This window comes from Oncorhynchus tshawytscha, unplaced genomic scaffold (assembly GCF_018296145.1).
Source record: "Oncorhynchus tshawytscha isolate Ot180627B unplaced genomic scaffold, Otsh_v2.0 Un_contig_2559_pilon_pilon, whole genome shotgun sequence".
In the NCBI taxonomy this organism is placed as follows: domain Eukaryota; kingdom Metazoa; phylum Chordata; class Actinopteri; order Salmoniformes; family Salmonidae; genus Oncorhynchus; species Oncorhynchus tshawytscha.
The window spans coordinates 345-72,433 of record NW_024609677.1 but is presented as its reverse complement, the minus strand read 5'-3'; the positions used below and the strand labels follow the sequence as shown (position 1 = coordinate 72,433).

At 44.8% G+C, this 72,089-nt stretch overlaps 3 protein-coding genes across 8 annotated transcripts in view; all 3 read left to right on the top strand.

The window, feature by feature from the left end:
• Nucleotides 1-15,538, top strand: part of LOC112251476 (sex comb on midleg-like protein 2) — a 55,897-nt gene extending 40,359 nt beyond the window's left edge. For 2 of the 6 annotated variants that reach the window (XM_042316886.1, XM_042316885.1), the window contains exons 5-12: nucleotides 1-57; nucleotides 746-1,120; nucleotides 8,363-8,566; nucleotides 8,719-8,874; nucleotides 10,091-10,216; nucleotides 11,706-11,930; nucleotides 12,343-12,512; nucleotides 12,943-15,538. The exon at nucleotides 1-57 is cut by the window's left edge and continues 187 nt beyond it. In XM_042316886.1, coding sequence (XP_042172820.1) covers nucleotides 1-57; nucleotides 746-1,120; nucleotides 8,363-8,566; nucleotides 8,719-8,874; nucleotides 10,091-10,216; nucleotides 11,706-11,930; nucleotides 12,343-12,512; nucleotides 12,943-13,068 — 1,439 coding nt within the window. In that variant the 3' untranslated portion in view covers nucleotides 13,069-15,538. The remainder of the gene's footprint in view (nucleotides 58-745; nucleotides 1,121-8,362; nucleotides 8,567-8,718; nucleotides 8,875-10,090; nucleotides 10,217-11,705; nucleotides 11,931-12,342; nucleotides 12,513-12,942) is intronic. The other 4 variants (XM_042316882.1, XM_042316883.1, XM_042316884.1 and 1 more) reach the window with 4 other exon arrangements.
• Nucleotides 15,539-30,731: 15,193 nt separating this feature from the next.
• On the top strand, nucleotides 30,732-60,758 carry LOC112251676. The gene is made up of 4 exons (XM_042316879.1): nucleotides 30,732-30,925; nucleotides 40,476-40,615; nucleotides 47,793-48,004; nucleotides 59,646-60,758. Exon 4 carries the CDS (start codon nucleotides 59,829-59,831, stop codon nucleotides 60,654-60,656), a length of 828 nt encoding a protein of 275 aa, XP_042172813.1. The 5' UTR covers nucleotides 30,732-30,925; nucleotides 40,476-40,615; nucleotides 47,793-48,004; nucleotides 59,646-59,828; the 3' UTR covers nucleotides 60,657-60,758.
• A 5,721-nt stretch (nucleotides 60,759-66,479) lies between these two features.
• LOC121845456 (UDP-N-acetylglucosamine/UDP-glucose/GDP-mannose transporter-like) lies at nucleotides 66,480-70,736 on the top strand (the record flags this gene model as incomplete). Its single annotated transcript, XM_042316878.1, is given in 5 exon segments — nucleotides 66,480-67,148; nucleotides 67,597-67,630; nucleotides 67,712-67,798; nucleotides 67,880-67,947; nucleotides 70,665-70,736. Coding segments are annotated over 5 exon segments (371 nt in total), but the record flags the coding sequence as incomplete, so codon positions are not given.
• Nucleotides 70,737-72,089: the final 1,353 nt, after the last annotated feature.

The following is a 72,089-nucleotide window of genomic DNA, read 5'->3' as shown; positions in this document are numbered from 1 at the left end:
TCCCTGTTGGATGGTGCTCCGTTACCAAACACAGCCTGCAGAAGCCTGGCAACAGTGGTGAGTGGAGTCCTGTCTTCATCCTGTTCATTTGATTGGTTGGTTGATGGATGGATTTATAGATTGATTTTGGTGGAACAAAAATCATGAACAGTTTAAAACAATGTACAAGTACAAAGACATTACATAGGATGAAGCATGGAAGAGTTATTAAATCTACTTATTTCCAAAGTGTAGTAGGTAATCCACTTGATACAGGTCTGGTTCATAGTCTACACTTCATTATTAGTGTAGAGGCTGTGTAAAGGCTGTATCCCAGCGTAACTCTCCTTTCTCAGCCAGTGTAGAGGCTGTAGTCCAGCGTAACTCTCCTCTCTCAGCCAGTGTAGAGGCTGTAGTCCAGCGTAACTCTCCTCTCTCAGCCAGTGTAGAGGCTGTAGTCCAGCGTAACTCTCCTCTCTCAGCCAGTGTAGAGGCTGTAGTCCAGCGTAACTCTCCTCTCTCAGCCAGTGTAGAGGCTGTAGTCCAGCGTAACTCTCCTCTCTCAGCCAGTGTAGAGGCTGTAGTCCAGCGTAACTCTCCTCTCTCAGCCAGTGTAGAGGTTGTAGTCCAGCGTAACTCTCCTTTCTCAGCCAGTGTAGAGGCTGTATCCCAGCGTAACTCCTCAGCCAGTGTAGAGGCTGTATCCCAGCGTAACCCTCTATGTCTGTTGCACTGAAATCTTATAATCCCTCTGTTGTTTTTCCAGTCAACCTGCCAAAGAACCTGCATGTCCTAACAGCAGCCCACACCCCCTCCAAGCCTAGCCGTAGATCCATGCCTGCGCCCTTCCGGCTTCCCAGCCCCCTGCCCCCGCTGCCTGTCAGGAAGGGGGTGCGGGGGCGGCGCCCCAAGAGTGAGACCATCGCCCTGCTGAAGGCTGTAGCGGAGGCAGCTGCAGCTCAGAACGGCATGGCTCCAACCTCTAACTCACTGCTGGCTCCCAGGCCTCACAAGAAGAGAGGCCCTAAACCTGGCAGCAAGAGGAAGCCCAAGGTGCTCCAGAACGTAGTGTCTTCAGGTGCTGCGGATGCCAAGCTGTCAGGGGGTCAACAGGACTGCTTCAGCTCTGTGGTCTCTACAGGTAAACTTGATGACAGCCCACCTCTCGAACCAGCTGCAGCCCACCTCTCTAACCAGCTGCAGCCCACCCCTCTAACCAGCTGCAGCCCACCCCTCTAACCAGCTGCAGCCCACCCCTCTAACCAGCTGCAGCCCACCCCTCTAACCAGCTGCAGCCCACCCCTCTAACCAGCTGCAGCCCACCCCTCTAACCAGCTGCAGCCCACCCCTCTAACCTGCTGCGGCCCTCCAGGTTAGGGGTAGGCTGAGGGGTAGGCTGAGGATTAGGGGTAGGCTGAGGGTTAGGGGTAGGCTGAGGGTTAGGGGTAGGCTGAGGGTTAGGGGTAGGCTGAGGGTTAGGGGTAGGCTGAGGGTTAGGGGTAGGCTGAGGGTTGGGGGTAGGCTGAGGGTTGGGGGTAGGCTGAGGGTTAGGGGTAGGCTGAGGGTTAGGGGTAGGCTGAGGGTTAGGGGGTAGGTTGAGGGTTAGGGGGTAGGCTGAGTGTTAGGGGTAGGCTGAGGGGTAGGGGTGAGGGTTAGGCTGAGAGTTAGGGGTGAGGGTTAGGCTGAGAGTTAGGGGTGAGGGTTAGGGGTTGGGGTTAGGCTGAGAGTTAGGGGTGAGGTTTAGGGGTTGGGGTTAGGCTGAGAGTTAGGGGTGAGGGTTAGGGGTTGGGGTTAGGCTGAGGGGTAGGAGGGTTGGGGGTAGGTTAGGGGTAGGCTGAGGGTTAAGGGTTGGGTTAGGGATTAGGGGTAGGCTGAGAGTTAGGGGTGGGGGTTAGGGATTAGGGTTAGGGGTAGGCTGACGGTTAGGGATTAGGGTTAGGCTGAGGGGTAGGGTTAGGGGTAGGCTGAGAGTTAGGGGTGGGGGTTAGGGATTAGGGTTAGGGGTAGGCTGCCGGTTATGGGTTAGGGTTAGGCTGAGGGTTAGGCTGGGGGTTAGGCTGAGGGTTAGGGTTAGGCTGAGGGGTAGGGTTAGAGGTAGGCTGAGAGTTAGGGGTGGGGGTTAGGGTTAGGGAGGTTAGGGGTTGGGGTTAGGGATTAGGGTTAGGCTGAGGGGTAGGGTTAGGGGTAGGCTGAGAGTTAGGGGTGGGGGTTAGGGTTAGGGAGGTTAGGGGTTGGGGTTAGGGGTAGGCTGAGGGTTAGGGGTAGGCTGAGGGTTAGGGGTAGGGGTAGGCTGAGGGGTAGGGGGTTAGGGGTAGGCTGAGAGTTAGGGGTGGGGGTTAGGGTTAGGGTAGGCTGAGAGTTAGGGGTAGGCTGAGGGTTAGGGGTTGGGGTTAGGGGTAGGCTGATAGTTAGGGGTAGTGTTAGGGGTAAACTGAGGGTTAGGGGTAAGCTGAGGGTTAGGGGTAGGCTGAGGGTTAGGTGGTTAGCGGTTGGGGTTAGGCTGAGAGTTAGGGGTAGGCTGAGGGGTAGGGGGTTAGGGGTAGGCTGAGGGGTAGGGGTTGGGGTTAGGCTGAGTTATGGATTGGGGTTAGGAGTTAGGGTTAAGGGTAGGCTGGGGGTTAGGGGTAGGGTTTGGTGGGTTAGGGGTTGGGGGTAGGCTGAGGGTTAGGGGTTGGGGTAGGGTTTGGGTTTAGGGGTGGGGGTTAGGGTTAGAGGTAGGCTGAGTTAGGGGTGGGGGTTAGGGTTAGGGGGTTGGGGTTAGGGATTAGGGTTAGGGGTAGGCTGACGGTAAAGGGTTAGGGTTAGGCTGAGAGTTAGTGGTGGGGGTTAGGGTTAGGGGTAGGCTGAGGGTTAGGGTTAGGCTGAGGGTTAGGGGTTAGGGTTAGGCTGAGGGGTAGGGTTAGGGGTAGGCTGAGAGTTAGGGGTTAGGGAGGTTAGGGGTTAGGGATTAGGGTAAGGGGTAGGCTGACGGTTATGGGTTAGGGTTAGGGGTAGGCTGAGAGTTAGGGGTGGGGGTTAGGGGTTGGGGTTAGGGGTAAGCTGAGGGTTAGGGGTAGGCTGAGGGGTAGGGGTTAGGGTTAGGCTGAGGGGTAGGGTTAGAGGTGGGGTGGGGTTAGGGATTAGGGTTAGGGGTAGGCTGACTGTTAGGGGTTAGGGTTAGGCTGAGTGGTAGGGTTAGGGGTAGGCTGAGAGTTAGGGGTGGGGGTTAGGGTTAGGGAGGTTAGGGGTTGGGGTTAGGGTTAGGCTGAGGGTTAGGGTTAGGGGTAGGCTGAGGGGTAGGTGGGTTGGTGGTTTGGGTTAGACTGAGAGTTAGGGATGGGGGTTAGGGTATGGGATTAGGGGTAGGGGGTTAGGGTTAGGCTGAGAGTTAGGGGTGGGGGTTAGGGAGGTTAGGGGTTGGGGTTAGGCTGAGGGTTAGGGGTAGACTGAGGGTTAGGGGTGGGGGTTAGGGGTAGGCTGAGAGTTAGGGGTTAGGGTTAGGCTGATGGTTAGGGGTTAGGGGTTGGGGTTAAGCCGAGGGTTAGGGGTAGGGGGTAGGCTGAGGGTTGGGGTTTGGTGTTAGGGGTTGGGGTTAGGGTTAGGCTGATGGTTAGGGGTAGGGGTTAGGAGTTAGGGGTAGGCTGAGGGTTGGGGTTAGGTAGGGTTAGGGATTAGGGGTAGGCTGAGGGTTAGGGGTTGGGGTTAGGCTGAGAGTTAGGGGTAGGGGGGTTAGGGGTTGGGGTTAGGCTTAGTCTGTTCTCTATCGTATGTTATAGGGTAACTAGTAGGTAGCCAAAACATGTATTGTACCTCTAGTTAACTGTTTTGTTATTGTTAGCATATTTTCATGTTTTCGTCACATCCTTAAAAAAATCCACTGACTCGTGAATAAGGCCATAAAAATATGTTGGTTTTTTTTGAACGATTAATTTGATTAATTTCAACAATTATTTTTGACCCAATGAATGATTCACTTTACCATTGTATTAGTTTGTAATTGGTTCAATCACGGTGAATCGAATCATGTGAATCAAAATTTTAAAAAGTAATATCCTTCCTTTCTTTTTGATTCTATGGCTTCAACCTGTTGATTTGGCCTTCCAATGTATGGGACAAAGCAACTCAATAGATGCTAGTCAACCTGCAAGGTAAACACTTCTAAGGTAGCTAAGATATACATTGAGTGTACAAAACATTAAGGACACCTTCCTAATATTGAGTTGCACCCCCCCTCCTCCTTTTGCCCTCAGAACAGCTTCAATTTGGCAGGGCATGGACTCTACAAGGTGTCGAAAGCATTCCTCATGATTGCTGGCCCATGTTGACTCCAATGCTTCCAAATGTTGGCTGGTTGTCCTTTGGGTGGTGGACCATTCTTCAAATCAAATTTGATTTGTCACATGCGCCGAATATAACAGGTGAAAACCTTACCGTGAAATGCTAACTTACAAGCCCTTAACTTTATTTCTTGAACTGCATTGTTGGTTATGAAAATATTTACTAAATAAACTAAAGTAAAACAAATTAATCAAAAATGAACACAACAAATGTACATAACAATAAGAAGGCTGTATACAGGGGGTACCGAGTCAATGTGGAGGCTGTAGAGGGGGGTACCGAGTCAATGCGGAGGCTGTAGAGGGGGGTACCGAGTCAATGCGGAGGCTGTAGAGGGGGGGGTACCGAGTCAATGCGGAGGCTGTAGAGGGGGGTACCGAGTCAATGCGGTGGCTGTAGAGGGGGGTACCGAGTCAATGTCCCATAGGGCGGCGCACAATTGGCCCAGCGTTGTCCGGGTTTGGCCTAGGGTAGGCCGTCATTGTAAATAATAATTTGTTCTTAACCTACTTGCAAAGTTAAATAAAGGTTTAAAAAATTATAATAATAATAATGTCAGGGGTAGTTAGTTAGTCGACGTAATTTGTAAGGTGACTATGTATAGATAATAAACGGATAGTAACAGCAGTGTAAAAACAGGTGGGGGGGTAAAAGCTGTTAAGGAGCCTTTTGGACCTCGACTTAGCGCTCCATTACCATCTATGACTAGGGTGGCTAGAGTCTTTGACATTTTTTTCGTGCCATCCCCTGACACCGCTTAGTATATAGGTTCTGGATGTCTGGAAGCTTGCCCCCAGTGTTGTACTGGGTCGTACGCATTAACCTCTGTAGCGCCTTATGGTCGGATGCCGAGCAGCTGCCATACTAGGCAGCTCAACCTGACTGACTTTGATGTGTTTGAGGAGGACTAGATCAAAAGCCTGCACACCCAGTATTTCTCCAGACTGAGGGTTGCCCACCCAGTATTTCTCCAGACTGAGGGTTGCCCACCCAGTATTTCTCCAGACTGAGGGTTGCCCACCCAGTATTTCTCCAGGCTGAGGGTTGCCCGCCCAGTATTTCTCCAGGCTGAGGGTTGCCCGCCCAGTATTTCTCCAGGCTGAGGGTTGACCGCCCAGTATTTCTCCAGGCTGAAGGTTGACCGCCCAGTATTTCTCCAGGCTGAGGGTTGACCGCCCAGTATTTCTCCAGGCTGAGGGTTTACCGCCCAGTATTTCTCCAGGCTGAGGGTTGACCGCCCAGTATCTCTCCAGGCTGAGGGCTGACCGCCCAGTATTTCTCCAGGCTGAGGGTTGACCGCCCAGTATCTCTCCAGGCTGAGGGCTGACCGCCCAGTATCTCTCCAGGCTGAGGGCTGACCGCCCAGTATTTCTCCAGGCTGAGGGTTGACCGCCCAGTATCTCTCCAGGCTGAGGGTTGACCGCCCAGTATCTCTCCAGGCTGAGGGTTGACCGCCCAGTATCTCTCCAGGCTGAGGGCTGACCGCCCAGTATCTCTCAGGCTGAGGGCTGACCGCCCAGTATTTCTCCAGGCTGAGGGTTGACCGCCCAGTATTTCTCCAGGCTGAGGGTTGACCGCCCAGTATCTCTCCAGGCTGAGGGTTGACCGCCCAGTATTTCTCCAGGCTGAGGGTTGACCGCCCAGTATTTCTCCAGGCTGAGGGTTGACCGCCCAGTATCTCTCCAGGCTGAGGGTTGACCGCCCAGTATCTCTCCAGGCTGAGGGCTGACCGCCCAGTATTTCTCCAGGCTGAGGCTGACCGCCCAGTATTTCTCCAGGCTGAGGGTTGACCGCCCAGTATCTCTCCAGGCTGAGGGTTGACCGCCCAGTATTTCTCCAGGCTGAGGGTTGTCTAACAGGTATTCTACTTTAGGGGGGGTTAAGTGCGTTGCTCAATAACAGGAGATGGTACAGGGAATCAGGGAGCAGCCGCTGTGTTGATACCACATTATACTTTCTTTTGTATATGTACATAGAGAAATCGTGGAAATTTGGTTAAAAGTAATGGAATAGTCATCTTTCAAAATATGTTTGAACCCTGATTTAAATTATTTATCTTTGTGTGTGCGTTTATTAGTGCTCCACCATTTTAAATTATTTATTTTTGTATGTTCAGGGCTTGACATTTACCCATATCATCTTGTCCTGGACAAACCACTTGTGCGTGTGGTGCACTTTTCAAAAGTGTTTTTTCCCGCTAATTGCATTTTGGAACATTTACAGGTAGCCTATAGTCATGTGCTCATTGTTGAGCTTATAATATGAAGAAATAAAATGTCTCTGTCCTTGTCATCTTTGTGTTACATTCCTCTCTCATGCGGTCTGTGTGTGTGTGTGTGTGTCGTAGGCGGGAAGTCAGGTGACAAGCTTAGGTCCGGAATAAACCCATTGAAACGCATTGTGCTTCTTTTGGACAGACGAGTGTGAAACCTCTTGCTCTGCTTCTTCCTCTCTGAGCCAGAAAAAAATGGACAATGGATTATGGTCGTTGTAGTTAATTACAACGTTTCTGTGCTGAACTTTTTATTTCATTTCTATTTCACCTTTATTTAACCAGGTAGACCAGTTGAGAACAAGTTCTAATTTGCAACTGTGACCTGGCCAAGATAGAGCATAGCAGTTTGACACATACAACAACACAGAGTTACACATGGAATAAACAAAACATAGTCTATATACAGTGAGTGCAAGTGGGGTAAGATAAGGGAGTTAAGGCAATTAATAGGCCATGGTGGTGAAGTAATTACAATATAGCAAATAAACACTGAAATGGTAGATGTGCAGAAGATGAATGTGCAAGTAGAGATACTGGGGTGCAAAGGAGCAAGATAAATAAATAAATGCAGTATGGGGATGAGGTAGTTGGATGGGCTATTTACAGATGGCCTATGTACAGGTGCAGTGATCTGTGAGCTGCTCTGACAGCTGGTGCTTAAAGCTAGTGAGGGAGATATGAGTCTCCAGCTTCAGTGATTTTTGCAGTTTGTTCCAGTCATTGGCAGCAGAGAACTGGAAGGAAAGGCGGCCAAAGGAGGAATTTGCTTTGGGGATGACCAGTGAAATATACCCGCTGGAGCGCGTTTTACGAGTGGGTGCTGCTATGGTGACCAGTGAGCTAAGGTGGGGCTTTACCTAGCAGAGACTTGTAGATGACCTGGAGCCAGTGGGTTTGGCGACGAGTATGAAGCGAGGGCCAGCCAACGAAGGCGTACAGGTCGCAGTGGTGGGTAGTATATGGGGCTTTGGTGACAAAACGGATGGCACTGTGATAGACTGCATCCAATTTGTTGAGTAGAGTGTTAGAGGCCATTTTGTAAATTACATTGCCAAAGTCGAGGATCAGTAGGATAGTCAGTTTTACAAGGGTATGTTTGGCAGCATGAGTGACAGGGACGCTTTGTTGCGAAATAGGAAGCCGATTTCTAGATTTAATTTTGGATTGGAGATGCTTAATGTGAGTCTGGAAGGAGAGTTTACAGTCTAACCAGACACCTAGGTATTTGTAGTTGTCCACATATTCTAAGTCAGAACCGTCCAGAGTAGTGATGCTGGATGGGCGGGCAGGTGCGGGCAGTGATCGGTTGAAGAGCATGCATTTAGTTTTACTTGCATTTAAGAGCAGTTGGAGGCCACGGAAGGAGAGTTGTATAGCATTGAAGCTCGTCTGGAGGTTAGTTAACACAGTGTCCAAAGAAACGAGGTTGAATTTTTGTTTAATGAAATCTCCTTTCAGCCCAGCGTTCCACTTGTTTTCTCTTGTGAATTATTTGATTTGTCTCTTGAGAAAGGCGCGTTGGACTCAATTAAATGTAATTCAAGTAATTGAACCGACTTTGGTCAGTTGTTTAATAACCGGTGGGGAAAACCCCCAGAATTTTGATTAATTGCTCAGCACTAGTGGCCAGCCATCTTCCAGGAGAGCCTAAATGGGGCAGTGTTGTAATTTGATCAAATAAAATGTCAAGCCCTGATGTTTCTCTTTGTGTGTTATATCAGTGTGTGCCTCCATTTTAATTTTCTCTTTGTGTGTGTGTGTGTGTGTGTGTGTGTGTGTGTGTGTTATCAGTGTGTGTGTATGTGAACAAGCATGGGACCTGTGGGCCTCACCTGGACAGGAAGCAGATGCAGCGTCTTCCGGACCACTTTGGGCCAGGTCCTGTTAACGCGGTGCTACAACAGGCAGTTCAGACTTGTCTAGACTGTTGTTACCAACCAAAGGTGCTGCTCAGAACTCTACAGGCACACGCTGGGGGAGGAGAGGTTGTCAGTGGTGAGGAGATGGCTACTGCCACGGACCTGCACTGACACGCCACGGACCTGCACTGACACGCCACAGACCTGTCATATCGCAAGTCAACTGATAATGACTCTGTGTTGACCTCTGTGTTTGACCACATGTTGACCTCTGCCCCCTGCCCCTAGTGAGGATGGATGGTGGAGTTCGTCTGGTGAAGCTGCCCTCAGCCTCAAGCGCCTCCTTTGTGCTCCGCTTCCTGGAGACGCTGTGCCGCACGCTGCAGAGTCATTTCCTCTTCAGCTCCCAGCCCTTCAGCAACATATACACCTACAGTAAATATGGTAACTATACCTACAGCACCGCCATGGCAGGTAACTGCCCCCACAGCACCGCCAAGGCAGGTAACTGCCCCGGCAGCACCGCCAAGGCAGGTAACTGCCCCCGGCAGCACCGCCAAGGCAGGTAACTGCCCCCGGCGCCACCGCCAAGGCAGGTAACTGCCCCCGGCGCCAAGGCAGGTAACTGCCCCCGGCGCCAAGGCCGGTAACTGCCCCCGGCGCCAAGGCCGGTAACTGCCCCCGCCGCACTGCCCCCGCCGCACCGCCAAGGCAGGTAACACTGTAACTAAACCTAGACAGGACCATGACAAGTAACAAAGTGCCTATTAGAATTTGGCCATCGCTTTCATAGTGTCTTGCAGGACCCTGACATTGTTCTCAAGGAAGTTCATGTACATTCAATGATAAATGTTGTCTTGGACAGGGCACTGTGTATATGTGTAGCTCTGTCAGTAGCTGTGTTTCACAACATCTCTACCCTGTGTCTGTACTAGCTGTGTCTGTACTACCCTACATTACTCATCTCACATGTATATACTGTACTCTATACCATCTCCTGCATCTTGCCTATGCCGTTCTGTACCATCACTCGTTCATATATCGTTATGTACTTATTCTTTATCCCTTTACACTTGTGTGTATAAGGTAGTAGTTGTGGAATTGTTAGGTTAGATTACTTGTTGGTTATTACTGCATTGTCGGAACTAGAAGCACAAGCATTTCGCTACACTCGCATTAACATCTGCTAACCAGGTGTATGTGACAAATAAAATTTGATTGAATTTACTAGCAGTGTGTCTGCACTAGCCGTGTGTCTGCACTAGCCGTGTGTCTGCACTAGCCGTGTGTCTGCACTAGCCGTGTGTCTGCACTAGCTGTGTGTCTGCACTAGCCGTGTGTCTGCACTAGCCGTGTGTCTGCACTAGCCGTGTGTCTGCACTAGCCGTGTGTCTGCACTAGCCGTGTGTCTGCACTAGCCGTGTGTCTGCACTAGCCGTGTGTCTGCACTAGCCGTGTGTCTGCACTAGCAGTGTGTCTGTAGCTGTAACAACATCTCTTCCCAGTGTGTCTGTACCGGCAGTGTGTCTGTACCGGCAGTGTGTCTACCGGCTGTGACACCATCTCTTCCCTGTGTGTCTGTACTGGCAGCGTGTCTGTACTGGCAGTATGTCTGTAGCTGTAGCACCATCTCTTCCCTATGCGTTTGTCTGTGTTCCAGTGAAGGAGGAGGCGTTGGAGGCCCCATCACTGAGCCAGGGGATGAAACGTCTATCTAGAGACGCATCCCCCTACGCAGCCACCCTTTCCCCAAAACTACTGCGCACTGAGGCACACCTTTCAGAAGGTAACATCAGACAATCAGCACCTAGCACCACCGTCTACTGGCTCACATTACACACATCCAGTACATCAACACAAATCATATGTAGCTTGTTTCTCCAACCTCTAAGACCTTTTGATGATCAGTGACCAATTCTAAAATGCATTAAATTGTTTTTTTCCTCATCAATCTCCACCCAATACCACATAATGACAAAGCGAAAACAATTTTTTTTAAATTAAAAATACAAAACAGAAATACCTTATTTACATAAGTATTCAGACCCTGTCTATATAAGATCCCACAGTAGACAGTGCATGTCAGAGCAGAAACCAAGCCATGAGGTCGAAGGAATTGTCCGTAGAGCTCCGAGACAGGATGTGTAGAGACACAAATCTGGGGAAGGGTACCAAAACATTTCTGCAGTGTTGAAGATCCAAAAGACCACAGGGGCCTCCATCATTCTTAAATGGAAGAAGTTCGGAACCACCAAGACTCTTCCTAGAGCTGACTGCCCGGCCAAACTTGGCAATTGGGGGAGAAGGGCCTTGGTCAGGGAGGTGACCAAGAACCCGATGGTCACTCTGACAGAGCTCCAGTGTTCCTCTGTGGAGATGGGAGAACCTTCCAGAAGGACAGCCATCCCTGCAGCACTTCATCAATCAGGCCTTTATGGTAGAGTAGCCAGAGGGTCCTCAGTAAAAGGCACACGTCAGCCCGCTTTGAATTTGCCAAAAGGCACCTAAAGGACTCAGACCATGAGAAACCGTTTCTCTGGTCTGATGTGACCAAGATTACACTCTTTGGCCTGAATACCAAGTCTCACGTCTGGAGGAAACTTGGCACCATCTCTACGGTGAAGCATGGGAATGTTTTTCAGCGGCAGGGACTGGAGGACTAGTCTGGTTCGAGGCAAAGATGAATGGCTCAAAGTACAGTGAGATCCTTGAAAACCTGCTCCAGAGCGCCCAGGACCTCAGACTGGAGCGAAGGTTCACCTTCCAACAGGACAACGACCCTAAGCACACAGCCAAGACAACGCAGGAGTGGCTTCAGGACAAGTCTCTGAATGTCCTTGAGTGGCCCAGCCAGAGTCCGGACTTGAACCAGATCAAACATCTCTTGATAGACCTGAAAATAGCTGTGTAGCGACACTGCCCATCCAACCTGACAGAGCTTGAGAGGATCTGCAGAGAAGAATGGGAGAAACTCCTCAAATACAGGTGTGCCAATCTTGTGGCAGCATACCCAACAAGACTTGATATTATAATAATATAGTTATTTTTCAAAATTTTATCTTTATTTTATTATGTTTGCAAAACAAATTTGCCTGTTTTTACTTTGTCATGATGGGGTATTGTGTGTAGATTGCTGAGGGAATAAAAATATGATTTTAGAATAAGGCTGTTGCGTAGCAAAATGTGTAAAAAGTCAAGGGGATGCACTGTATCTTGGGATTGGACAGATAGAGGTTAGAGTAAGGGCCTAATAAGACAGAGGATGATGTCTCTAGCAGATACTCTGCCCCATGAGGAGAACAGCCTTCTGAAGGAGCAGTGCTTCATGGACTCTAACTCCATGATGCTGCGCAGCACCTCTGACTACCACACCCACTCCCAGGCCAGCAGCCCCTATTACCCATGCCATGGCCCCGAACGCGCCCACAGCACGCCACTGCACCGCCTTGCCTCCAACCCTGCGGACCTCCCCTGTACACACACCAACAGAGGAGTGGAAGGTAGGCCCTGTCAGAGCCTCTGTCCTCATGGTGTGTTGCTGTATCCAATAACCTGCTATGCTCTCCATGTCAGACTGGTTACTGCTATGGGGATAACTTTTGTTTGAAGACACACATCCCTGGAATATTTGATCATTGCAATCTCTTTGAAGTAGCGTAGTGGCAACAGTAGATCGTACCATCTTAATGTTCAAATTCCGAGCCCTGGATTTAAACAACTCCGACATTAAATGGCTCAAACTATCTTATGGGCCATAATCAAATGGTGGATGTGCACGGGTCACTGTCTAAACCCAAAACTAATATCTGCGGATTACCACAAGGAAGACCCATTTTCCCCCCCTGCTGTTTATCTCTGCAGCTACTATGAGCTGTTGACTAGTTCACCGTGTCTTACTGCTCTGTTCTCCAGCCGCCAGCTCCACCACGGGCCCCGAGCCCACGGGCCCTGACAGACAGACCCCCAGGGGGGCAGGGTTGGGCAGGAACCCCTCTACCTGGTCCATCGATGAGGTCATGCAGTTTGTGAGCGACGCCGACCCCTCAGCCCTGGCCCCGCACGCTGAGCTGTTCAGGAAACACGTGAGTGACTACTGACCATAGAGTTAGAGGGAAATCTACCATTCTTACTGTTATTACTGACCATAGAGTTATAACCACTAGAAAATTACTGTTATTACTGACCATAGTTATATCCACTAGAGTAGAGGGCAAACTACTATTACAACTGACCATAGAGTTATAACCACTAGAGTAGAGGGCAAATTACAACTGACCGTTGAATTATAACCAGTAGAGTAGAGGGACAACTACTGTTATTACTGGCCATAGTTATAACCACTAGTAAACGATTATTACTGACCATAGTTATAACCACTAGAGTAGAGGGAAAACTACTGTTTTGATGGTTATATGCCAGTGTGCATGGTTTCTTCTGAATGATGCTAATCCTGGCTTATTTCTCTCTCTCTCTCTCTCCTGTCTTTCTGCCTGCGTGTCTGTCCATCCTCAGGAGATTGACGGCAAGGCCCTGATGCTGCTGAGGAGTGACATGGTGATGAAGTACATGGGTCTGAAGCTGGGGCCCGCCTTGAAGCTGTGTCACCACATAGAGCGGCTGAAACAGGGCAAACTGTAGAGGTGAAACACAGAATGGAACAGGGCAAACTGTAGAGGTGAAACACAGAATGGAACAGGGCAAACTGTAGAGGTGAAACACAGAATGGAACAGGGCAAACTGTAGAGCTGAAACACAGAATGGAACAGGGCAAACTGTAGAGGTGAAACACATATACTGAAACAGGGCAAACTGTAGAGGTGAAACTGGAGAGCTGAAACACAGACAAACAGGGCTAACTGTAGGGCTGAAACTGTAGAATTGTAACAGACTGAAACAGGGCAAATGGACTGAAACACAGAAAAGAACAGGGCAAGCTGTAGAGCTGAAATGGGGCAAATTGTAGCAGGTCCCAGATTAGCCCGGCCTCACAGACCCCAGGTGAGAAACAGCTCATCCTACCACAGAATGTCCCTCTTACAGGTGACCCAATACTCAACCTCTAACATTCTCTTCAGGGGCACACAGCCCCCATCTAGCCCCTAGCCTGCACTAAGCCCTCTTTATCTCTGAGCTCTCTCACTCCAGTTATGTTATCTGTGGTAACATGCCTCTAACATACAGACAGTGTGGAAACATGGAAACACATGGTGTGCATCAGTGAAAACATGCGTCGTGCATCGCTGACACCACATTACCTCATCCTCTCCCCAGCCAATCAGAGCTGGGCAAGCCAAATACAGAAGGCTGTGATTGGTTGGATCCCAAAGCAACAGACTCTCTCCATAGTGTTTACATTGAATAGCACAGACTGACTAACCTACACTAGGACATGCTAAGACTTTTTACTGAGTAATGTTTCATCCTGCTTCTGGATCCCAAAGATGTACAATGTTTTCTTCTATGACGTTCTGTTTTTATTATCATTAATATCCTGTTAATAAGAAGGATGTGTATATACATTTAACAGTGACGATATTAGATGCTAAACCTGTTTACAGCTGCAGAATGTCTGTTGTCTATTTCAATTCCTGTTAGTTCAATCATGTGTCCATGATGCTGGATGATCTGCAGTTTAAGGTAGACCTATGGCCTGTTGCCATGACGGTCACTAGCCTCTCATGGTAAAGGGTGAAATGTGTTACTAGTGTTAGCAGGTGACTTTCCCTAATGTAAGATGGCCATTGTCGTAAACAGCTAAACGTTTTATCCAATGCCTGTCAGACGGACAGGCACACAGACCATCAACCTCCAACCAGTGGAGATAATCGGGCAGTGCTTTTGAAACTCAAATTCCCTGTGAGTGTGGTGTTTGATCTGGGGATTCATGAAGGTCATGCTGTTAAAGAGATCGCCCCTACTGGTGGTGTCAAGCACAGAGGCTTTGTCCAGTTTTCATCAATACAGAACTGTCGAGAAAGATTATTTTAATTTATTTCCAGACGTTATTTCAGATGACTGCTCAGTGATTCTAGAAGTTATTTCAGATGACTGCTCAGTGATTCTAGAAGTTATTTCAGATGACTGCTCAGTGATTCTAGAAGTTATTTCAGATGACAGCTCGTTCTAGTTTCAAGAGTAAAGGGGACATATTAAAGGGCTTTCTATCTAGGTTTCAGTTTGATATTAAAGGTGCTATACACAGGATTTTTTAAATTTAAATTTTGTGTCGTAATTTCAGAAAATGTCCATAATATATCTACAGAAATAGTGGAATGATGGTGTGTTTCACAGTATTGCTTACCGGCCAGTGTTGTGATTGACTGTGATATTCGCCTCAAAATGTAATAGTTTGAGTTTGTAACTGTGTTATCAAGTGGGAATCGCTCTGCAATTTTAAATTGTACAATGATTCCCTACACTATTCAGTGCTTGTTTTCTCACATAAACTGAAATTGAGCGAACAGTGTAGCAACCAGGGAATTACAAACAAAAAATTTCCACTAAATAACAGTCTGAATTTACAATGCAGAAATTCAACAAAAAATCCTGTGTAGCGTCTTTTAATATTAGTCCGAGTCGGAGATATCCTCACCTGCCGTTGGTCCCTGCAGGAAGTCATGTTGTCAGTTGGACCATTTGTTAAAACAGATTTATGGGTTTAACCATAAATATCAGACACAAGAATGTACATTTTTGTAGAAAATAAATATTTTAATGAAATGTGTATATATAAGTAGAAATGTAAAGATTATGGGTGAGGGAGGGACAATATATTTCATACTGCCTTTTTAATGCTTTATATATCTTTTAGTTGAAACGCCCTCAACATAATACAGCAGAACCTGCCTTGCTTTACTTTGAGATCTCTCTTGGTTAATAAACTTTTGTAGCATTCTGTTCTGGGTATTGTAAACCATTCTTCTGTTGCTGGTGAGTTGAAGTTAAGGACTCATTGTGCCATAAAGCAACACAAGAACACAGTGTTCTTGTTAAATTCTTTTAAAGCAGCTCAAATTACTTGAAAAAGATGCTGTAAATCATGCTTGTTTGTAAAGTCACACCTGAAATAAAAGTGTATTTTCTGTTTTATAGATATCCCAAATGGAAAGCAGCTTGTGTCCTCTTGTTATTGTGTATGGTCCGGAGCCATGGTCTCCAACAGGTAGATTGTGAGCTACCAGCCCACCTATGACCTCGCCATGCAATTCTGAAAGAACATGCACTTTTTTTATTATTTTTTATTTCACCTTTATTTAACCAGGTAGGCTAGTTGAGAACAAGTTCTCATTTGCAACTGCGACCTGGCCAAGATAAAGCATAGCAGTGTGAACAGACAACACAGAGTTACACATGGAGTAAACAATTAACTAAATATAATCCTTCACAAACTGTCATAAACAAAAATCTCCCAGCTACTAACCAATCAACGCCACATTGATATTATCCCAGCCCTTGTAAGCCACTATCGGCTTGAAAAGCCAAACCTAGCACAATAGCAATCTGCCAAATCATGTCCAGCAAAATTGCCTGTCTGTTTGGTGAGCGCATTTGTGGATCACTCAATATGTAGCCTATTAGAGATGCTAGTAATAGTAATGGCCTTGTGGGTAGACTTTGCCCAAAAACGTTCTTAATTAAATGTTAACTGTGAAGTAGGCTTATCTGACAAAGATATGATTATTTGGATCAATTGGGGGGTCATTGTTTTGCAAACTCTGCCATAACATATGAAGCAGCAGAAGGCCTGACAAACATGTCTAGACAAACACATTTCTCTGTAAATGTCGCAATTAAAGGGGAATTACACAAAAACATTTGATTTGTTTGTTTTTTCCAGACATCAAAATGTGTCTTCTGATGTGATTTTAAGCATTGACATGTTCTCAACATCAATGTTTGTTGTTCCTCTACGAATAACTGTAATATTGAAATAAACTGTGAAACAGAAACAACAGCCAGGAAAAATAAAGTCTGGAAAATACTAAATATAATTTTATGGGACTTGTAATGCCAAATAGTATCCACCTGCCAAAAAGTGTCCACCTGCGTCACAATTGGATTCGATGAGTTCTAGCTTCGGTTGCTAGGGCTATTTTACTAGAATTTGCTAAATTCTGACTGGCCTACGTAATGAACCAAAACGTCCCTTGTTATACTGGTTGCTTAGCTCTATTATACCTCGTAGCGGTCGCGTAGGACACAGGACGCGGGCAGTTCTAGTTCTATTTCACATCAGAAGCGCTCGCTCAGTATGCACTAAATGATTACCTCAGAATTGCTCTTCAAGATGGTGTTTTTGACTGACAACCTGCTGACTACCTTCTGCTTCAGAGGACTGGAAAGGGAACACTTTCTTTACCATATATTTGTCTTTATATAAGAAAATATTGTTCAATAGGAATAAATCATTTCAGCTGTTTTTAGATTTGACGTTGCTAGCTACTGTACTTATTTAGCTAGCTAATGTACTCAGCCTGCTAGCTAGCTAATGTACTCAGCCTGCTAGCTAGCTAACTGTTATTGTAGCTTTCTGTTTGTATGTAGCTTGCACTTCAATGGAATCCCTCTGAGATTTTCTTTTATCTTTCCAACCAGGCGAAGTCCTATGAAGACACCTCTGATCTCGACAAGAGGCGCAACATTCGCAGTGTTGCCAACTCCTCAGTAAGGAAAGTAGCTATTGGCTGTCCTAAAAGTCGCTAGAAGTCGCTAAATGGCGTCATCACCTAATTTGCATAATTGGTCATGTGCATGTAAATGTGATGGACGCTTTAGGAGAGTGGAATAACGTCGTGGGAGAGACACAAAGTGAGTAAAAACATCCTAAATATGTTTAGAACTACAAATGAACTTTGTCGATTCTTGTTTTTTTTTGTCACAATTCCAATCCTCCTTTATCCGGGCTTGAGACTGGCAAAAGTGACCCAAAAGAGACACACTGGCGGAGCTACTTAGTTTTTTATTTTAGATTACATTTTTTTGTTTAGTTTTCTTAATTTGCTTTGGTTTTCACTGGTTACACTAGTGACCATATCCCCCGTGCATCCTGCAAAGGCGGAGGTGTTGTAAATATTTACGATAGCAAATTTCAATTTAAAAAAACAAAAAAAGACGTTTTCGTCTTGAGCTTCTAGTCATGAAATCTATGCAGCCTACTCAATCACTTTTTATAGCTACTGTTTACAGGCCTCCTGGGCCATATACAGCGTTCCTCATTGAGTTCACTGAATTCCTAGCGGACCTTGTAGTCATAGCAGATAATATTCACATTTTTGGTGACTTTACTATTCACATGGAAAAGTCCACAGACCCACTCCAAAAGGCTTTCGGAGCCATCATCGACTCGGTGGGTTTTGTCTAACATGTCTCTGGACCTACTCACTGTCAGTCATACTCTGGACCTAGTTTTGTCCCAAGGAATAAATGTTGTGGATCTTAATGTTTTCCCTCATAATCCTGGACTATCGGACCACCATTTTATTACGTTTGCAATTGCAACAAATAATCTGCTCAGACCCCAACCAAGGAGCATCAAAAGTCATGCTATAAATTCCCAGACAACACAAAGATTCCTTGATGCCCTTCTAGACTCCCTCTGCCTACCCAAGGACGTCAGAGGACAAAAATCAGTTAACCACCTAACTGAGGAACTCAATTTAACCTTGCGCAATATCCTAGATGCAGTTGCACCCCTAAAAACTAAAAACATTTGTCATAAGAAACTAGCTCCATGGTATACAGAAAATACCCGAGCTCTGAAGCAAGCTTCCAGAAAATTGGAACGGAAATGGCGCCACACCAAACTGGAAGTCTTCCGACTAGCTTGGAAAGACAGTACCGTGCAGTATCGAAGAGCTGCTCGATCATCCTATTTTTCCAACTTAATTGAGGAAAATAAGAACAATCCGAAATGTATTTTTGATACTGTCGCAAAGCTAACTAAAATGCAGCATTCCCCAAGTGAGGATGGCTTTCACTTCAGCAGTAATAAATTAATGAACTTCTTTGAGGAAAAGATCATGATCATTAGAAAGCAAATTACGGACTCTTTACATCTGCGTATTCCTTCAAAGCTCAGTTGTCCTGAGTCTGCACAACTCTGGACCTAGGATCAAGAGAGACACTCAAATGTTTTAGTACTATATCTCTTGACATAATGATGAAAATAATCATGGCCTCTAAACCTTCAAGCTGCATACTGGACCCTATTCCAACTAAACTACTGAAAGAGCTGCTTCCTGTGCTTGGCCCTCCTATGTTGAACATAATAAACGGCTCTCTATCCACCGGATGTGTACCAAACTCACTAAAAGTGGCAGTAATAAAGCCTCTCTTGAAAAAGCCAAACCTTGACCCAGAAAATATAAAAAACTATCGGCCTATATCGAATCTTCCATTCCTCTCAAAAATTTTAGAAAAGGCTGTTGCGCAGTAACTTACTGCCTTCCTGAAGACAAACAATGTATACGAAATGCTTCAGTCTGGTTTTAGACCCCATCATAGCACTGAGACGGCATTTGTGAAGGTGGTAAATGACATTTTAATGGCATCGGACCGAGGCTCTGCATCTGTCCTCGTGCTCCTAGACCTTAGTGCTGCTTTTGATACCTTCGATCACCACATTCTTTTGGAGAGATTGGAAACCCAAATTGGTCTACACGGACAAGTTCTGGCCTGGTTTAGATCTTATCTGTTGGAAAGATATCAGTTTGTCTCTGTGAATGGTTTGTCCTCTGACAAATCAACTGTAAATTTCGGTGTTCCTCAAGGTTCCGTTTTAGGACCACTATTGTTTTCACTATATATTTTACCTCTTTGGGATGTTATTCGAAAACATAATGTTAACTTCCACTGCTATGCGGATGACACACAGCTGTACATTTCAATGAAACATGGTGAAGCCCCAAAATTGCCCTTGCTAGAAGCATGTGTTTCAGACATAAGGAAGTGGATGGCTGCAAACGTTCTACTTTTAAACTCGGACAAAACAGAGATGCTTGTTCTAGGTCCCAAGAAACAAAGAGATCTTCTGTTGAATCTGACAATTAATCTTAATGGTTGTACAGTCGTCTCAAATAAAACTGTGAAGGACCTCGGCGTTACTCTGGACCCTGATCTCTCTTTTGAAGAACATATCAAGACCATTTCAAGGACAGCTTTTTTCCATCTACGTAACATTGCAAAAATCAGAAACTTTCTGTCCAAAAATTATGCAGAAAAATTAATCCATGCTTTTGTCACTTCTAGTTTAGACTATTGCAATGCTCTACTTTCCGGCTACCCGGATAAAGCACTAAATAAACTTCAGTTGGTGCTAAATACGGCTGCTAGAATCCTGACTAGAACCAAAAAATTTGATCATATTACTCCAGTGCTAGCCTCTCTACACTGGCTTCCTGTCAAAGCAAGGGCTGATTTCAAGGTTTTACTGCTAACCTACAAAGCATTACATGGGCTTGCTCCTACCTATCTCTCTGATTTGGTCCTGCCGACAAGCATTTCGCTACACTCGCATTAACATCTGCTAACCATGTGTATGTGACAAATAAAATTTGATTTGATTTGATTTTGATTTGACCTACACGTACGCTACGGTCACAAGACGCAGGCCTCCTAATTGTCCCTAGAATTTCTAAGCAAACAGCTAGAGGCAGGGCTTTCTCCTATAGAGCTCCATTTTTATGGAACGGTCTGCCTACCCATGTCAGAGACGCAAACTCGGTCTCAACCTTTAAGTCTTTACTGAAGACTCATCTCTTCAGTGGGTCATATGATTGAATGTAGTCTGGCCCAGGAGTGGGAAGGTGAACGGAAAGGCTCTGGAGCAACGAACCGCCCTTGCTGTCTCTGCCTGGCCGGTTCCCCTCTTTCCACTGGGATTTTCTGCCTCTAACCGTATTACAGGGGCTGAGTCACTGGCTTACTGGGGCTCTCTCATGCCGTCCCTGGAAGGGGTGCGTCACCTGAGTGGGTTGATTCACTGATGTGGTCATCCTGTCTGGGTTGGCGCCCCCCCTTGGGTTGTGCCATGGTGGAGATCTCTGTGGGCTATACTTCGGCCTTGTCTCAGGATGGTAAGTTGGTGGTTGAAGATATCCCTCTAGTGGTGTGGGGGCGGTGCTTTGGCAAAGTGGGTGGGGTTATATCATTCCTGTTTGGTCCTGTCCGGGGGTGTCCTCGGATGGGACCACAGTGTCTCCTGACCCCTCCTGTCTCAGCCTCCAGTATTTATGCTGCAGTAGTTTGTGTCGGGGGGCTAGGGTCAGTTTGTTATATCTGGAGTACTTCTCCTGTCCTATTCGGTGTCCTGTGTGCGTTCTCTAATTCTCTCCTTCTCTCTTTCTTTCTCTCTCTCGGAGGACCTGAGCCCTAGGACCATGCCCCAGGACTACCTGACATGATGACTCCTTGCTGTCCCCAGTCCACCTGGCTGTGCTGCTGCTCCAGTTTCAACTGTTCTGCCTTATTATTATTCGACCATGCTGGTCATTTATGAACATTTGAACATCTTGGCCATGTTCTGTTATAATCTCCACCCGGCACAGCCAGAAGAGGACTGGCCACCCCACATAGCCTGGTTCCTCTCTAGGTTTCTTCCTAGGTTTTGGCCTTTCTAGGGAGTTTTTCCTAGCCACCGTGCTTCTACACCTGCATTGCTTGCTGTTTGGGGTTTTAGGCTGGGTTTCTGTACAGCACTTTGAGATATCAGCTGATGTACGAAGGGCTATATAAATAAATTAGATTTTATTTGGAGAGGCTGTATACAGTAGAGGCTGTATACACTAGCGAGACTATATACAGTAGAGGTTATATACAGTGGAGAGGCTGTATACAGTAGAGGCTGTATACACTAGCGAGACTATATACAGTAGAGGCTATATGCAGTAGAGAGGCTATATACAGTAGAGGTTATATACAGTGGAGAGGCTGTATACACTAGAGGCTGTATACACTAGAGGCTGTATACACTAGAGGCTGTATACAGTAGAGGTTGTATACAGTGGAGAGGCTGTATACAGTAGAGGTTATATACAGTAGAGGTTATATACAGTAGAGGTTGTATACAGTAGAGGCTGTATACAGTAGAGGCTGTATACAGTAGAGGCTATATATAGTAGCGAGGCTGTATACAGTAGAGGTTATACACAGTGGAGAGGCTGTACACTGTGGAGAGGCTGTACACTGTGGAGAGGCTGTACACTGTGGAGAGGCTGTACACTGTGGAGAGGCTGTACACTGTGGAGAGGCTGTACACTGTGGAGAGGCTGTACACTGTGGAGAGGCTGTACACTGTGGAGAGGCTGTACACTGTGGAGAGGCTGTACACTGTGGAGAGGCTGTACACTGTGGAGAGGCTGTACACTGTGGAGAGGCTGTACACTGTGGAGAGGCTGTACACTGTTGGGAGGCTGTACACTGTGGAGAGGCTGTATACAGTAGAGGTTGTATACAGTGGAGAGTCTATATATACAGGAGAGGCTGTATACAGTAGACAGGTTTTTATTTTTTCATTTTATTTTATTTCACCTTTATTTAACCAGGTAGGCAAGTTGAGAACAAGTTCTCATTTACAATTGCGACCTGGCCAAGATAGAACAAAGCAGTTCGACACATACAACAACACAGAGTTACACATGGAGTGAAACAAACATGCCACTATAGCCAATCGGTAGCAGCGGTGATCCGGTGCCAAGGTCCAGAGTTTACAGCAAGGATCCGGTGGAGTATTGGGCTCTAGCCTGCATATGCATATGCTAGTCGGGCATGCGGGTGCAGGCAGCGAACGGTTGAAAAGCATGCATTTGGTTTACTAGCGTTTAAGAGCAGTTGGAGGCCACGGAAGGAGTGTTGTATGGCATTGAAACTCGTTTGGAGGTTAGATAGCACAGTGTCCAAGGAAGGGCCGGAAGTATACAGAATGGTGTCGTCTGTGTAGAGGTGGATCAGGGAATCGCCCGCAGCAAGAGCAACATCATTGAAATATACAGAGAAAAGAGTCGGTCTAAGAATTGAACCCTGTGGCACCCCCATAGAGACTGCCAGAGGACCGGACAACATGCCCTCCGATTTGACACACTAAACTCTGTCTGCAAAGTAGTTGGTGAACCAGGCAAGGCAGTCATTAGAAAAACCGAGGCTACTGAGTCTGCCGATAAGAATACGATAATTGACAGAGTCGAAAGCCTTGGCCAGGTCGATGAAGACGGCTGCACAGTACGGTCTTTTATCAATGGTGGTTATGATATCGTTTAGTACCTTGACCATGGCTGAGGTGCACCCGTGACCTGCTCGGAAACCAGATTGCACAGCGGAGAAGGTACGGTGGGATTCGAGATGGTCAATGATCTGTTTGTTGACTTGGCTTTCGTCTTAGGTCTGTAACAGTTTGGGTCCAGGGTGTCTCCCCCTTTGAAGAGGGGGATGACTGCGGCAGCTTTCCAATCCTCGGGGACCTCAGACGATATGAAAGAGAGGTTGAACAGGCTGGTAATAGGGGTTGCAACAATGGCGGCGGATAGTTTCAGAAATAGAGGGTCCAGATTGTCAAGACCAGCTGATTTGTACGGGTCCAGGTTTTGCAGCTCTTTCAGAACATCTGCTATCTGGATTTGGGTAAAGGAGAAGCTGGGGAGGCTTGGGCGAGTAGCTGGGGGGGGGGCTGTTGGCCGAGGTTGGAGTAGCCAGGAGGAAGGCATGGCCAGCCGTTGAGAAATGCTTGTTGAAGTTTTCAATACTCATGGATTTATCGGTGGTGACCGTGTTACCTAGCCTCAGTGCAGTGGGCAGCTGGGAGGAGGTGCTCTTGTTCTCCATGGACTTTACAGTGTCCCAGAACTTTTTGGAGTTAGAGCTACAGGATGCAAATTTCTGCTTGAAAAAGCTGGCCTTTGCTTTCCTGACTGACTGCGTGTATTGGTTCCTGACTTCCACAGGGTGTTTTTGTGCTGGTCGAGGGCAGTCAGGTCTGGAGTGAACCAAGGGCTATATCTGTTCTTAGTTCTGCATTTTTTGAACGGAGAATGCTTATCTAAGATGGTGAGGAAATTACTTTTAAAGAATGACCAGGCATCCTCAACTGACGGGATGAGGTCAATATCCTTCCAGGATACCCGGACCAGGTTGATTAGAAAGGCCTGCTCGCAGAAGTGTTTTAGGGAGCGTTTTGACAGTGATGAGGGGTGGTCATTTGACTGCGGACCCGTAGCGGATACAGGCAACGAGGCAGTGATCGCTGAGATCCTGGTTGAAGACAGCGGAGGTGTATTTGGAGGGCCAGTTGGTCAGGATAACGTCTGAGGGTGCCCTTGTTTACAGATTTAGGGTTGAACTTGGTGGGTTCCTTGATGATTTGTGTGAGATTGAGGGCATCTAGCTTAGATTGTAGGACTGCCGGGGTGTTAAGCATATCCCAGTTTAGGTCACCTAACAGAACAAACTCTGAAGCTAGATGGGGGGCGATCAATTCACAAATGGTGTCCAGGGCACAGCTGGGAGCTGAGGGGGGTCGGTAGCAGGCGGCAACAGTGAGAGACTTATTTCTGGAGAGAGTAATTTCTAAAATTAGTAGTTCGAACTGTTTGGGTATGGACCTGGAAAGTATGACATTACTTTGCAGGCTATCTCTGCAGTGGACTGCAACTCCTCCCCCTCTGGCAGTTCTATCTTGATGGAAAATGCTATAGTTGGGTATGGAAATCTCAGAATTTTTGGTGGCCTTCCTAAGCCAGGATTCAGACACGACAAGGACATCAGGGTTGGCAGAGTGTGCTAAAGCAGTGAGTAAAACAAACTTAGGGAGGAGGCTTCTGATCTTGACATGCATGAAACCAAGGCTTTTTCGATCACAGAAGTCAACAAATGAGAGTGCCTGGGGACATGCAGGGCCTGGGTTTACCTCCACATCACCCGCGGAACAGAGGAGGAGTAGTATGAGGGTGTGGCTAAAGGCTATCAAAACTGGTCGCCTAGAGCATTGGGGACAAAGCATAAAAGGAGCTGATTTCTGGGCATGGTAGAATATATTCAGGGCATAATGCACAGACTGGTATGGTGGGGTGCGGGTACAGCGGAGGTAAGCCCAGGCGCTGGGTGATAAGAGAGGTTGTATCTCTGGACATGCTGGTTGTAATGGATGAGGTCACCGCATGTGTGTGAGGTGGGACAAAGGAGGTATCGAAGGTATGAAGAGTGGAACTAGGGGCTCCATTGTAAACTAAAACAATGATAACTAACCTGAACAACAGTATACAAGGCATATTAACATTTGAGAGAGACATACAGCGAGGCATAAAGTAATCGCAGGTGTTGATTGGGAGAGCTAGCTAAAACAACAGGTGAGACAACATCAACTAACACAACAACAACAACAGGTAAAATGGCGATGACTAGGCAGAGAGGGTCGGATTAACTACACACAGAGCCTGAGTTCGCGGCTGGGGCCGACAGATAAAAAATAAATAAACAGAATGGAGTACCGTGATTAATGGAAAGTCCAGCAGGCATCAGCTATGTAGCCAAGTGATCATAGTTTCCAAGGGGCAGCAGTAGATGGAACAGGGAACCTACCACTACGTTAGCAGGCGACAAGGCGTTTAAAGTTAGCCCTCCGACGGAGGCCGGTTGAAGGCACAGCGGATGGAGTATTCGTCGGCAGACCAGTCATGGTGGTGCGGCGGGGCGCCGTGTCGACAGAGAATCCAAGCCAGATGGCGAAAGAGGTATTGTAGAATTTAGTTTGCTGGCCGGGAGATGCGCCTGGCTCACGGCTAACTGGTGCTAGCTTCGTGGCAGTGGCGTTAGCCACTATAGCCAATCGGTAGCAGCGGTGATCCGGTGCCAAGGTCCAGAGTTTACAGCAAGGATCCGGTGGAGTATTGGGCTCTAGCCGTGTATGAGTGGGGTTCGGCTGAACAGCTGAGTAGGCCGGGAGGTGGGCCTCAGGGATAGCTTCGGTACAGGGTGCCACGGTGAGCTAGCTAGCTGCAAGCGGTGAGCTAGCTAGCTGCAAGCGGTGAGCTAGCTAGCTGCAAGCGGTGAGCTAGCTAGCTGCAAGCGGTGAGCTAGCTAGCTGCAAGCGGTGAGCTAGCTAGCTGCAAGCGGTGAGCTAGCTAGCTGCAAGCGGTGAGCTAGCTAGCTGCAAGCGGTGAGCTAGCTAGCTGCAAGCGGTGAGCTAGCTAGCTGCAAGCGGTGAGCTAGCTAGCTGCAAGCGGTGAGCTAGCTAGCTGCAAGCGGTGAGCTAGCTAGCTGCAAGCGGTGAGCTAGCTAGCTGCAAGCGGTGAGCTAGCTAGCTAGCTGCGAGCTAGCTAGCTAGCTGCGAGCTAGCTGTGAAGATCAGAAGTAGTGGTCCAGGGATTACGGCAGGAATCCGGCGTTGTTGTGGAGAGACAGTCCGATACTGGTAGACTGGTGAGTATTATCCAGGCTAAGAACAGGGCTGGTATCTGTGCAGAAGGTAAAAGCTGCTAGCAGTGGCTAACAATGACTGAATAGCTAATTAGCTGGTTAGCTTCTGGAGGTTCTTGAATGTGTTCTAAAATAAAAAATAATAGCGATTCCGTATCACATTGGGTGAGGCAGGTTACCAGAAGGTATAATCAAATTAAAAATCGAAAAGAGATTGAAAATGAAATTGAAATATATATATATATATATATATATATATTACAAAAAATACAAAAGTACACGAACAAAACACGTCTTCACTGCTACGCCACCTTGGATCTTATGGCCCTCCATGGAAAATAATTGCCCAGGCCTGTTGTAGCCTGTACATTGAATATATTCACTGATCATGTACTCTACCTTGGCAAATAAAGGTGTGATTCAGGTATTTGTATTTATTATAGATCCCCATTAGTTCCTGCCAAGGCAACAGCTACTCTTCCTGGGGTTTATTATGGGTCCCCATTAGCTCCTGCCAAGGCAGCAGCTACTCTTCCTGGGGTTTATTATGGGTCCCCATTAGTTCCTGCCATGGCAGAAGCTACTCTTCCTGGGGTTTATTATGGATCCCCATTAGTTCCTGCCAAGGCAGCAGCTACTCTTCCTGGGGTTTATTATGGATCCCCATTAGTTCCTGCCAAGGCAGCAGCTACTCTTCCTGGGGTTTATTATGGGTCCCCATTAGTTCCTGCCATGGCAGAAGCTACTCTTCCTGGGGTTTATTATGGATCCCCATTAGTTCCTGCCAAGGCAGCAGCTATTCCTCCTGGGGTCCAGCAAAATTAAGGCAGTTATTCAAATTTAAACACATTACTAAACATTCATTACAGAATTCACAACACACTGTGTGCCCTCAGGCCCCTACTCCACCACTACCACATATCTACAGTACTAAATCCATGTGTGTATAGTGCGAATGATATCATGTGTATGCATGTCTGTGCCTATGTTTGTGTCTCTTCACAGTCCCCGCTGTTCTATAAGGTGTATTTTTATCTGCTTTTTAAATCAAATTTTACTGCTTGCATCAGTTATCTGATGTGGAATAGATTTCCATGTAGTCATGGCTCTATGTAGTACTGTGTACCTCCCATGGTCTGGACTTGGCGACTATGAAGAGACCTCTGGTGGCATGTCTTGGGGGGTATGCATGGGTGTCTAAGCTGTGTGCTAGTCGTTTAGACAGCTCGGTGCTTTCAACATGTTCAACCTCTCGCAAGTACAAGTAGTGATGAAGTCAATCTAGGTCGTTAAACAGTGTTCAACAGGAATCTGTGTGTTGCCTCACCTGGTGTCCACACTGAGTGGCTGCAGAGTACTTTATGCTGAAAAACATGCTAGCTGAAAAACAGACACAATATAACGTAGTTACATACACTACATGACCAAAAGTATGTGGTCACCTTCTCGAACATTTCATTCCAAAATCATGGGCATTAATATGGAGTTGGTCACCCCTTTGCTGAAATAACAGCATCCACTCTTCTGGGAAGGCTTTCCACTAGATGTTGGAATATTGCTGCAGGGACTTGCTTCCATTCAGCCACAAGAGCATTCGTGAGGAAAGGCGATTAGACCTGGCTCACAGTTGGCATTCCAATTCCTCCCAAAGGTGTTTGATGGGGTTGAGGTCAGGGCTCTGTGCAGGCCAGTCAATTTCTTCAACACCGATATCGACAAACCATTACTATATGGACCTCGCCTTGTGCACAGGAACATTGTCATGCTGAAACAGGAAAGGGCCTTCCCAAAACTGTTGCCACAAAGTTGGGAGCACAGTCTAGAATGTCATTGTATGCTTTAGATTTAAGATTTCCCTTCACTGGAACTAAGGGGCCTAGTCTGAACCACAGGAAACAGCTCCAGACCATTATTCCCCCTCCACTAAACTTTAGTTGGCACTATGCATTGGGGCAGGTAGTGTTCTCCTGGCATCCACCAAACCCAGATTTGTCCGTCGGACTGCCGGATGGTGAAGCATGACTCCACTCCAGAGAACGTGTTTCCGCTGCTCCAGAGTCCAATGGTGGTGAGCTTTACACCACTCCAGCCGACCTTTGGCATTGCGTATGGTGATCTTAGTCTTTTGTGCGGCTGCTCGGCCATGGAAACCCATTGCAGGAAGTTCCCGACGAACATTTGTTGTGCTGATGTTGCTTCCAGAGTCAGTTTGAAACTTGGTAGTGAGTGTTGTAACTGAGGACAGATGATTTTTTACACGCTACACACTTCAGCACTTGGCGGTCCTGTTCTGTGCGCTTCTGTGGCCTACAATACGTTACAATAACAGCACTTACAGTTGACCGGGGCAGCTCTAGCAGGGCAGAAACTGACTTGTTCGAAAGGTGGCATCCTATGACGGTTGAAAGTCGAAAGTCACTGAGCTTTTCAGTTAGGCCATTCTACTTCCAATGTTTGTCTATTTAGATTGCATGGATGCGCCCTGGATTTTATACATCTGTTAGCAACAACGGGTGTGTCTGGAATAGCCAAATCCACGAATTTGAAGGGGTGTCCACATACTTTTGTGTATATATAGTGTACATAGACACAATGGAGTGTCTTACTATTCTCCATGGTTGGTCCTCTTGCCTATTCTTTGAAGGTGGAGGGAGCCACAGTTGTGCTCAGGTGTATAACTATCAATCAATCAGATTGATACACAAGTGGTTTAAAGTACTAAAGTATTTTTTGGGTTATCTGTACTTTACTATTTATTTTTTTGACAACTTACTTCCTAAAGAAAATAAGTAATTTTTTTGACTCTTTATATATTTTCCCCAGACACCCAAAAGTACTCGTTACATTTTGAATGCTTAGCAGGACAGGAAAATTGTCTAATTCAAGCACTTATCATGAGAACATCCCTGGTCATCCCTACTGCCTCTGATCTGGCAGACTCACAAAACACAAATGCTTCATTTGTAAATGATGTCTGAGTGTTGAATTGTGCCCCTGGCTATCCGTAAATAAACAATAGAATTGTGTCATCTGGTTTGCTTAATATAAGAAAAGTTAAATGATTTATACTTTTTACTTTTGATACTGAAGTACATTTAAAGCTAAATACGTTTGGACTTTTACTCAAGTAGTATTTTACTGGGTGACTTTTACTTGAGTCATTTACTTTTAAGTTAACTCAAGTATGAAAATTGGTTACTTTTTCCACCAGTGTGTGTGGGTGTGAGTTGTAAATGCAACATGCAACAATTTGAACGATTTTACTGAGTTACAATTCATAAGGAAATCAGTCAATTGAAATAAATTCTTTAGACCCAAATCTATGAATTTCACATGACTGGGAATGGGCACAGCCATGGGAGGGAATAGGTCCACCCACTTGGGAGCCAGGCCCAGCCAATCAGAATGATTTTTTTCCCCCCCACAGAAGGGCTTTATATTACAGACAGAAATACTCCAGTTTCATCAGCTGTCTGGGTGGCTGGTCTCAGACGATCCCGCAGTTGAAGAAGCCGGATATGGAGGTCATCAGATGGCGTGGTTTACGCGGTCTGCGGTTGTGACACCGGTTGGACGTACTGGCCAATTTTCTAAAATGATGTTGGAGGAGGCTTATGGTAGAGAAATTGACTTTCAATTCTCTGCCAACAGCTCTGATGGACATTCCTGCAGTCAGCATGCCAATTGCATGCTCCCTCAACTCTTTAAACATCTGTGGCATTGTGTTGTGTGAGACAACTGCACATTGTAGAGTGACCTTTTCATTATCCCCAGCAAAAGGTGCACCTGTGTAATGATCATGCTGTTTTCAAATTCTTCATATGCCATACCTGTCAGGTGGATGAATTATCTTGGCAAAGATGAAATGCTCATGAACAGGGATGTAACAATTCGTGCACATTTGAGAGAAATAAGCTTTTTATGCGTATGGAACATATCTGGGATATTTTATTTCAGCTTATGAAAAATGGGACCAACACTTTACATGCTGCGTTTATATTTTTTGTAAAGCATAATAGTATATATATATACTATTATATAAATATATATATATATTTTTACACGTAAGACCCAAACGGGGTTCCATAGCATTGAAACGTTGAACTTATACTGAACCGTAGGAGGGCGCTGTTCTACCACCACATCTAGTTTCTGTCTCCCCTATTGGCTCCTGTTCGTGTGTTGCTATGGTAACGGTCAATAGTAGTTTGTCTGGGGAGCTGGAAAGATGGTAGTTAGCTTGCTAACGGAGACGAACTATAATGTCAAGGCTGTGTAGCCTGTTAGCAGGCTATTACCAGTGTCATAAACGGTAGCTAGCTAGGTATTTTAAGTTCAAAGATGTGTCCAACTCCGTTTGGCTGATAGCTAACGTTAGCTGCCACTGTTGGCAGTGAAGTAGCTCAACGAACAGTATAACGTTATATAGCTATGTTGCTAATCTATTTCAGTGTCTAAAGATGACAACCAGACTTCTTGCCTCATTTAATGTCTTGGACAACCACTCCAAGAAAGTCCTGGATGGGCATGCAAGGGCAAGTAGTTGACTAGCTTAGCCTAAACGTTTATTTAGTCAGCAATCAGGCTAACGTTCTTGTTACTATTTACTAATTATGTTGGATTTATTCACTGGCATTACATGAGGTTGGTTTGTTGTTCCATCAATGAAGGTTTTAGCTATTTCAACTCATCTAACACACTTGTTAAATTGATCTTAATCTTATATTAAATATATTTATATTATTGACTATGGTTAGTTTATATATTCTCAGAAGGAACACAGTACATGCTCCACAACATGTTTAATGTATATCAACCCCAAATAGTACATAGCTAAACTTTCGATTTTCCCCCTTCATGCACCTGGAAGTAAATTGTTGTGAACCTGTTAAATTCTCCAGAAGAGTCGTCTGCTGAGCCATGCCCCCCGATGCTGCTGTGCCTCCTGCAGGAAGCCAGACCTGGTCCTGCCTCTGACTGTCAACTGTGACTGGGACTTTGAGTTCCCCAATGCTCGCAGGACCCCCATCTCCAAACACAAGACCACCACTGACATCAACGTGAAGCAAGAGTTTCTGCACAACAAATTACGGTAGAATTAGTCCGAATAAACCATTGACTTTGGGTAAGAGGAACAAACTACGGCATAATTAGAACTAAATTATTGGGTTAGAGTAAGAGGTGTCTATAGGTTTAGAGTAGTAGGAGGTGTCTTAGTCCTAATAAACTATTGGGTTAGGAGGTGTCTTGGTCCTAATAAACTATTGGGTTAGGAGGTGTGTTGGTCCTAATAAACTATTGGGTTAGGAGGTGTCTTTGTCTAAATAAACTAGGAGGTGTCTTGGTCCTAATAAACTATTGGGTTAGGAGGTGTCTTAGTCCTAATAAACTATTGGGTTAGGAGGTGTCTTGGTCCTAATAAACTATTGGGTTAGGAGGTGTCTTGGTCCTAATAAACTATTGGGTTAGGAGGTGTCTTTGTCTAAATAAACTAGGAGGTGTCTTGGTCCTAATAAACTATTGGGTTAGGAGGTGTCTTAGTCCTAATAAACTATTGGGTTAGGAGGTGTCTTGGTCCTAATAAACTATTGGGTTAGGAGGTGTCTTTGTCTAAATAAACTAGGTGGTGTCTTGGTCCTAATAAACTATTGGGTTAGGAGGTGTCTTTGTCTAAATAAACTAGGAGGTGTCTTGGTCCTAATAAACTATTGGGTTAGGAGGTGTCTTAGTCCTAATAAACTATTGGGTTAGGAGGTGTCTTGGTCCTAATAAACTATTGGGTTAGGAGGTGTCTTTGTCTAAATAAACTAGGAGGTGTCTTGGTCCTAATAAACTATTGGGTTAGGAGGTGTCTTGGTCCTAATAAACTATTGGGTTAGGAGGTGTCTTTGTCTAAATAAACTAGGAGGTGTCTTGGTCCTAATAAACTATTGGGTTAGGAGGTGTCTTAGTCCTAATAAACTATTGGGTTAGGAGGTGTCTTAGTCCTAATTAACTATTGGGTTAGTGTAGCAGGTGTCTTTGTCCAAATAAACTATATGGTTAGTGTAGCAGGTGTCTTGTCCAAATAAACTATATGGTTAGTGTAGCAGGTTAGGTTAGGAGGTGTTTTGGTCCTAATAAACTATTGGGTTAGGAGGTGTCTTGGTCCTAATAAACTATTGGGTTAGGAGGTGTCTTGGTCCTAATAAACTATTGGGTTAGGAGGTGTCTTGGTCCTAATAAACTATTGGGTTAGGAGGTGTCTTGGTCCTAATAAACTATTGGGTTAGGAGGTGTCTTAGTCCTAATAAACTATTGGGTTAGGAGGTGTCTTAGTCCTAAACTATTGGGTTAGGAGGTGTCTTAGTCCTAAAACTATTGGGTTTGGGTGGGTGTCTTTATTAGTAATAAACTATTCCAAATCAAAGTTTATTTGTCACGTGCGCCGAATACAGCAGGTGTAGACCTTACACTGAAATACTTACTTACAGGCTCTGACCAACAGTGCAATTGAAGTTAAAAAAAAGAAAAAAAGTATTAGGTGAACAATAGATAGTCCTAATAAACTATTTGGTTGGTGTAGGAGGTGTCTTAGTCCTAATAAACTATTGGGTTGGTGTAGGAGGTGTCTTAGTCCTAAAACTATTGGGTTTGTGCGGTAGCGAGGCTGAATACAGTAGCGAGGCTGTATACAGTAGAGGCAATATACAGTAGCAAGGCTGTATACAGTAGAGACTATACAGTAGGGAGGCTGTATACAGGAGAGGCTGTATACAGGAGAGGTTATATACTGGAGAGAGGTTATATACAGTGGGGAGATTGTATACAGTAGAGGCTATATACAGTAGCGAGACTATATACAGTAGAGAGGCTGTATACAGTGGAGAGGCTGTATACAGTGGAGAGGCTGTATACAATCAAGGTTATATTCAGTGGATAGGTTATATACAGTGGATAGGTTATATACAGTGGATAGGTTATATACAGTGGATAGGTTATATACAGTGGATAGGTTATATACAGTAGAGGCTGTATACAGTAGAGGCTGTATACAGTAGAGGCTGTATACATTGGAGAGACTATATACAGTAGCGAGGATATATACAGTGGAGAGGATATATACAGTGGAGAGGCTGTACACAGTGGAGAGGAGAGGCTGTACACAGTGGAGAGGCTGTATACAGTGGAGAGGAGAGGCTGTACACAGTGGATAGGTTATATACAGTGGATAGGTTATATACAGTAGAGGCTGTATACAGTAGAGGTTATATACAGTAGAGGTTATATACATTGGAGAGACTATATACAGTAGCGAGGATATATACAGTAGCGAGGATATATACAGTGGAGAGGATATACACAGTGGAGAGGCTGTACACAGTGGAGAGGCTGTACACAGTGGAGAGGAGAGGCTGTACACAGTGGAGAGGCTGTATACAGTCGAGGCTGTACACTGAGAGGCTGTATACAGTGGAGGGGCTATATACAGTGGAGGGGCTATATACAGTGGAGAGGCTATATACAGTAGCGAGGTTATATACAGTAGAGGCTGTATACAGTAGAGGTTATATACAGTAGAGGCTGTATACAGTGGAGATGCTGTATACAGTGGAGTGGTAATATATACAGTGGAGAGGTTGTATACAGTAGGGGTTATATACAGTGGAGAGGCTGTACACAGTGGAGAGGCTGTACACAGTGGAGAGGCTGTATACAGTGGAGAGGCTGTATACATTAGAGGTTATATTCAGGAGAGGCCGTATACAGTGGAGAGGCTGTATACAGTGGAGAGGCTGTATACAGTGGAGAGGCTGTATACAGTGGAGAGGCTGTATACAGTAGAGGTTATATACAGTAGAGGGTCAGTATACAGTAGAGGGTCGGTATACAGTAGAGGGTCGGTATACAGTAGGCGTTATATACAGTGGAGAGGCTGTACGCAGTGGGGGGGCTATATACAGTAGTGAGGTTGTATACAGTAGAGAGGTTGTATACAGGAGTGGCTGTATACAGGAGAGGTTATACACAGAGGCTGTACATAGTAGAAGTTATATACAGTAGAGGCTGTACACAGTGGAGAGGCTGTATACAGTAGAGGTTATATTCAGGAGAGGCTGTGTACAGTAGAGGTTATATACAGTAAAGAGGCTGTATACAGTAGAGGCTGTATACAGTAGAGGCTATATTCAGGAGAGGCTGTGAACAGTAGAGGTTATATACAGTAGAGGTTATATACAGAGGAGAGGCTGTATACAGTAGAGGTTGTATACAGGAGAGGCTGTATACAGGAGAGGCTGTATACAGTGGAAGGGCTGTATACAGTGGAGAGGCTGTATACAGTGGAGAGGCTGTATACAGTGGAGAGGTTGTATACAGTGGAGAGGTAATATATACAGTGGAGAGGTAATATATACAGTGGAGAGGTTGTATACAGTAGGGGTTGTATACAGGAGAGGCTGTACACAGTGGAGAGGCTGTACGCAGTGGAGAGGCTGTACGCAGTGGAGAGGCTGTACGCAGTGGAGAGGCTGTACGCAGTGGAGGGGCTGTACGCAGTGGAGGGGCTGTACGCAGTGGAGGGGCTGTACGCAGTGGAGGGGCTGTACGCAGTGGAGGGGCTGTACGCAGTAGAGGCTGTACACAGTAGAGGCTGTATACAGTAGAGGCTGTATACAGTAGAGGCTGTATACAGTAGAGGTTATATACAGTGGAGAGGCTGTATACAGTAGAGGTTATCTACAGTAGAGGCTGTATACAGTAGAGGTTATATTCAGGAGAGGCTGTGTACAGTAGAGGTTATATACAGTGGAGAGGCTGTATATTTTATTTATTTATTTTATTTTACCTTTATTTAACCAGGTAGGCAAGTTGAGAACAAGTTCTCATTTACAATTGCGACCTGGCCAAGATAAAGCAAAGCAGTTCGACAGATACAACAACACAGAGTTACACATGGAGTAAAACAAACATACAGTCAATAATACAGTATAAACAAGTCTATATACAATGTGAGCAAATGAGGTGAGAAGGGAGGTAAAGGCAAAAAAAGGCCATGGTGGCAAAGTAAATACAATATAGCAAGTAAAACACTGGAATGGTAGTTTTGCAATGGAAGAATGTGCAAAGTAGAAATAAAAATAATGGGGAGCAAAATAAATAAATTAAAATTAAATACAGTTGGGAAAGAGGTAGTTGTTTGGGCTAAATTATAGGTGGGCTATGTACAGGTGCAGTAATCTGTGAGCTGCTCTGACAGTTGGTGCTTAAAGCTAGTGAGGGAGATAAGTGTTTCCAGTTTCAGAGATTTTTGTAGTTCGTTCCAGTCATTGGCAGCAAAGAAATGGAAGGAGAGGCGGCCAAAGAAAGAATTGGTTTTGGGGGTGGCTAGAGAGATATACCTGCTGGAGCGTGTGCTACAGGTGGGAGATGCTATGGTGACCAGCGAGCTGAGATAAGGGGGGACTTTACCTAGCAGGGTCTTGTAGATGACATGGAGCCAGTGGGTTTGGCGACGAGTATGAAGCGAGGGCCAGCCAACGAGAGCGTACAGGTCGCAATGGTGGGTAGTATATGGGGCTTTGGTGACAAAACGGATTGCACTGTGATAGACTGCATCCAATTTGTTGAGTAGGGTATTGGAGGCTATTTTGTAAATGACATCGCCAAAGTCGAGGATTGGTAGGATGGTCAGTTTTACAAGGGTATGTTTGGCAGCATGAGTGAAGGATGCTTTGTTGCGAAATAGGAAGCCAATTCTAGATTTAACTTTGGATTGGAGATGTTTGATATGGGTCTGGAAGGAGAGTTTACAGTCCAACCAGACACCTAAGTATTTGTAGTTGTCCACGTATTCTAAGTCAGAGCCGTCCAGAGTAGTGATGTTGGACAGGCGGGTAGGTGCAGGTAGCGATCGGTTGAAGAGCATGCATTTAGTTTTACTTGTATTAAAGAGCAATTGGAGGCCACGGAAGGAGAGTTGTATGGCATTGAAGCTTGCCTGGAGGGTTGTTAACACAGTGTCCAAAGAAGGGCCGGAAGTATACAGAATGGTGTCGTCTGCGTAGAGGTGGATCAGAGACTCACCAGCAGCAAGAGCGACCTCATTGATGTATACAGAGAAGAGAGTCGGTCCAAGAATTGAACCCTGTGGCACCCCCATAGAGACTGCCAGAGGTCCGGACAGCAGACCCTCCGATTTGACACACTGAACTCTATCAGAGAAGTAGTTGGTGAACCAGGCGAGGCAATCATTTGAGAAACCAAGGCTGTCGAGTCTGCCGATGAGGATGTGGTGATTGACAGAGTACACAGTGGAGAGGCTGTACACAGTGGAGAGGCTGTACACAGTGGAGAGGCTGTACACAGTGGAGAGGCTGTACACAGTGGAGAGGCTGTACACAGTGGAGAGGCTGTACACAGTGGAGAGGCTGTACACAGTGGAGAGGCTGTACACAGTGGAGAGGCTGTACACAGTGGAGAGGCTGTACACAGTGGAGAGGCTGTACACAGTGGAGAGGCTGTACACAGTGGAGAGGCTGTACACAGTGGAGAGGCTGTACACAGTGGAGAGGCTGTACACTGTGGAGAGGCTGTACACAGAGAGGCTGTATACAGTGGAGGGGCTGTACACTGTGGAGAGGCTGTACACTGTGGAGAGGCTGTACACTGTGGAGAGGCTGTACACTGTGGAGAGGCTGTACACAGTGGAGAGGCTGTACACAGTGGAGAGGCTGTACACAGTGGAGAGGCTGTACACAGTGGAGAGGCTGTACACAGTGGAGAGGCTGTACACAGTGGAGAGGCTGTATACAGTGGAGAGGCTGTACACAGTGGAGAGGCTGTACACAGAGAGGCTGTATACAGTGGAGGGGCTATATACAGTGGAGAGGCTATATACAGTGGAGAGGCTATATACAGTAGCGAGGCTATATACAGTAGCGAGGTTATACAGTGGAGAGGCTGTATACATTAGAGGCTGTATACAGTAGAGGTTATATTCAGGAGAGGCCGTGTACAGTAGAGGTTATATACAGTAGAGGTTATATACAGTGGAGAGGCTGTATACAGTAGAGGTTATATACAGTAGAGGTTGTGTACAGGAGAGGCTGTATACAGGAGAGGCTGTATACAGGAGAGGCTGTATACAGGAGAGGCTGTATACAGGAGAGGCTGTATACAGTGGAGAGGCTGTATACAGTGGAGAGGCTGTACACAGTGGAGAGGCTGTATACAGTGGAGAGGTTAGATACAGTGGAGAGGCTGTATACAGTAGAGGCTATATACAGTAGCGGTTATATACAGTGGAGAGGCTGTATACAGTAGAGGTTATATACAGTAGAGGCTATATACAGTGCAGAGGCTGTATACAGTAGGTGTTATATACAGTAGAGGTGTTATATACAGTAGAGGTTATATACAGTGGAGAAGCTGTATACAGTAGAGGTTATATACAGTGGAGAGGCTGTATACAGTAGAGGCTGTATACAGTAGAGGTTATATACAGTAGAGGCTGTACACAGTGGAGAGGCTGTATACAGTAGAGATTATATTCAGGAGAGGCTGTGTACAGTAGAGGTTATATACAGTAGAGGCTGTATACAGTGGAGAGGCTGTATACAGTGGAGAGGTTAGATACAGTAGCGAGACTATATACAGTAGCGAGACTATATACAGTAGAGAGGCTGTATACAGTAGAGGTTATATACAGTAGAGGTTAAATACAGTGGAGAGGCTGTATACAGTAGAGGTTATATACAGTAGAGGCTATATACAGTAGAGGTTATATACATTACAGGCTATATACAGTGTAGAGGCTGTATACAGTAGGTGTTATATACAGTAGAGGTGTTATATACAGTAGAGGTTATATACAGTGGAGAGACTATATACAGTAGCGAGTTTATATACAGTAGAGGCTATATACAGTAGAGGCTATATACAGTAGAGGCTATATACAGTAGAGGCTATATACAGTAGAGGCTATATACAGTAGAGGTTGTATACAGTAGAGGCTGTATACTGTAGAGAGGCTGTATACTGTAGAGAGGCTGTATACTGTAGAGAGGCTGTATACTGTAGAGAGGCTGTATACTGTAGAGAGGCTGTATACAGTGGAGAGGCTGTATGCAGTGGAGAGGCTGTATACAGTGGAGAGGTTGTATACAGTGGAGAGGTTGTATACAGTAGAGGTTGTATACAGTAGAGGTTGTATACAGTAGAGGTTGTATACAGTGGTGAGACTATACAGTGGAGTCTATGTACAGGAGACAGGTTTTTATTTTTTCATTTTATTTTATTTCACCTTTATTTAACCAGGTAGGCAAGTTGAGAACAAGTGCTCATTTACAATTGCGACCTGGCCAAGATAGAACAAAGCAGTTCGACACATACAACAACACAGAGTTACACATGGAGTGAAACAAACATACAGTCAATAATACAGTAGAAACAAGTCTCTATACGATGAGAGCAAATGAGGTGAGATAAGGGAGATAAAGGCAAAAAAAAGACCATAGTGGCAAAGTAAATACAATATTGCAAGTAAAAGATGTGCCTGGCTCACAGCTAACTGGTGCTAGCTTCGTGGCAGTGGCGTTAGCCACTATATCCAATCGGTAGCAGCGGTGATCCGGTGCCAAGGTTCCGAGTTTACAGCAAGGATCCGGTGGAGTTTTGGGCTCTAGCCGTGTATGAGTGGGGTTCGGGTGAACAGCTGAGTAGGCCGGGAGGTGGGCCTCAGGGATAGCTTCAGTACTGGGTGCCACGGTGAGTGAAAGCTAGCTGCGAGCTGTGAGCCAGTTATAGCTGTGAGCCAGTTATAGCTGTGAGCCAGTTATAGCTGTGAGCCAGTTATAGCTGTGAGCCAGTTATAGCTGTGAGCCAGTTATAGCTGTGAGCCAGTTATAGCTGTGAGCCAGTTATAGCTGTGAGCCAGTTATAGCTGTGAGCCAGTTATAGCTGTGAGCCAGCTATAGCTGTGAGGATCAGAAGTAGTGGTCCAGGGATTACGGCAGGAATCCAGCGTTGTTGTGGAGAGACCGATATCCGATATTGGTAGACTAGCGAGTATTATCCAGGCTAAGAACAGGGCTGGTATCTGTGCAGAAGGTAAAAGCCGCTAGCAGTGGCTAACAATGACTAAATAGCTTGTTAGCTTCTGGAGATACTTGAATGTGTTCTAAAATTGAAAATAATAGCGATTCCATATCACATTGGGTGAGGCAGGTTACCGGAAGGTATAATCGAATAAAAAATCGATATATATATATATATATACAAAAAATGGGTGGCTGTATACAGTAGCGGGGCTGTATACAGTAGCGTGGCTGTATACAGTAGCGGGGCTGCATACAGTAGTGTGGCTGTATACATGCAACCGGTTAGTCGGGCTGATTGAGGTAGTATGTTCATGAATGTTTTGTTCGTGACTATGCATATATGATAAACGGAGTAGCAGCAGCGTAAAAGAGGGGTTGGGTAGCCTTTTGATTACCTGTTCAGGAGGTAATCAACCCCACACATGAATGGTCTCAGGATGCTTTACTGTTGGCATGAGCTGAATCAGCTTTAGGAGACGGTCCTGGCGCTTGCTGGACTTTCTTGGGCGCCCTGAAGCCTTCTTCACAACAATTGAACCGCTGTCCTTGAAGTTCTTGATGATCCGATAAATGGTTGATTTAGGTGCAATCTTACTGGCAGTAATATCCTTGCCTGTGAAGCCCTTTCTGTGCAAAGCAATGATGACGGCATGTGTTTCCTTGCAGGTAACCATGATTGACAGAGGAAGAACAATGATTCCAAGCATCACCCTCTTTTTGAAGCTTCCAGTCTGTTATTCGAACTCAATCAGCATGACAGAGCCTTGTCCTCGTCAACAGCCTTGTCCTCGTCAACAGCCTTGTCCTCGTCAACAGCCTTGTCCTCGTCAACAGCCTTGTCCTCGTCAACAGCCTTGTCCTCGTCAACAGCCTTGTCCTCGTCAACAGCCTTGTCCTCGTCAACAGCCTTGTCCTCGTCAACAGCCTTGTCCTCGTCAACAGCCTTGTCCTCGTCAACAGCCTTGTCCTCGTCAACAGCCTTGTCCTCGTCAACAGCCTTGTCCTCGTCAACAGCCTTGTCCTCGTCAACACTCACACCTGTGTTAACGAGAGAATCGCTGACATGTCAGCTGGTCCTTTTGTGGCAGGGCTGAAATGCAGTAGAAGTGTTTTTGGGGGATTCAGTTAATTTGTATGGCAAAGAGGGACTTTGCAATTAATTGCAATTCATCTGATCACTCTTCATAACATTCTGGAGTATATGAAAATGACCATCATACAAACTGAAGCAGCAGACTTTGTGAAAATCAATATTTGTGTCCTTCTCAACTTTTGGCCACGACTGTACAAAATAAGTTACAAATAACGCACAAAAACCCACAATAGCACAATTTGTTGGGCGCCCGTGAAACTCCTGCCATTTCTTCTGCCACCATTTTAGATGTTGGGATAGGGTATGATGTACCTATTGGCTTAGGGTAGGAGTTTTCTTAGTACTAATACACTATTGGGTAGGGGGTGTCTTAGTACTAGTATAGTGTCTCATGTCTAGGGCCCTAACCCTTGGCAGATGCTTAATTTGTAGAACCTAACCTGGTTCCTGTACAAATGTTTTACGTCCAGGGTATCAAAGCCAGTAACAGCAGCCTCGTCCACCACAGAAGACTTTAGCTGCAAACTGAAGGAGGCCGTCGGCAGCAGAGTGAGAGTCTGCGCCTTCTCCAGCCCTGAATACCTTCCCTGGAGGATTGGACACAGGACAGGTGGGTTAAAGGGGGTACTATCCTCTACCTCTAACCCTACTCACCATGTAATACTGTCCTCTACCTCTAACCCTCCTCATCCTCACCATATAATACTGTCCTCTACCTCTAACCCTCCTCATCCTCACCATACAATACTGTCCTCTACCTCTACCCCTCCTCATCCTCACCATATAATACTGTCCTCTACCTCTAACCCTCCTCATCCTCACCATATAATACTGTCCTCTACCTCTAACCCTCCTCATCCTCACCATATAATACTGTCCTCTACCTCTAACCCTCCTCATCCTCACCATGTAATACTGTCCTCTACCTCTAACCCTACTCATCCTCACCATATAATACTGTCCTCTACCTCTAACCCTCCTCATCTCACCATATAATACTGTCCTCTACCTCTAACCCTTCTCATCCTCACCATGTAATACTGTCCTCTACCTCTAACCCTCCTCATCCTCACCATGTAATACTGTCCTCTACCTCTAACCCTCCTCATCCTGTCCTCTAACCCTCCTCATCCTCACCATGTAATACTGTCCTCTACCTCTAACCCTTCTCATACTCACCATGTAATACTGTCCTCTACCTCTAACCCTCCTCATCCTCACCATATAATACTGTCCTCTACCTCTAAACCTACTCATCCTCACCATGTAATACTGTCCTCTACCTCTAACCCTCCTCATCCTCACCATGTAATACTGTCCTCTAACCCTCCTCATCCTCACCATGTAATACTATCCTCTACCTCTAACCCTACTCACCATGTAATACTGTCCTCTACCTCTAACCCTCCTCATCCTCACCATATAATACTGTCCTCTACCTCTAACCCTCCTCATCCTCACCATACAATACTGTCCTCTACCTCTAACCCTCCTCATCCTCACCATATAATACTGTCCTCTACCTCTAACCCTCCTCATCCTCACCATATAATACTGTCCTCTACCTCTAACCCTCCTCATCCTCACCATATAATACTGTCCTCTACCTCTAACCCTCCTCATCCTCACCATGTAATACTGTCCTCTACCTCTAACCCTACTCATCCTCACCATATAATACTGTCCTCTACCTCTAACCCTCCTCATCCTCACCATATAATACTGTCCTCTACCTCTAACCCTTCTCATCCTCACCATGTAATACTGTCCTCTACCTCTAACCCTCCTCATCCTCACCATGTAATACTGTCCTCTACCTCTAACCCTCCTCATCCTGTCCTCTAACCCTCCTCATCCTCACCATGTAATACTGTCCTCTACCTCTAACCCTTCTCATACTCACCATGTAATACTGTCCTCTACCTCTAACCCTCCTCATCCTCACCATATAATACTGTCCTCTACCTCTAAACCTACTCATCCTCACCATGTAATACTGTCCTCTACCTCTAACCCTCCTCATCCTCACCATGTAATACTGTCCTCTAACCCTCCTCATCCTCACCATGTAATACTGTCCTCTAACCCTCCTCATCCTCACCATGTAATACTGTCCTCTACCTCTAACCCTTCTCATACTCACCATGTAATACTGTCCTCTACCTCTAACCCTCCTCATCCTCACCATATAATACTGTCCTCTAACCCTCCTCATCCTCACCATGTAATACTGTCCTCTACCTCTAAACCTACTCACCATATAATACTGTCCTCTACCTCTAACCCTCCTCATCCTCACCATATAATACTGTCCTCTACCTCTAAACCTACTCACCATATAATACTGTCCTCTACCTCTAACCCTCCTCATCCTTACCATACAATACTGTCCTCTACCTCTAACCCTCCTCATCCTCACCATATAATACTGTCCTCTACCTCTAACCCTCCTCATCCTCACCATACAATACTGTCCTCTACCTCTAACCCTCCTCATCCTCACCATATAATACTGTCCTCTACCTCTAACCCTCCTCATCCTCACCATACAATACTGTTCTCTACCTCTGACCCTCCTCATCCTCACCATGTAATACTGTCCTCTACCTCTAACCCTCCTCATCCTCACCATGTAATACTGTCCTCTAACCCTCCTCATCCTCACCATGTAATACTGTCCTCTAACCCTCCTCATCCTCACCATATAATACTGTCCTCTACCTCTAACCCTCCTCATCCTCACCATATAATACTGTCCTCTACCTCTAACCCTCCTCATCCTCACCATATAATACTGTCCTCTACCTCTAACCCTCCTCATCCTCACCATGTAATACTGTCCTCTACCTCTAACCCTCCTCATCCTCACCATGTAATACTGTCCTCTAACCCTCCTCATCCTCACCATGTAATACTGTCCTCTAACCCTCCTCATCCTCACCATGTAATACTGTCCTCTACCTCTAAACCTACTCACCATATAATACTGTCCTCTACCTCTAACCCTCCTCATCCTCACCATGTAATACTGTCTTCTACCTCTAACCCTCCTCATCCTCACCATGTAATACTGTCCTCTACCTCTAACCCTCCTCATCCTCACCATATAATACTGTCCTCTACCTCTAACCCTCCTCATCCTCACCATGTAATACTGTCCTCTACCTCTAACCCTCCTCATCCTCACCCTGTAATACTGTCCTCTACCTCTAACCCTCCTCATCCTCACCATGTAATACTGTCCTCGAACCCTCCTCATCCTCACCATGTAATACTGTCCTCTACCTCTAACCCTCCTCATCCTCACCATATAATACTGTCCTCTACCTCTAACCCTCCTCATATTCACCATGTAATACTGTCCTCCTCTAACCCTCCTCATCCTCACAATGTAATACTGTCCTCCTCTAACCCTCCTCATCCTCACAATGTAATGCTGTCCTCTAACCCTCCTCATCCTCACCATGTAATACTGTCCTCCTCTAACCCTACTCACCATGTAATATTGTCCTCTACCTCTAACCCTTCTCATCCTCACCATGTAATACTGTCCTCGAACCCTCCTCATCCTCACCATGTAATACTGTCCTCTACCTCTAACCCTCCTCATCCTCACCATATAATACTGTCCTCCTCTAACCCTCCTCATCCTCACAATGTAATTCTGTCCTCTAACCCTTCTCATCCTCACCATGTAATACTGTCCTCTAACCCTCCTCATCCTCACCATGTAATACTGTCCTCCTCTAACCCTACTCACCATGTAATATTGTCCTCTACCTCTAACCCTCCTCATCCTCACCATGTAATACTGTCCTCTAACCCTCCTCATCCTCACCATGTAATACTGTCCTCCTCTAACCCTACTCACCATGTAATACTGTCCTCTACCTCTAACCCTCCTCATCCTCACCATATAATACTGTCCTCTACCTCTAACCCTCCTCATCCTCACCATGTAATTACTGTCTTCTACATCTAACCCTCCTCATCCTCACCATGTAATACTGTCCTCTACCTCTAACCCTCCTCATCCTCACCATGTAATTACTGTCTTCTACATCTAACCCTCCTCATCCTCACCATGTAATACTGTCCTCTACCTCTAACCCTCCTCATCCTCACCATGTAATACTGTCCTCTACCTCTAACCCTCCTCATCCTCACCATGTAATATTGACCTCGACCTCTAACCCTCCTCATCCTCACCATGTAATACTTTCCTCGACCTCTAACCCTCCTCATCCTCACCATGTAATACTGTCTTCTACCTCTAACCCTCCTCATCCTCACCATGTAATACTGTCCTCTACCTCTAACCCTCCTCATCCTCACCATGTAATATTGACCTCGACCTCTAACCCTCCTCATCCTCACCATGTAATACTTTCCTCGACCTCTAACCCTCCTCATCCTCACCATGTAATATTGACCTCGACCTCTAACCCTCCTCATCCTCACCATGTAATACTTTCCTCGACCTCTAACCCTCCTCATCCTCACCATGTAATACTGTCTTCTACCTCTAACCCTCCTCATCCTCACCATATAATACTGTCCTCTACCTCAACCCTCCTCATCCTCACCATGTAATACTTTCCTCGACCTCTAACCCTCCTCATCCTCACCATGTAATATTGACCTCGACCTCTAACCCTCCTCATCCTCACCATGTAATACTGTCCTCTACCTCTAACCCTTCTCATACTCACCATGTAATACTGTCCTCTACCTCTAACCCTCCTCATCCTCACCATATAATACTGTCCTCTAACCCTCCTCATCCTCACCATGTAATACTGTCCTCTACCTCTAAACCTACTCACCATATAATACTGTCCTCTACCTCTAACCCTCCTCATCCTCACCATATAATACTGTCCTCTACCTCTAAACCTCCTCATCCTCACCATACAATACTGTCCTCTACCTCTAACCCTCCTCATCCTCACCATATAATACTGTCCTCTACCTCTAACCCTCCTCATCCTCACCATACAATACTGTTCTCTACCTCTGACCCTCCTCATCCTCACCATGTAATACTGTCCTCTACCTCTAACCCTCCTCATCCTCACCATGTAATCCTGTCCTCTAACCCTCCTCATCCTCACCATGTAATACTGTCCTCTAACCCTCCTCATCCTCACCATGTAATACTGTCCTCTACCTCTAACCCTCCTCATCCTCACCATGTAATACTGTCCTCTACCTCTAACCCTCCTCATCCTCACCATATAATACTGTCCTCTACCTCTAACCCTCCTCATCCTCACCATGTAATACTGTCCTCTACCTCTAACCCTCCTCATCCTCACCATGTAATACTGTCCTCTACCTCTAACCCTCCTCATCCTCACCATGTAATACTGTCTTCTACCTCTAACCCTCCTCATCCTCACCATGTAATACTGTCCTCTACCTCTAACCCTCCTCATCCTCACCATATAATACTGTCCTCTACCTCTAACCCTCCTCATCCTCACCATGTAATACTGTCCTCTACCTCTAACCCTCCTCATCCTCACCCTGTAATACTGTCCTCTACCTCTAACCCTCCTCATCCTCACCATGTAATACTGTCCTCGAACCCTCCTCATCCTCACCATGTAATACTGTCCTCTACCTCTAACCCTCCTCATCCTCACCATATAATACTGTCCTCTACCTCTAACCCTCCTCATATTCACCATGTAATACTGTCCTCCTCTAACCCTCCTCATCCTCACAATGTAATACTGTCCTCCTCTAACCCTCCTCATCCTCACAATGTAATGCTGTCCTCTAACCCTCCTCATCCTCACCATGTAATACTGTCCTCCTCTAACCCTACTCACCATGTAATATTGTCCTCTACCTCTAACCCTTCTCATCCTCACCATGTAATACTGTCCTCGAACCCTCCTCATCCTCACCATGTAATACTGTCCTCTACCTCTAACCCTCCTCATCCTCACCATATAATACTGTCCTCCTCTAACCCTCCTCATCCTCACAATGTAATTCTGTCCTCTAACCCTTCTCATCCTCACCATGTAATACTGTCCTCTAACCCTCCTCATCCTCACCATGTAATACTGTCCTCCTCTAACCCTACTCACCATGTAATATTGTCCTCTACCTCTAACCCTCCTCATCCTCACCATGTAATACTGTCCTCTAACCCTCCTCATCCTCACCATGTAATACTGTCCTCCTCTAACCCTACTCACCATGTAATACTGTCCTCTACCTCTAACCCTCCTCATCCTCACCATATAATACTGTCCTCTACCTCTAACCCTCCTCATCCTCACCATGTAATTACTGTCTTCTACATCTAACCCTCCTCATCCTCACCATGTAATACTGTCCTCTACCTCTAACCCTCCTCATCCTCACCATGTAATTACTGTCTTCTACATCTAACCCTCCTCATCCTCACCATGTAATACTGTCCTCTACCTCTAACCCTCCTCATCCTCACCATGTAATACTGTCCTCTACCTCTAACCCTCCTCATCCTCACCATGTAATATTGACCTCGACCTCTAACCCTCCTCATCCTCACCATGTAATACTTTCCTCGACCTCTAACCCTCCTCATCCTCACCATGTAATACTGTCTTCTACCTCTAACCCTCCTCATCCTCACCATGTAATACTGTCCTCTACCTCTAACCCTCCTCATCCTCACCATGTAATATTGACCTCGACCTCTAACCCTCCTCATCCTCACCATGTAATACTTTCCTCGACCTCTAACCCTCCTCATCCTCACCATGTAATATTGACCTCGACCTCTAACCCTCCTCATCCTCACCATGTAATACTTTCCTCGACCTCTAACCCTCCTCATCCTCACCATGTAATACTGTCTTCTACCTCTAACCCTCCTCATCCTCACCATATAATACTGTCCTCTACCTCAACCCTCCTCATCCTCACCATGTAATACTTTCCTCGACCTCTAACCCTCCTCATCCTCACCATGTAATATTGACCTCGACCTCTAACCCTCCTCATCCTCACCATGTAATACTTTCCTCGACCTCTAACCCTCCTCATCCTCACCATGTAATACTGTCCTCTACCTCTAACCCTCCTCATCCTCACCATGTAATACTGTCCTCCTCAAACCCAAAGCCAACAACATATATAGTATCCAGCTACCCCTCCACTACAATAACTGCCCCAAGGCCAACATCTACCCCTCTGCTACAGTAACTGCCCCAATGCCAACAACATCTATAGTATCCATCTACCCCTCTACTACAGTAACTGTAGTGCAGCAACCCTTCTAACCCCTCCCCCCTCTGGCAGACACCAAGCCCTTGGTACTTTCACAGGTAACATTTGAAATACTTCATTAAGGTTGCAGGTTAGAGGTCAGCCTTGGTTGGGGTTAGAGGTATCTCAATCTCTTCGTTCAAAGACTCAATCATGGACACGCTTCCTCACAGTTGTGGCTGCTTCGCGTGATGTATTGTTGTCTCTACCCTTGTGCTGTTGTCTGTGCCCAATAATGTTTGTACCATGTTTTGTGCTGCTACCATGTTATGTTGTGTTGCTTCCATGCTGTGTTGTCATGTGTTGCTGCCTTGCTATGTTGTTGTCTTAGGTCTCTATGTAGTGTTGTGGTGGTGTGTTTTGTCCTATATTTTTATTTTTAATTCCAGCCCCTGTTCTCGCAGGAGGCCTTTTGGTAGGCCGTCATTGTAAATAAGAATTTGTTCCTAACTGACTTCCTTAGTTAAATAAAGATAAAATAAAATACAAAATAGTGCTGTGTCTGTGTTCCTGCCCAGGAGAAAGCAGAGGAGGAGGAAGGTTGAAAAGGAAGAGTGTGAGGGACGGGCAGCGGCATACTCCAGTGACTGACAGCCAGAGAGAGGAAGTGTCTCCTGTAAGTGATGATGTCACAGCAGACTGTGTTTCTCTCAGCCTATCAGAGGAGCTGAAGAGAAAGAATGTGAGAGTCCTGATCCCTCGACCCCCTTCAGTTTACCTCCCTCTGCCGGTGAGTTCCCTAACCTCTGACCCCCAACCCTCAGAGGAAACTATCTTTCACTCTGTTTTACTATTTTACATTCTGTTCCTCAAAAGCCCTTATGGTTGCCAATTATATAAGGCCTTAGTGGCGTTGGCAGAAGTACCCAGACATATTTGGATAAATGTGACCAAGAAACACCACAGATTTCCCTTTGCAAACATGCCTGTTATTATTACTAATTATGCAGCGCAACTACACAACCGCTTACAACCGCACAGCTGACAAAACAGGCCGACTGTTCCGAGTCCTACAGCAAGCATAATGTAATACACAACATGGCTATTACCTAAATATTCAGAGAGAGATTCTACAGCAGAGAAGTGCAGTGATAAAAGGGGTTAATATAAGTGTCACAAAATATGGAGAATGGATGAAGTGTTCAGTCCATCTGACCTAAATTAAACATCATGAAATAATCAACATATTATCAGATCAGAACGACCACTCCCACTCAAAGATCTAAATTAGGTCTACAGGCAAAATAGTGAATTCAAGGCCATGGTCAGGCATCGACCAGTTCTGCTCCGAGGTTCTGCTCCGAGGTTCTGCTACTCGGTTCTGCTCTGAGGTTCTGCTCCATGGTCCTGCTCCGGACTGTATATTGCATAGAAATAGAAAGCCCTGCATGTGTTTTCATTGAACCCACTTTGAAGTGAATAGCTCACTTTGAATGAACAAACACCACTGTATAGGCAGGCATGAAAACATCATGCATAATATCATGGTGGGTATGAAGACTGTAGCCCAGCTCACTTTGAATCAAACACATAGGCCTGGCCAACCATGGCAGGCATGAAAATATTTGGCTTAATCATAAAACAGTTTTCAGGCTTACCTTTTATTGTGTTTGACGTTTTCCAGCACTAGGCTTGATGTTGCAGATGGCGATTATTTCATCATAGTCCAAAGAGTCACTGACTTCCCTTTCAAAGGACAACAGGACTATATTGTTGAGATTTAGCCTCTCAACACAAAATGTGATGGAGAAGAGCCTCTCAACAGTACATGTGGTGGAGAAGAGCCTCTCAACAGTACATGTGGTGGAGAAGAGCCTCTCAACAGTACATGTGGTGGAGAAGAGCCTCTCAACAGTACATGTGGTGGAGAAGAGCCTCTCAACAGTACATGTGGTGGAGAAGAGCCTCTCAACAGTACATGTGGTGGAGAAGAGCCTCTCAACAGTACATGTGGTGGAGAAGAGCCTCTCAACAGTACATGTGGTGGAGAAGAGCCTCTCAACAGTACATGTGGTGGAGAAGAGCCTCTCAACAGTACATGTGGTGGAGAAGAGCCTCTTAGCAGTACAGCAGGAAGTCATAGGAACCCTGCCCCTTTACCCTTACTCGGCTATGGATGTTAGGGAAAATGTCACGTCTGTAGCTGTCCAATACTTTGATGAGGGAATTAATTCCTGAACCCCCCTCCACACAGTTGCTGAATACACACGGTTAATTCATCATCCTCAACAGAGATAATATAGTGATCACATAGGGCCTGCAGTGATTCATCCTCAACAGAGATAATATAGTGATCACATAGGGCCTGCAGGGATTCATCCTCAACAGAGATATGATGGTTAAGGGCGCTGTACTGCAGCGCCAGCTGTGCCATAAGAGACTCTGGGTTCGACTCTGCAGGGATTCATCCTAAACATAAGGCCTGCAGTGATTCGTCCTCAAGAGATAATATAGTGATCACATAGGGCCTGCAGTGATTCGTCCTCAACAGAGATAATATAGTGATCACATAGGGCCTGCAGTGATTATTTCAGTGTTGCATTTTTGGGCAGCTGCTCTTGACAATGTTGATTTAAACCATCAATATTAATTTCAAAAAGTTATTAAAGCTGCAATAGTTCTTTGGGTGACCCAAACAAATTCACATAGAAATGTGTGTTAGAGATCTGTCATTCTCATTGAAAGCAAGTCTAAAAAGCGGTAGATCTGTTCTGTGTGTGCTATTTCTATGCTTCATATGCTTTCAGTTTTGTACACAAGCTTTGAACAGCTGAAAATACCATATTTTGGATGAAAGAAAATATTTCACAGTGGTTTAGATGGTACAGTGATTCTCTACATTATACTTGCTTGTTTTGTCACAAACTGAAATAATGCAAACTATTAGAATGTTATCAACCAGGAAATGGCACTATTTCAGCATAGTGCATCATTAAGGGCCTCTTCACTCTCCCTATGTCCACGTGGGACACACTCCTTTCACACCATTTCGCCCAGTGGGCGGTGCTATACGTCTCGGTGGGCGTGGTTTAAAGTGCAACGACTGTCCGATGCGCATCCACGTTCAACTGATAACCCTCTGCCTGGGACATCATTCATAACTTCTTCAGTCATCACTATGGTGGGTTTATGCTTTCATATTAGGACATAATTTTGCTTTATTTGAACTAACAATAGCTAAGTGGCTGGATCAGTTTTCCCAAAAGTGAACAACGTTTTATGTCAAACTTTGCTTGCTAGCCAACCAGCAACGTCTGTGTTTATCAAGCCAATTTACTAAGCTTGTGTTACTGTAAAAGCCCCATCCTCTCCCAGAGAACACATCATCGGCAAGAAGCCAGACACACTTTCACTTCTATGAACAAACACAGGGATGGAATGACGGGAAAAGGAAATCTTCATTTGAGAGATGGCCCCCGAATTCTGTTAATTCCAGTTCTCCTCTCGAACACTGTGATTGTTCGACAGTGTCAATGTGTCTTACCCTCCCGCAGTGTGATATGAATCCGGGTAGCTCTTTCAGCTAGCTGTCACCAGGAGTCCTTGGTATGGTTCCCCCAACAGGCCTCAGGGACTGGATTGAGTGACTTCACCTGTAATTCACCTGTAGTGCATAAAATCTTGGACATATAGGTTTGGTTAACAAATACTAAGGAGATGATTGTGGACTTCAGGAAACAGCAGAGGGAACACCCCCCCATCCACATCGATGGAACAGTAGTGGAGAGGGTAGCAAGTTTTAAGTTCCTCGGCATACACATCACAGACAAACTGAATTGGTCCACTCACACAGACAGCATCGTGAGGAAGGCGCAGCAGCGCCTCTTCAACCTCAGGAGGCTGAAGAAATTCGGCTTGTCACCAAAAGCACTCACAAACTTCTACAGATGCACAATCGAGAGCATCCTGGCGGGCTGTATCACCGACTGGTATGGCAACTGCACCGCCCTCAACCGTAAGGCTCTCCAGAGGGTAGTGAGGTCTGCACAACGCATCACCGGGGCAAACTACCTGCCCTCCAGGACACCTACACCACCCGATGCTACAGGAAGGCCATAAAGATCATCAAGGACATCAACCACCTGAGCCACTGCCTGTTCACCCCGCTGTCATCCAGAAGGCGAGGTCAGTACAGGTGCATCAAAGCTGGGACCGAGAGACTGAAAAACAGCTTCTATCTCAAGGCCATCAGACTGTTAAACAGCCACCACTAACATTGAGTGGCTACTGCCAACACACTGTCAATGTCACTGACTCTACTCCAGCCACTTTAATAATGGGAATTTATGGGAAATGATGTAAATATATCACTAGCCACTTTAAACAATGCTACCTTATATAATGTTACTTACCCTACATTATTCATCTCATATGCATACGTAGATACTGTACTCTATATCATCGACTGCATCCTTATGTAATACATGTATCACTAGCCACTTTAACTATGCCACTTGGTTTACATACTCATCTCATATGTATATACTGTACTCGATATCATCTACTGTATCTTGCCTATGCTGCTCTGTACCATCACTCATTCATATATCCTTATGTACATATTCTTTATCCCCTTACACGGTGTATAAGACAGTAGTTTTTTGGAATTGTTAGTTAGATTACTTGTTCGTTATTACTGCATTGTCGGAACTAGAAGCACAAGCATTTCGCTACACTCGCATTAACATCTGCTAACCATGTGTATGTGACAAATAAAATTTGATTTGATTTGAAGCAATTTCTCATTTGTTCTATCTTTTAACTTCTATACCTACTTGTTAGCTATTTTAAAAAAAAAGAAAAAGTTTATTATCCAATAGGCCACATCCTATCCTAGACCACAATTTACCCATCCCCCCTTTGATACCTGGCTCTGCCCAGGTAACAACCTTGCCTACTCTAAACAATGACTTAGGTAAGATTAGTAAATTATCCTTATGTCTGACATCATCATGTAGGAGCCCCCCTTTCATTCTCCACATGTCCAATTCTCCCTTGGGCGTCCATTCATATCAATCCTGTACCAATTTTCTGTCAAGTGTCTTATCTACTTTAAGAAGTATCTGTGCTACTTATATATGTCCTTAAATATATATATTTAAATCAAATCAAATCAAATGTATTTATATAGCCCTTCGTACATCAGCTGATATCTCAAAGTGCTGTACAGAAACCCAGCCTAAAACCCCAAACAGCAAGCAATGCAGGTGTAGAAGCACGGTGGCTAGGAAAAACTCCCTAGAAAGGCCAAAACCTAGGAAGAAACCTAGAGAGGAACCAGGCTATGTGGGGTGGCCAGTCCTCTTCTGGCTGTGCCGGGTGGAGATTATAACAGAACATGGCCAAGATGTTCAAATGTTCAGCATGTTCGAATAATAAGAAGGCAGAACAGTTGAAACTGGAGCAGCAGCACGGCCAGGTGGACTGGGGACAGCAAGGAGTCATCATGTCAGGTAATCCTGGGGCATGGTCCTAGGGCTCAGGTCCTCCGAGAGAGAGAAGGAGAGAATTAGAGAACACACACATTTATTGATTAAAACAGTAACCCTTTCCTATCTTTCAAATACCACTAAGCGTCTCACTGTCTCACCTAACAATAATCCTAAATCATCATAGATGTCATATATCCCTTTCAAATGTAATACTATTTAAATAAAAAAACTCCTAATAGTCAAACAAAGCCAAAACGAATGCTAACCATATCAAATCCTTCCTACACTAATAAGCTATTTCCTTCAGTGGTCCACAGTATTTTATCTGACAATAACATGAATTAACCTTAAAATCAGTTTAATCAATCATTTAATATGTTGCATAGTGTGGAATACCTTATCTACAGTAATTTATCACCCTTAAAAACTGAAACTTATTTATTTTCATTAATAATTTTTAATGCTTATAAAATCACTATTTTTCTATGTAATATCCTGCCCTATTGGCTTAATATATCTCCTATCCAAACCTCAATGTATCTTATCTCCCCCTATTTATTATCAATGATAAATAGGATTTTTTTCTGTTGTAATACCAATTCAATAATAGCCAATTCAAAAACTTCACAGCCAATGTTGTAAAACAGAATCCTGAACCACTTCCTCTTTTCTTACTGGAGTTTATTTCCCTGCTCCCCATAATTTGTCCTGCCTCCATTCCACTTCCTCCTCTGTGGTTTCAAACTATAATTATGTCCCAGTGCGATACACTCTATTATAATGGATTTACCTTAAAACTAGTATCCCAAATGACCACAAATTCATTATCCAAATGGCCCTCCCCTGAGGCTGATCAGACCCCAAGAGATAGCTATGATAAGGTCAAAGGTCATACCATCCTTTTATAGTCATGTTCCATACCACATTAGACGTATTAAAGAACCCTTTATCCTTAAAATCAAAATGTACTTGTGTGAATTTAGATCCATATGTGAGCGTGCCCCTTTAAAATACCTTTGCACTAAAACAAATAGTCCTAACAAATGTTTTGTGTGTATATATTTGCAAACCTTAATGAAAAAATGAAAAACTTCCAGGCCCTTTTCAATTTGGTCGTTTATGGCCTCAATCTCACCCACCCTCCCCAAGATTATCGTCCCAGGAAACATCTAAAAGAGACAATAAAACTCCATTCTCCCAGAAGAAACACGAAACGCCTAACTAGCATTCACTATGCTACAAAGATTCAGAAACTCAAAAGTTAACTATAAACCAAACCTAATGATAATTCCTCTTTACCTCAAATCATTCATCATAAGTTTTAAACAACGTCAATGTATATGTATACTTAAGTGAACATGCTACCCTTAGATACAATTAACCTGATAACATTATTATCTTATGTATTACTTTTTCCCTCTGTCGCAAATGTCGTACATTTCTCAGTGTAAGAAATCAATAAAAAATGTAAACGTATTCTCCTATGGCTCCTTCAATTTACATATTTTAGATGACTTCCATCCGTCCCGGAAGAAGGAATCCTACTTAAACACCAGAATACAATGTTTAATTAAATCAACTCCTAAAATAAACAATAAACAGTAACCAAATAAACAAACCACTTTAATCAGCAAAAAACAAACTATACAAAAACTCACTACTATAATGGGTCAGATGACAAAATTACTCAGACTCATGTTTACACCTCAATAAAATAAAAGTCTGCATGTTTACAAAAAAAAAAACTACAACTGATGCCCCTGAGACGGATGTCTATGTATCAGGGAAAAAGCACAAACAACCAAATTTAACCCAGCTAATTTCCCAAAACATTTGCAATTGTTTTTTACTATAGAGGTTGCTTTTCAACATTAATACCCTAACATTGTTCCACATAATGGAAACGGATTATAATGTTAGACTACATGAACTTTCCTGCTCAAATTAAATGGTGTTACTTAAACAATCAAACCAGGAATCAATAACCATCAGAATCCATTATCACTATGTTTTACGGTTCAGACATTCAGATCTCCCTTTCTCACAGCCAAATATAGTCCAATAAACACCACAAATCAATGATGCCCACCTAGCGAATCTGTTGCTAGTTTTTAGCATCTTTCCTGACGACCCTGACGACTTACAGCTACTTTTAAAAATGTATTTGGAAATTTTGATCAACTTCTGAAAATTGACTCAAAACAATAATGCACGCATTTTCCTTCTAAATGACACAAACAATTTTCTCTGTCACCCCCAGTCACAACATCATTGCCGTAGCGACAAAAGTGCCTTGTGAGTGTTGTCATCAACAAGCACATGAGTCCATGCCCATTCCACAGCGACAAATTATTGTTGGCTGTCTGCAGCAGGGTTCGAAAATCCAAACCTAATTTATCACATCTGTTGGATCTTGAATAGAACTTACTGCATCAATCAACCAAAATTGTACTGCCAGAAGTACAGAAAAGAGTGTACCTGAACAACGGTCAAACCAATTTGAGTAACGTTATTGTTTATCAAACGTAATGACGCAGTTTTACGTTATTCCATAACAAATCTACCTGCCTCTAACAACTAACTCTCTTATTACTTTCAGCATTTTAATATCCTATTTCTTTTTTCCCAGTGGGCAAAAATATAACCCATCTCATTTCAACGTTTTTCCTTACCTCTATCGTAAGCTTTAAAACCAACCTTTATAACTTTCTCTTCTCTTTCCTCTTCACACTTATGAAATGTCCAAGACTTTAAAAATAACAAACACGGCGCCAAAATTATAACGTGTCAGTCAATCTATAAGAATGAAAAACATTGCGGTGGCCACCTCTCTATCGCCATTATCTCTCCGCTATTATTTAGATTATTTTTTATTTAGGCAACTGTCTCCTCTGTTGATACAGCAATTTAAATACAACTCAATTCTCAATACATTATTCCAGAAGATAATTTAGTGAACAGACATCGTCTTGCATCAAAATTCACTTCGTTATTATTTTTAGTTCAATGAATTAGTCTATCAATTTCAAATCAAATCAAATTTTATTTGTCACATACACATGGTTAGCAGATGTTAATGCGAGTGTACCGAAATGCTTGTGCTTCTAGTTCCGACAATGCAGTAATAACCAACAAGTAATCTAACTAACAATTCCAAAACTACTGTCTTATACACACATGTGTAAGGGGATAAAGAATATGTACATAAAGATATATGAATGAGTGATGGTACAGAGCGGCATAGGCAAGATACAGTAGATGGTATCGAGTACAGTATATACATATGAGATGAGTATGTAAACAAAGTGGCATAGTTAAAGTGGCTAGTGATACATGTATTACATAAAGATGCAGTAGATGATATAGAGTACAGTATATACGTATACATATGAGATGAATAATGTAGGGTATGTAAACATTATATTAGGTAGCATTGTTTAAAGTGGCTAGTGATATATTTTACATAATTTCCCATCAATTCCCATTATTAAAGTGGCTGGAGTTGAGTCAGTGTGTTGGCAGCAGCCACTCAATGTTAGTGGTGGCTGTTTAACAGTCTGATGGCCTTGAGATAGAAGCTGTTTTTCAGTCTCTTGGTCCCAGCTTTGATGCACCTGTACTGACCTCGCCTTCTGGATGATAGCAGGGTGAACAGGCAGTGGCTCGGGTGGTTGTTGTCCTTGATGATCTTTATGGCCTTCCTGTAACATCGGGTGGTGTAGGTGTCCTGGAGGGCAGGTAGTTTGCCCCCGGTGTGCAGACCTCACTACCCTCTGGAGAGCCTTACGGTTGTGGGCGGAGCAGTTGCCGTACCAGGCGGTGATGCAGCCCGCCAGGATGCTCTCGATTGTGCATCTGTAGAAGTTTGTGAGTGCTTTTGGTGACAAGCCAAATTTCTTCAGCCTCCTGAGGTTGAAGAGGCGCTGCTGCGCCTTCTTCACGATGCTGTCTGTGTGGGTGGACCAATTCAGTTTGTCTGTGATGTGTATGCCGAGGAACTTAAAACTTGCTACCCTCTCCACTACTGTTCCATCGATGTGGATAGGGGGGTGTTCCCTCTGCTGTTTCCTGAAGTCCACAATCATCTCCTTAGTTTTGTTGACGTTGAGTGTGAGGTTATTTTCCTGACACCACACTCCGAGGGCCCTCACCTCCTCCCTGTAGGCCGTCTCGTCGTTGTTGGTAATCAAGTCTACCACTGTTGTGTCGTCCGCAAACTTGATGATTGAGTTGGAGGCGTGCGTGGTCACGCAGTCGTGGGTGAACAGGGAGTACAGGAGAGGGCTCAGAACGCACCCTTGTGGGGCCGGCCCCAGTGTTGAGGATCAGCGGGGTGGAGATGTTGCTGCCTACCCTCACCACCTGGGGGGCGGCCCGTCACTAAGTCCAGTACCCAGTTGCACAGGGCGGGGTCGAGACCCAGGGTCTCGAGCTTGATGACGAGCTTGGAGGGTACTATGGTGTTAAATGCCGAGCTGTAGTCGATGAACAGCATTCTCACATAGGTATTCCTCTTGTCCAGATGGGTTAGGGCAGTGTGCAGTGTGGTTGAGATTGCATCGTCTGCGGACCTATTTGGGCGGTAAGCAAATTGGAGTGGGTCTAGGGTGTCAGGTAGGGTGGAGGTGATATGGTCCTTGACTAGTCTCTCAAAGCACTTCATGATGACGGAAGTGAGTGCTACGGGGCGATAGTCGTTTAGCTCAGTTACCTTAGCTTTCTTGGGAACAGGAACAATGGTGGCCGTCTTGAAGCATGTGGGAACAGCAGACTGGGATAGGGATTGATTGAATATGTCCGTAAACACACCAGCCAGCTGGTCTGCGCATGCTCTGAGGGCGCGGCTGGGGATGCCGTCTGGGCCTGCAGCCTTGCGAGGGTTAACACGTTTAAATGTTTTACTCACCTCGGCTGCAGTGAAGGAGAGGCCGCATGTTTTGGTTGCAGGCTGTGTCAGTGGCAGTGTATTGTCCTCAAAGCGGGCAAAAAAGTTATTTAGTCTGCCTGGGAGAAAGACATCCTGGTCTGTGACGGGGCTGGTTTTCTTTTTGTAATCCGTGATTGACTGTAGACCCTGCCACATACCTCTTGTGTCTGAGCCGTTGAATTGAGATTCTACTTTGTCTCTATACTGACGCTTAGCCTGTTTGATTGCCTTGCGGAGGGAATAGCTACACTGTTTGTATTCGGTCATGTTACCGGTCACCTTGCCCTAATTAAAAGCAGTGGTTCGCGCTTTCAGTTTCACGCGAATGCTGCCATCAATCCACAGTTTCTGGTTTGGGAATGTTTTAATCGTTGCTATGGGAACGACATCTTCAACGCACGTTCTAATGAACTCGCACACCAAATCAGTGTATTCGTCAATGTTGTTGTCTGACGCAATACGAAACATATCCCAGTCCACGTGATGGAAGCAGTCTTGGAGTGTGGAATCAGATTGGTTGGACCAGCGTTGAAGAGACCTCAGCGTGGGAGCAGGGATCAGGGATCAACAAAATGGAGTCGTGGTCAGCTTTTCCGAAAGGAGGGCGGGGCAGGGCCTTATATGCGTCGCGGAAGTTAGAATAGCAGTGATCCAAGGTTTTGCCAGCCCTGGTTGCGCAATCGATATGCTGATACAATTTAGGGAGTCTTGTTTTCAGAGTAGCCTTGTTAAAATCCCCAGCTACAATGAATGCAGCCTCAGGATGTATGGATTCCAGTTTGCAAAGAGTCAAATAAAGTTTGTTCAGAGCCATCGATGTGTCTGCTTGGTGGGGAATATATACGGCTGTGATTATAATCGAAGCGAATTCCCTTGGTAGATAATGCGGTCGACATTTGATTGTGAGGAATTCTAAATCATGTGAACAGAAGATGCCAGTAACCTCCTACTGCATTTACCCAAAATGTCTGATTAGTCAGGAGACGATACAAATTAAATTCATTTATAAATTTTTTTATATTCACTAGATGATCAAAAGTATGTGGACAGGGGTTGAGGTCAGGGCTCTGTGCAGGCCGGGTCAAGTTCTTCCACACTGATCTCGAAAAATCATTTCTGTATGGACCTCGTTTTGTGCACGGGGCCACTGTCATGCTGAAACGGGAAAGGGCCTTCCTCAAACTGTTGCCACAAAGTTAGAAGGATAGAACCATGAAAAACAGCCCCAGACCACTATTGACCAAACTTAGTGGTCTGGGGCAAACTTTACAGTTGGCACTATGCATTCGGGCAGGTAGCATTCTCCTGGCATCCGCCAAACCCAGATTTGTCCGTCGGACTGCCAGATGGTGAAGCTTGATTGATCACTCCAGTGAACGCGTTTCCAATGGTCCGGAGTCCATTGGCTGCGAGCTTTACACCACTCCAGCCGACGCTTGGCATTGCACATAGTTATCTTAGGCTTGTATGCATCTGCTCGGCCATGGAAACCCATTTCATGAAGCTTCCGATGAACACTTCTTGTGCTGACGTTGCTTCCAGAGGACGTTTGAAACTCTGTAGTGAGTGTTGCAACCGAGGACAGACGATTTTTACGTGCTTCGGCACTCTGCGGTCCCATTCTGTGAGTTTGTTTGGCCTACAACTTTGTGGCTGAGCCCTTGTTGCTCCTAGACATTTTCACTTAACAATAACAGCACTTACGGTTGACCAGGGCAGCTCTCGCAGGAAATGCGATGAACTAACTTGTTGGAAAGGTGGAATCCTATGACTGTGTCACTGAGCTCTTCAGTAAGGCCATTCTACTGCCGATATTAGTCTATGTAGATTGCATGGCTGTGTGTTCGATTTTATTCACCTGTCAGCAACGGGTGTGGCTGAAATAGCCGAATCCACTAATTTGCATATATTTTAAGACAGCCTGATTTGGGTGGGCCAGTATTCAACCTGTCGTGGCTTTGCCTCTGTAAGGTCTGTGTGTTTATTTCCTACTTGTATTGTTGTTTTCACAGATAGTCAGTGAGACATACCCTGTGGTGTGCAACAGTGATCCGTACCAACACAAGCCCTTCACCTCCTCTGGACACCACTTCCTAGAAGACCCTAATCCCAACCTTAACCCTAGCACCAACCTCAGCAGGACCACTCCCCACTCTGCTATCGTCCGCATCACTGACTCCCTGCAGGCAGACATAATGGTGAGGGAGAGGAGAGAGAAAGAAGGGGCGAGATGGGAGAAGGGTGAGGTGAAAGGGGAGAGGGAGGAGAGAGAGAGAGAAAGGGAGGAGAAACAGGGTGTGGCAGGGCCCCACAGTGTGAGCCTCTGGGTTCTGTCTGCTGATGGGAGGGTTGGTAAGGCCTCAGAACTGGGACAACTCCCGCTGCATAGCAACCAGCTGTCCCCCCCTCCCTCAAGCAGGGCCCATCTCCTCCCCTTTCCTCCCCCCAGGCAGAAGCGAGGCAGCTCCACTGCTGTGGGTCCTGTGCTCAATGGGATGAACCCTAAAATGTCAGAGCCTCTGATTGGCCCTCCAAACTACTTCAGACCACTCCCCTCTGGAACCAGCAAGCGGCTTCAGACAAGCTCTCTCAGGGAGCCAATCACAGGTCAGATGGACTTCCTGTTCATCTCCAAGCCGCTGAAGCATCATCATGAAGAGAGCATGAGTCCGCTGGTTGCCGATCAACGGGCCTGTAGGGAGGATTGGCGGTTGGGCCAGAGGCACTTGGTGATGCTGTCAGAGGAAATAGATGTAGAGAACATACGAGTTTACGGAGTCCGCTTCTTCCTGTCCCAACTCGGGAACAAGACCCCACGGCATTCCACCTCCCTCTATCTCTCAGAACATCACTCACACACACATGTCAAAACCAATTCCCTTTATGACTCAGGCATGGAACACACACTGAAAACCTGCTCCTCTTATGAGTCTGGCTCAGAACACACACTGAGACCCAACTTCCCCTTTGACCCTCAGCAGGCTATCAGCATCCCTACAGCAGAGAATGTTCTCTTACCATGAACGGAGAGTAGGACTATATATTATCTAGCTAGCTATATATTCTATAACATAGAAATAACGTTAGATTTCTTTTTTTACAATAAATTTGGACTGCAAACTTCATTGATATCATGCGTATTTATTTCATCTGTTTTCTCTGAAACGATGCATACACTTTCTAGATGGAGACAACCATTTGACTCCGGCAGAGATACTGATGACAACGCAACCCTTCAGGGTGTACGCAGGCAAAGATTATGGATATATTAACAAGATGCATGTCTTGCCGCCCTAACAATGTGAGTCGTTGTCCACAAAGCGGCACAGCAGTCTGCCTAGCTCCCACCTATCCTTTCTATGGATTGGTGGATACGTCTCATTATTGTAATCTGTTTTTTAAATATTCGATGAGGGTTGATGACTTCATCCGCTTGTATTCAACGGTGAGAGATGCTACAGGGCATCCTCAAGCAGTTCCAGCAGGACTTTTACGGGATCAAAGAGAGCGTACAGCAGGAAAAGCTTTCTCTGTGACCCCACCCCCATCCTGTCTGATCACACCTCTTCAAACTGTCCTGCAGATGAGGATAGTCACCCCTCCAGCACTGAACACACCCTGGTCCCACAACTGCACTGCTCCTCCATCACTGAGAGGGATACGTTCACAGAGCTGAAGAGATACATGGTGGAGCTCAGAGAGCTAGTCCACACAATCCAGACAGAACAGACCAGCACAACAACACCTGGAGGGCAGAAGGTGGAGATGGGTGGCTGCTCTACGGACTGAGGTGAGAGAACATAAAGGAGAATGGAAACAAGGATTTAGAACTCCAGCTAACTGTAAATCCCCATATTGGCATTGTTGCATCACTGGCAGGAGAGAAGATTTTGAAACTCCCAAAAATGGCTGAATTTACCAAGTAGCTCATTACAGAGAATGAAATAATGTTAGTTAGGGAGCCAATAAACCTACTGAAGCCATTCATGTTTGAGCCGATCATTGCCCCAGATCAGAGTTCGTTCTCGTATTACATCCAGTCAGAGGTTCCTGTCAGTCTGTCTGGATGGCGATTGGACGTGTCACTAATCCTTATGAAGGACTTCCTGTCAGAAGAAGTTACTCGATCAGTCAGCAGCCGATATGCCAGTTAAATAATTGGTGAAATTTTGCTATAGGGGCAGGACTCTGTTGTATACTGATGGTCGTGAGCGCAGTCTAGCCGGGCCCTGAGCTCTTTAGTGGTGGACCTCTTCTCCACCGCAGCACATAAACACTGGCACCAAGGGGTCAGTTTGGCATGCTGTTCTTTCCTGTTGGTAGAAAATAATTAAGGCATCTATTAGGCTACAGTTATATTCAAGAATCACTGCATATACTTGAACTAAACAATAGCTTTAGAAATAACATGGAATTTGCTTGTACCTCCTCTGCCTCCAGGATGAAAACATTCAGGGATGAAGATGTCATCCTGAAAGCAAACAAACATTTTGTTAAGACAAATATATCAGTTGGCATTAGCAAGCTACCTGTCTTGTATGCTTTGTCAACACACACACAGCAAATACAGGGACATTTATTTTTCAGTGAACATTAGTTATGTCAACTTCAGTCTAACTAAATGAGGCGGAGCTAACAAAATATTACTTGACTGAGGTGGAAGCTAGCTACAGTAACTACCTAATAACACAGAGAAACTGTTGCAATTTTTGTTGCAGTTGAGTTGCTTGCTAATGTTAGTTGCTAAATACTTCAGACGCAATTAGCTTGTTACCTTCAACTAGAGTTGCAACAAAGTTGTCCAGTGTCTAACGCTAGCCTCGTCACCAACATTCATGACCAGTTAACGTTATCTCGGGCTCCATTGCTTTGACTCACGTCACCACCTCCGTTCAGTCACTTTTGCTTGACTCCGAAGTCAGCGATGATGGTCGGTCGGTAACCCCTACACCATAACCCTCTAAATGTCAAATGGAGGCCCAAGCAGAGGGCATTAAATAGGCCTATGACTCCTTTCCATTCGGAAACTCCTGGTTGCCACATTGAGAGTGCCCTTCATCGTGAAGTCTGCCTCCGCGAAGTGCTGTCTGTAGATCCTGCTAGCTCGAGCTGGCATGTCCTTCCTCTTCAGGACATGGAGCAACTTCTTCAAAAGTGCAGTCTATGGTCGTTTACCAAGGGATTTTTTTGGAGCCAATTCATGCAGCCCGGCACTATACAGTTCATGTTTGAATTACTATTGTTGTTTCCATCTTCGTTGTCCGCACCTAACCTCACTCTCTTCGATTGACGCTCCGGGTAAAAACTCAATACCACACCGCCAGTCGTTACTATGGCAATTTAAAATGGCGCTGACCATAGCTCAAATAAACTTGGTCGACGATCAAAATACCTAACAGAGATATGGTAAAGGCCCATGTTTAGTATTAGTGGATTGAATAATTATCTGCTTATATTTACAGTTTAAGTCGGAAGTTTACATACATCTTAGCCAAATACATTTAAACTCAGTTTTTCACAATTCCTGATATTTAATCCCAGTAAAATTTCCCTGTCTTAAGTCAGTTAGGATCACCACTTTATTTTATGAATGTGAAATGTCAGAATAATAGTAGAGTGATTTATTTCATCACATTCCCAGTGGGTCAGAGGTTTACATACACTCAATTAGTATTTGGTAGCATTACCTTTCAATTGTTAACTTTGGTCAAACCTTTCAGGTAGCCTTCCACAATAAGTTGGGTGAATTTTGGCCCATTCCTCCTGACAGAGCTGGTGTAACGGAGTCAGGTTTGTAGGCCTCCTTGCTCGCACACACTTTTTCAGTTTTGCCCACACATTTTCTATAGGATTGAGGTCAGCAGAGCTTTGTGATGGCCACTCCAATACCTTGACTTTGTTGTCCTTAAGCAATTTTGACACAACTTTGGAAGTATGCTTGGGGTCATTGTCCATTTGGAAGACCCATTTGCAACCAAGCTTTAACTTCCTGACTGATGTCTTGAGATGTTGCTTCAATATATCCCCATAATTTTCCTGCCTCATGATGCCATCCATTTTGTGAAGTGCACCAGTCCCTCCTGCAGCAAAGCACCCCCACAACATGATGCTGCCACCCCCGTGCTTCACGGTTGGGATGGTGTTCTTTGGCTTGCAAGCCTCCCCCTTTTTCCTCCAAACATAATGATGGTCATTATGGCCAAACGGTTCTATTTTTGTTTCATCAGACCAGAGGACGATCTTTGTCCCCATGTGCAGTTGCAAACCGTAGTCTGGCTTTTTTATGGCGGTTTTGGAGCAGTGGCTTCTTCCTTGTTGAGCGGCCTTTCGGGTTATGTTGATATTGGACTCGTTTTACTGTGGATATAGATACGTTTGTACCTGTTCCCTCCAGCATCTTCACAAGGTCCTTTGCTGTTGTTCTGGGATTGATTTGCACTTTTTGCACCAAAGTACGTTCATCTCTAGGTGACAGAACACATCTCCTTCCTGAGAGGTATGACGGCTGCGTGGGCCCATGGTGTTTATACTTGTGTACTATTGTTTGTACAGATGAATGTGGTACCTTCAGACGTTTGGAAATTGCTCCCAAGAATGAACCAGACTTGTGGAGGTCTACAATTTTTTTTCTGAGGTCTTGGATGATTTATTTTGATTTTCCCATGTCAAGCAAAGAGGCACTGAGTTTGAAGGTAGGCCTTGAAATACATCCACAGGTACACCTCCAATAGGCTAATTGACATAATTTGAGTCAATCAGAAGCTTCTAAAGCCATGACATCATTTTCTGTTTAAAGCTGTTTAAAGGCACAGTCAACTTAGTGTATGTAAACTTCTGACACACTGGAATAGTGAATTATACATGAAATAATCTGTCTGTAAAAAATGGTTGGAAAAATGACTTGTCATGCACAAAGTAGATGTCCTAACCGACTTGCCAAAACTATAGTTTGTTAACAAGAAATTTGTGGAGTGGTTGAAAAACAAGTTTTAATGACTCCAACCTAAGTGTATGTAAACTGCCGACTTCAACTGTACCTCGGCCTCAGCTGTGAACAATCTGAGAGACAAGGAAAGAAGGGCCTTCTATGCCATCAAAAGGAACATAAAATTTGACATACCAATTAGCATCTGGCTAAAATACTTGAATTAGTTATAGAACCCATTTCCATTTACGGTTGTGAGGTCTGGGGTCCGCTCACCATCCAAGAATTCACTAAATGGGCCAAACACCAAATTGAGACTCTGCATCAGAATTCTGCAAAAATATCCTCAGTGTACAACATAAAACACCAAATGATGCATGCAGAACAGAATTTGGCTGATCCTTGCTAATTATCAAAATCCAGAAAAGAGACTTTAAATTCTACAACCACCTAAAAGGAAGTGATTTCCAATCCTTCTTTCACAAAACCATAACGTACAGAGAAATTAACCTGGAGAAGAGCCCCCTAAGCAAGCTCGTCCTGGGCTCTGTTCACTATCACCCCACAGAGCCCCAGGATAGCAACACAATTAGACGCAACCAAATCATGAGAAAACAAAAAGATAATTACTTAACACATTCGAATGAATTTACACAAAAAAAATGAGCAAACTAGTGCTATTTGGCCCTAAACAGAGAATACACAGTGTCAGAATAAAAATTGAAGGAAATCATTGACTACTATATGTACAGACTCAGTGAGCATAGCCTTGCTTTTGAGAAAGACTGCCGTAGGCAGACCACACTGCCCTTTCCCACCTGGACAAAAGGAACACCTATGTGAGAATGCTGTTCATTGACTACAGCTCAGCTTTCAACACCATAGTGCCCACAAAGCTCATCACTAAGCTAAGGACCCTGGGACAACACCTCCCTCAGCAACTGGATCCTGGACTTCCTGACAGGTCGACCCCCAGGTGGTAAGGGTAGACAACAACACATCTGCTCCGCTGATCCTCAACACTGGGGCCTCTCAGGGGTGCTTGCCTATTCCCTTGCCTAGCCGAACACACCATCATTCACATCGACAGAGCTGTCGTGGAGCGGTTTGAGAGGTTCAAGTTCCTTGGTGTCCACATCACCAACAAACTATCATGGTCCGAACACACAAAGACATTTGTGAAGAGGCCAAGCTTCCTGACATCCAGGACCTATATACTAGGCGGTGTCAGAGGAAGGCCAAAAAAATTGTCAGACTCCAGTCACCCAAGTCATAGACTGTTCTCTCTGCTACCGTAAGGCAAGCGGTGCCAGAGCGCAAAGGACCAAAAGGCTCCTTAACAACTTCTACCCCCAAGCCATAAGACTGCTGAACAACTAATCAAATGGCCACCCGGACCATTTACATTGACCCCGCCATATCACTTTACCCCTACCTACATGTACAAATTACCTCGACTAACCTGTACCCCCGCACATTGACTCGGTACCGGTACTCCCTGTATATAGCCTCATTATTATGTAATTTTCTTGTTATTTTTGAATGTTTTTGATCTTTTTTTCACTAGTTAATTTAGTAAATATTTTATTAACTCTTTCTTAAACTGCATTGTTGGTTAGGGGCTTGTAAGTAAGCATTTCACGGTAAGGTCTACTACACCTGTTGTATTCTGAGCATGTGACAGCATGTCTTCAAATCAAATGTTATGTGCACTGCTCTTGTACTTTAACTATTTGCACATCATTACAACACTGTTTGTAGACATAATATGACATGTGAAATGTCTTTATTATTTAGAAACTTTTGTGAGTGTGTTTACTGTTTTTTGTTTATTTCACTTGCTTTGGCAATTTAAACATGTTTCCCATGCCAATAAAGCCCCTCGAATTGAAATTGACAGATTTTGCGCCGAGTTGGGCCTCTCTTTCCTCTTCCTCTCTGACGCAGGGCAAGCAAGCGATGGCTGAGAGAGGATGGTGGTTAGTGCTATATGGGATCCTCAATACGTCCACACCCTAAATCATAACCCTAACTTTACCTTAAAGGTAGACTCAGCGATATGACATAGATGCCGAAAGTGAACAGCAAAGTGGGTTAATTTCCGCAAAAACTAAGGGCGTTGAAGCGTGGGGCTAACTGCTCCGCTGTTTTGGAGCGCTTGCAACAACGCTGTACACAGCGTGAAGCATCCCTTGCACATGCGCAGATACTGTCCGTGTTCGAGAGCATCAACACCGTCATTGGTAAATTGTGACTGACTGATCTACAAATAATAATGAGTTATTTATGATGCAATGTGATTTGTAGGTCAGTCAGTCGCCTGCAGTCGTTTTGACTATCTCGAACACAGTCAATATCTGCGGTGCTGCTCGTGGCAACGTCATATCGTTGAGTCTACCGTTTACCGGACGTCCCAGTGATCCCGTTTAGACTCTTCGAGAGAAGGATCGAGAGTGGGAAAGAGGAAAGGGTGCTTGGGGATGGCGGACAAATCTCTCACGGTGTTCGTGAAGCTGTTCGCCGCGGTATTTTACGGACTCAGTTCTTTTCTCATTGTCGTGGTAAACAAGAGCATCCTCACAAACTATAGGTTTGTTTGATTTCCGTTTATTCTGTTCGCTTGGTTCCAAAAACATCTAGACACACAGCGATGCTACCTACTGTTTGATTCTGATCAGGCTATTCATCAACTAGCTAACGTAAACTCACTTGCTAGTTAAATAATACTGCTTGGACAGGTTACGTTATTTAGCTAGTTAATTAACGCCGGCGAGTTACTTACTACTAACGTTAGATACACATTTAGACATTTTATTTATATTTTCTATGTCGGTAACTTAGCTACGGGTTTGAGGCTTTGGTGGCTAACGTTAATTTATTTAAAGTTTAACTTTCATCGCTACACTAGCTAGCTGACTACTGTCGTTTCCTCGTTGTGTCACCGTTTGGGACACCTTCATATCACGAAGTTAGACGAGATGTTTGTCAATTTTCTCAAGCTGTTTTCTTGTCACAGTACGATACATTTTTACTTTCAGGTTCCCCTCGTCAATATGTGTCGGCATCGGGCAGGTAAGTGTTATTCCTGTGTTTGTGTATGTGAGAGAAAGTGCGGTGTGTTAATCCAATATAACTGAGGTGTCTGTGTTGTAGATGCTGGCCACCGTGGTCGTGCTGTGGGTGGGCAAGGCTCTGAGGGTGCTGAGTTTCCCAGACTTCGACCATAGTATACCTCGCAAGGTGAGTCAGTCAGCTAATAGGTAGGTGTGCATGTCTGTCTGTGTCCATCTTTGTGTGTGTAACGTGTTTCTCTTGTTGCAGACCTTCCCACTCCCTTTCTTGTACGTAGGGAACCAGATAACTGGACTGTTTGGGACAAAACGGCTAAAGTATGTTATGCTTATCTGGGTTTATATGTTATGTATATATGTAATGTATACATGTTGTGGTAGGGCTGGGTGATATGGCCAAAATCTCATATCCCGATATAGGTCATTTCCAATCCCGATAACGATACATATCAAGATATACTACCTTTAATGTAAATTCAATGAATCAATAGTTTATATAAAATGACCACATGTAAAGGCCTATTTCTCATTACATTTTGAATTATACTCTACAAATGAAAGGTAATTACTCATATTTGATAGGTTCTAAATAAAATAACTTTTGTGCACATTTTCAATTAAGCATGTAACAAAATATAAATGTATTAAATCAAAAAAGGTAAATGGAAAACACTTCAACTATAGTTGAAAACCTATATGTCTATATATATTTTTTTTTTGTGGGGGGCTTGCCTGTGTTGCATGTTATTTTGGCATTAATACTTGTCACATATCAATTTGGTACCTTGGGTTGAGTGTTCACTCACAAAACCCCAGTTTCTTGACCGTGTAAATTGGGGCCATGTCTTTGCAGATGTAAGTTGTAATAGCAGCTGTTATCTCCTTCCATCTTCGTGATTCTTTGCCATATGGTGTGCCGCGAGTAAACCTCTTGCAACATGAGTCGGATTTGTTTTGAGCACTCAACTTTACTTTTTTGGGTCTCGTCCATGGAGACTCTCCGTACTGTTTCACATGATTATTGCGTATGTGGTAAAAGAGGTTTGTGGTTTTTGAGCCTGTTGTCTGGACCGGCCTGCGTCATATTTTGCAAAGGACAGTTTTCTGGTCCATGTCAGAAGTTTCATACCCAAACCACGTCCATGTGACCGAAGTAGCTCCTCTTTTAGGTACGAGCTCCGTGTCACATTCACTCTACTCCATATTTGTTGCAAATTTCCAGAACGCAAAGCATCGTCCAGTTTACTAAAAATATTGCCCTAAAGAGTGATTTGCGACACAACGAAATAAACAATAGAGCATAATATTAAACGTTAGATGTTTTTCTATTGTCACATGATATATATCGTCATATCGCCCAGTTATATGTTGTGGCTATCTGTCAGTTATATGTTGTGGCTATCTGTCAGACCCCTTCTGACAGCTATCTATTCAGACCCCTTCTGATTTCCCAATTTTTTTACGTTACAGCCTTATTCTAAAAGGGATTAAAATAAACATGTTCCTCATCAATCTACACACAATACCACATGACAAAGTGAAACAGGTTTTTAGTGATGTTTGTAAATGTATTAAAAATAAAAAAGATGTAAATAAGGGAAGTATTCAGACCAATTGCTTTGAGACTCGAAATTAAGCTCAGGTGCATCCTGTTTCCACAACTTGATTGGATTCCACCTGTGGTAAATTCAATTGATTGGAAAGACATACACCTGTCTATATAAGGTCCCACAGTTGACAGTGCATGTCAGAGCAAAAACCAAGCCATGAGGTCGAAACAATTGTCCGTAGAGCTCTGATACAGGATTGTGTCGAGGTACAGATCTGGGTAAGGGTACCAAAACGTTTCTGCGGCATTGAAGGTCCCCAACAACACAGTGGCATCCATCATTCTTAAATGGAACCACCTAGAATCTTTCTAGAGCTGACTGCCTGGCCAAACTGAGCAATGGGGAAGGGCCTTGGTCAGGGAGGTGACTGACAGATTTCCTCTATGGAGATGGGAGAACCTTCCAGAAGGACAACCATCTCTGCATCACTCTACCAATCAGACCTTTATGGTAGTGTGGCCAGTTGGAAGCCACTCCTCAGTAAAAGGCACAACAGCCTGCTTGGAGTTTGCCAAAAGGCACCTAAAGACTCTAAGACCATGAGAAACAAGATTCTCTGGCCTGATGAAGCCAAGATTGAGCTCTTTGACCTGAATGCCAAGTGTCATGTCTGGAGGAAACCTGGCACCATCCCTACAGTGAAGCATGGTGGTGGCAGCATCGTGCTGTGGGAATGTTTTTCAGTAGCAGGGACTGGGAGATTAGTCATGATTGAGAGAAAGACGAACCGAGCATCGTACCGAGATCCTTGATGAAAACCTGCTCCAGAGTGCTCCGGACCTTCAGACTGGGGTGAGGGTTCACCTTCCAACAGGACAACGACGCCAAGACACAGCAGCAGTGGCTTTGGGACAAGTCTCAATGTCCTTGAGTGGCCCAGCCAGAGCCCGGACTTGAACCTGATCTCTGGAGAGACGTGAAGATAGCTGTGCAGTGATGCTACCAATCCAAATTGACAGAGGTTGAGCAGATCTGCAGAGAAGAATGAGAGGAACTCCCTACATACAGGTGTGCCAAGTTTGTATCTTCATACCCAAGAAGACTCGAGGCTGTAATCGCTGCTAAAGGTGTTTCAACAATGTACTGAGTAAAGTGTCTAAATATTTATGTAAATAAGGCATTTCTGTTTATTTTTAATACCAACATGTCTAAAAACCTGTTTTTGCTTTCTCATTATGGGGTATTGTGTGTAGATTGAAAAGGGGGTAAACTCATTTTAGAATAAGGCTGTAACATAACAAAATGTGGAGAAAATAAAGGGTCTGAATAATGCACTGTATGTTCTGGTAATATTTGGGGTTATATGGAATGGTTATAGGTTGGGGTTATCTGGGGATGCAGGTTGGGGCTGTAGGTTCTGAGGCTTCATCTAGCTGTGTTGTTTTGGAGGTAGTGGATAGATGATGATATTGTTCTCTCTACCAGCCTGCCGATGTTCACAGTCCTCAGGAGGTTCTCCATCCTCTTCACCATGATGGCTGAAGTTCTGCTGCTCAAGTATGATTTACTATTTTAATATTATTTAAATATATTTATTTTGTTTGAATATTGAAACACTAGGTTATACAGCTTTGTTTTGTCTCTATCCTCTGAAGGGAGAATCCTAACTTCTCCTATGTGATTTTCCGGTAGTCATGCATTGATGTCATTGGAGACCAAGGGAACATATTTGTTGAATTGGCAGTTAAGATTCACCCCTAATTGACCAGTCTGTATGTCTGTAATAAAATAGTGCCTCCAAGTATTCACCCCTTGACTTTTTCCACAATTTGTTGTCTTACAGCCTGAATTTAAAATGGATTCAATTTAGTTTTTTTTTTTGTCACTGGCCTACACACAATACCCCATAATGTCAATGTGGTATTATGTTTTACAAATTAATACAAAATATAAAGCTGAAATGTATTTACTCAAATAAGTGTTAAACCCCTTTGTTATGGCAAGTTCAGGAGTAAAGATGTGCTTAACATTTCACATAATAAGTTGCATAGACTCACTCTGTGTGTAATAATGGTGTTGAACAAGACTTTTGAATGACTACCTCATCTCTGTACACCACACATACAATTATCTGTAAGGTCCCTTAGTCGAGCAGTGAATTTCACACAGATTCAACCACAAAGACCAGGGCGGTTTTACAATGCCTTGCAAAGAAAAGCACCTATTGGTAGATGGTTAAAAAAAAAAGCAGACATTGAATATCCCTTTGATCATGGTGAAGTTATTAGTTACACTTTGGATGGTGTATCAATAAGCCCAGTCACTACAAAGATACAGGCATCCTTCCTAACTCAGTTGCCGGAGAGAAAGGAAAACGCTCAGGGATTTCACCATGTGGCCAATGGTAACTTTTTAAAACATTTACCGATTTTAATGGCTGTGACAGGAGAGGACTGATGATCAACAACATTGTAATTGATATACTAAACTAAGTCACAGAGTGAAAAGGAATCCTGTACAGAATATAAGTATTCCAAAACATGCATCCTGGCGACAGTAAGGCACTAAAGTACAACTGCACAAAATGTGGCAAAGAAATTAACTTTGTTTCGGCAAATCGAACACATCACTGAGTACCACTCTTCAGTACCACTCTTCAACAGAGTGGCCCATAGCTAGTGCATTAATCTTAATAAGATAGCCAGGCGAGACAACCACATACAGTATTAGTCGTATCACATAATACAAAATGCATAAAAATGTCTCTTCACAGTCCCTGTCGTGCTGTAAGGTATTCTTTTATTGTGTTGGTCCCCATTTTCATGAGCTGAAATGAAAGATCCCAGAAATGTCGTGCATACGTTTGTTTACAAATGTCTTAGTGAGCATTTCTCCTTTGCCAAGATAATC

What these genes read in the sequence shown, in the direction of transcription:
- LOC112251676 (XM_042316879.1), top strand. Translation starts at nt 59,829, where the DNA reads ATGGTGAGGGAGAGGAGAGAGAAAGAAGGGGCGAGATGGGAGAAGGGT.